Below are 72,089 nucleotides of genomic sequence, written 5' to 3'. Positions count from 1 at the left end.
GTGAAATTGGTTTTGTTCATACATGGAAATGATGCTAATGACTTGATAATTATGTTTTTAACATGATTGATTATGAGGAATGAAAGATTGAGGCCTTGAGGCTAACTAATGTTAAGTATGCTAGGTTAAATTTAAGGAAGAAAAATGGAGACAAGTGGTCTGCCATGGAAGTCACAACTTCACACCCTGAATATCGTGACGCTAGGCTACCTCGTCGCGATGTCCCCTATTGAGGTTGTGACATCAACTCTATTTTATTTTGAGAACTTTACAAATTAATCCTTAAGTTATGAAGCTTGGCTACTATCTTCAAAGTCACAACACTAAGCCCTGGAAGTTGTGACATCCACTTGAGATATTTTGAAAACTTTTCATTTTAGTCCTTATTTGACCCCAGGATGGTATTGAGCTTTCATAAGCTCGTATTTGACCTGGAAATGATTATTTATCATGTTTTGTAACAACTCGTTTTTCAATGGTGTCAAAAATAGTGTTTTGAAAACCCCATTTCTGACGGTTGAGTATGTAAAATATTATTATTTAATATTTACGAGGTTAGTATAATGTTTAATTAAAGTTTGGTTTAGTAATTTTTGTGAATTGTTAGTTAATTAAGATATAAGGGCTAAATTGTAAAAATGGTGAAAATTAGTCATTAATAATTTTTAATTAAATGAAGGCCTAATTGAGTAAATGGAACATTAGTATATGGTTATTTAGTAGTGGTGGATGATGATGAAATCCACTAGCTTAATTAACTTGGTTTAAGGTTAACTAATTAAGTTTAATTAATTTAATTAGTAATTAAATAAAGTTTATTTAAGTATAAAAGCCAACGTCATGTTAACATATTTGTTTTCTTCCTTCATCCATTGTTTCTAAATTAAACAAAACCTAAAAAGCCATTTTTAAGCTTCAAAGCATTCGACCCTCCAAAATTTATCGAGAATTGAACCAACTAGAAGATAATTAAGAAAAGAGGAAATTACATATTAGTCCCTAGCTTCCTATTATCGTATTTTATGCCAAGCAAGTTCATAAGGTGTAATTATGTGTTATGGTATTATAAATATGTTTGAATTATGAAATAGCTTGTGTGTAAATGTAATTATGAATTTGTTACATTTTGGTACAAAAAGGTGAGATATGGATTAAATTGTAAAGAAATGATCTATTATGGGGTGATATGTATATGATGCCTCTAAAGCGATTTAAATGATATGAAGATAATGTTAAATGCCCACATGAACTTAGTAAACAATTAGGGTACGATTGACATGCCAATAAGGCTATTGTGTGCTTGTACGGGTTTAGCACTTTCACTCTCTATTCAGTACTTCAATACTCTTTGATTAACACTTTGGTGCTTTTTTCTTAGCACTTTTGTGCTCCCTGTTTAGCACTGCAATGCTCTCTATTATGGTGTAATTACTCGTGTATCCAAGTTTATTTATTAGAGTTCATCGGGCTAGTTGAATAATGGAAAGTGAATTGAAAAAGACATGTTACGAGCTTGATTCCTAAAGGGTATATGATGATCCGATAATGTGTATGGTATTGAAACATGAATTCTACGTTTATGTCATTAAATTGAATAGCATTATAAATGTTGAAATTACTATGTGATTCGATTTATAAGGAACTCACCTATTTGTTGTGTGAATATGCTATGTCAGGTTATTTGTATTGTATTACGTTATTTAGTTGTACGATTAATTGTATATCCAGGTAAGTTATCACTATTTACCTGTGAACTTACTATAGATTTGAAACACTTACCTAGTTGTTTTCCATTTCTGTAGATTTTTGTTTAAGGAACTCATTAGTTGGATCAGCTTGAAGATCACACTATCCCTCTATCGACTTGGTAGACTTTTGCTCGTTTTAGCTCAATATTGTGGCATGTAAATAGATGCTTTATGTGATAACTTGTGAATGGATGAATTGGTTAAAAAATTGTTTGATGTTGGATTTTGAAAGGTTAATGTTTTCTTGTGTATATGTGTAGGTTTTGGGCAAATGATAAGCCAATTTGTTTGTAAAAAAATTACAAGTGTACATAGACAAAAATACTACACTTAGGGCACCAAATCCAATATGTGGTAGCTGAAGTAGTGGGAAATATACATATTTATTTTGATCATTTTAAGAAGACTATTTTAAAAGATGTTTTCTGTGTACCTAGTTTTAAAAGAAACTTAATTTTTGTTACATGTTTATTTAAAAACAACTTGACTGTTACTTTTAATAATAATATTGCAGTTTTTAGAAATCGTTCTCTCATCTGTAATAGATGGATGTTGTGCACACTACTTAAAATTGAATTAACAAATAAAAGACTTAGGACTTCTCACTCTAACGAGGTCTACTTTTAGCATTTGAGACTTGGTCATCTTAACTAAGAAAGAATCATTAGACTTGTGAAAGATGTCACCTTAAGTTCAATTAAGGAAGTTGATCTTCCACAATGTGAATCTTACTTGGAATGTCCGATGATTGAATAATAGTTTAATGTAAAAGGAACAAGGGTCGTGAAACCTTTAAAACTTGTGTACACTGATGTATGTGGCCCCATGAAAATTAGTGCACGAGTTGGTTACGATTATTATGTAACCTTTATAAATGATTATTTCATATATGAGTATGTGTACAATTATGACAGGAATCGAAATGCTTTTTATATAACATAACGGGTACAACCCAATATCTAGTTGGTTTGATGAATCCTTAAAACAAACGCAAAATGCTAATGATTAATGCAAAAATTACATAAATCTTTTGAAATCGTTGGATGTGGTGTTGAAATTGTGATCTCTAAAAATCATATTATTTCATTCATTTATTCAGTCAATTAATAAGCATTTTTTTATATATTCATAAAAATCATACAAAAGAATTAGAAATGAATCATTAAAAAATGAAAATGATAAAGAACCTTTTTGGTTTTGTTTTGTTGAATTTTATCTATGAATTGAAGTTACAGCTAGTTAGTTTAGTTACAATAAAGGAGTTCTCTTTTGGGAAAACACAAACTAAAAAATCTCTATTGACGACCTAATTAAATAGAAAAGATAATTAAATAAATAAACCTAATGCACCACGAAAATGATATATTTGATAAATTCTAAGAATTTTGTGCTGAAGTGGAGAAACAACTAGGTTTAACCATAAAGACACTTATGTTTGATCGAGGTGGGAAATACTTATCAAATGAGTTCTTAGGTTATCTCATAGAGAATGAGACATTATCCTAGTTAACCATGTTGAATACTTTACAATAGAATGGCATGACAAAGAGAAGGAATCAAACTTTGTTAAACATGGTCCGATCGATGCTAAATTTTTTGCAACTGTCGCTTTCCTTTCAGAGATATGTTTTACAAATAGCTTACTACATTATAAATAGTGTACCAACAAAGGCCACACCCAAAAATCCATACGAATTGTGGCACGGCAAGAAGCCAACCCTAAAGCATTTTAGGATTTAGGGATGCATAACCCACGTACTGTATAAAGATGTGAGGAAGTTGGATTAACACAAAGAATTGTGCACGTTTTTGGGATATCTTAAAAGATCAAACGGTGGTTTGTTTTATAACCCAAAAGAACAAACAATTATAGTGTTGACTCATGCTACATTCATTGAGAAAAGTTACATGAATGAATTTAAACCTTGCAACATAGGGAGCTTCGTTGTAGTGGGAGGGTCTCATGTAGGTTTGAGTTCTTCTAGTTTGGCGAAAGTGCTTTAAGCAATGAGTCTTCTAAATAGGAAGATTGTAACACCCTTTACTCGAGACCGTTGCCGGAGTCGAGCGCGAGGCGTTACCTGACTTAACTTACTAGTTTGGAGCATAAAAATTTACTTTTAAAATTAATTCACTCACTTTCAATCAATATGTCCTTAAAAAAGGCCCTCGAGACCCTAAAATATGCAACGAAAATGGTTCGGGTCAAAACCGGGAACATTAAAAATTTTTCAAATACTTAAACAAATCAAAATAATTTATTTCACTATTCACAATAAAACATTCCACTTGCGTAATAGTCACTAATTTAATTATAACTCGCGTTACAAAACTTGAAATTTAGATCCGTAAATTTTTCCTAAAACTAGACTCATATATCTTCTTATCATAAAATTTCTAGAATTTTTGGGTTAGCCAAATAGTACAGTTAATTCGTTAAAGTCTTCCCTATTTTACTATTTGACGGTTCTGACCTCTATCAACTAGAAATCAATTATCTCATTGTACGGACTTTATATGGTGCTTTTGCTGATTTCTATTGAAAATAGACTCACTAAGGAATCTAGACATATAAATTATGACTCATAATTCTTTCTGTACAATTTTTAATGAATTCCTAAAGTCAGAATAGGGGACTTCAAAAACCATTCTTACCCTGTCTCACTAAAATTCAAATATCTCATAATATATAATTCCTTTGCCTACACCGTTTCTTTCATGTGAAAATAGAATCGATAAGCTTTAATTCACTCTCAATTCCATTTTTACTATCCTTGGTGATTTTTCAAAATCACGTCAATGTTGCTGTCCAAAAACTGTTCCATTGCAAATTTTTACTCTTTTATAATTTCTTTGTATTAACTATCATTTAGGCATACATAACACCAAAACATGTTCTTAAATAGCCATTTCAATAGCTAATCATTATCGAGTATTTACATGCTATTCATTAGCTATATCATAAGGACACACACACAAAATGACTAAGTCCTTATACATGCCATAACTTAAAAAGTTTCGAATTACAAAATACCGAGATGGTCTGTTGATAGTGTGAAACGATCTCCGATGCCCTTACGATCCCCGAATTGGCTTGGTGATAATATAAAAAAGAAGGAAAATAAAGGGGGTAAGCATAAAGCTTAGTAAGTTTACAAGCAAATAAATAACAACATTTATCATAAATAATTATACTCATAAATTATCATCAAGTATCCTAATCTTTACTTTCTTCTTTACTTACTCTCTTACTTGTTTACTTACTTGCTTACTTAAATAACTCATGACTATAACTTACTCCTCCCTTGATGAAAATTTTTTTTCTCAACTGATAACTGAGATATTCTTAACCCTTATAACTCACCTGAATCTATTTATTATGCTTTTACCTAAACTTTCATGTAACATAGTCTATTTACTAGCCCGTTGAACCACTTGGAATACTAAGGATACTTGGGTCTCCTATCTGATAATAACATGCCAAAACCATGTCCCAGACATGGTCTTACATGGGATGTTTCCTGTACTGCAAATGTCATATCCCAGATATGGTCTTATATGAGAGTTCTCATACCAGTGCCCATACCATGTCCCAAAATGGTCTTACGGGGGACCTCTCATCTCGGTAACAACGCCGTGTCCCAGACATGGTCTTACGTGGGACCTCTCATAACCTCAATAATGCCAATTCCATGTCCCAGGCATGGTCTTACATGGGATCTCATCCCTCTAATGTCATGACATTTGTATCCGATACATTCCTAATGTTTCAACGAGACTTTTTAACACTGATTCTCTATCATCTCCTACTTGAGTCAACATTAAATAATTTCATGAAATAAGTACATAATTGCTGTTAAATAACAACATTAATAATAATTATTGAAATATTGCATTTATTTACCGTAAACTTACCTCGGTACAAAATACAATCAAATCTAGCAACTTAGTCCTCAACCTTTTTCTTTCCCCGGTCTAACTCCAGATTTCATTTATCTTGATATATAATAGAAAATTTAGCTTATTTAATACTCACATTCATCAAAACAGTCCTTGACTCGAACTTTGGAAAAATTATGATTTTGCCCCTAAACTTTTACATATTTACACTTTTGCCCCAAAGCTTGGAAATTAAACTTCATCCCTTATTCTTATGTTTTATGATATGCTGAACATCTTTACCTTCTATGGCAACATCAAATTCCCACTCTAACATTTACTTATGAACATTAGGTATTTTTACCGATTATGTCATTTTATTCGTTTTCACTTAAAATCGTCTATAAAAAGTTGTTTAACATAATGTAAAACTTCATATTATGCCATAAAAGATCAAAATAAACACATTTCACCTATGGGTATTTTTCCAAATATGAACCCTAACATGAATTAATGGTAGAATAAGCTAAACCGAGCTACGAGGACTCCAAAAACGTAAAAAAACATTTGAAATGGGGCTTGGATGCACTTAATATGAGCTTGAGAAAGTGAAGAAACCCTAACTATGGATTCCCTTGAAGTTCCGACCCTTATGGAAGAAGATGAGCACATTTTACCATCTTTTTCCCTTTTAATTCTTTTTATTACCAAATTACTAAAATGCTCTTCATTAAAACTTTAGTTATTTTTATCTATGCATGCCAATTTTTTTCCATGAAAAATAAGGACCTCTACTTCAATTATGCACTTCTATTAAATCCTTTATCATCTAAAGCTCATATTTATCCACTTTTGCAATTAAAACCTAATATGCAATTCAGACATGCAATCGCTGAAATTTCTTATTAGTATTCTAATACATGCATCCAATCAATCGATAAATCATAAAAATTAATCACAATAAAATTTTCTATCTCAGATTCATGGTTTTGCAACCATTATTTCGTTTAGGCCCTATTTTGGGATGTTACAAAGATGATGACCCACTCATATTTGATGAAGCGATGCAGGGTGTTGATTCTAAGCTTTGGGAAATAACATTGAAAGTTGAGGCAACAAAAGAAGCAATATGGCTTCAATGAAGCCCGTTGATAGAAAGTATCAAATCATAAGGGAGGTAGAAGTAAACATAATAGTAAATGTAGCCAAAGTCGCATCAAAAGACAACCTTATGAACCTATTTACCAAGCCTCTAATAGTTAGGAGTTTTGTGAAACATGTAGAGGGCATGAGAATGCAAAACGTGACTCATTTACTCTACTAGGGAAAAATGAGATATTGAGTGTAGTATATTCATTTGTATACTTATATTTTTCAAACAAATTGGTTTAATACAATATCTATTAATTACATCAATACCATTTTTATATTGTCCTCAATATTTTTGCGCACAAATCAAAATGGAAGCAAATATTGGCTCACTCGTTATCTAATATTTAACTAGTACTAAAGGTTATTACATGGTCGAACTGTAATATGGAAAGAAAACTTGTATTAGTAGATGAACCTAAACATGTCCTTAGTCTAATTGAAAATGAGCAAATCGATTGAAAGACTAATATGTCATCAATTAAGTCCAACTGGGAAAATACTTTGTCTTGAGCATCAGAGCAGATGACTCCCTAAAGATAGAGACATAGATGTGACTGACTAGGTTGACAGTACATCGGGTAGGATCCAAGTATAATAGATTCTAGATCCGTTTATGGATTTATTTAGTTGTGACGTTCATAGTTTAACATACCTTAATCCTGAGTGGATGTTGTACTATGTATGCGTGACTCGTATAATTTGATGTAAGTAAAAGCCTGAGTTCAAATAGATAAGAAACTAAAAGCTGGTGCTTTGGGTATATGACTTCTATAGTTTGTGACATCATTCACAATAGTGGAATTCATAGCCTAACTAATGAATAAATGATATCCTCTCATTGGTATTACATGCTAGATGAAAAGTAAAGTAGCTATTGGTCGTTTGTCTTTATGATAAATGACTTGATTACTATTTGATAGTAATTAACTTTTTATGAAGGAAGATGTAATGATTATCATGAGATAAAATAGGATCATATTGGGATAACGAGTTTATCCCAAATATATTAAGGATATCCTATGAGAGTAACACACACTTATGACAAGGTCATTGGACAAGCAATTAGTAGCTTTCGTAATGGTATGTATTTGGGGAGAGCTCAGTCATGATACTATAGTGGAATGACTTCGTGACTAAATAAGTTTATAATTAATAGGTGAAAGTTTGGAACTTAATTATAAATTGTTTGAGCCCTAATTATATATTCCAATTGGTCCCTCCGCTAGCTTGTTGAAACCAGAAATGAATTGCTTGCAGAATTAAACGAACAAAAATAAATGGAAATGGTAAAGTTAGAGAAATAAGTCGAGTTCACAAATGAATGCATTTTTCACTAAGTATAGAAATGACTTGAGAATCAATTTAAGATTTTTAATTATTATTTAATTAATTATAATTAAATAATTAAAGGTTGAAAATAGAATTAAATTAATTAGTCATTATGAATTCGTTGAATGTGAAATTAAATATAATTTCTTATAGATTCTTTTACGATAAAGTTGTCACCGACTTTAACAGAACTGGAATTAGGTTGAAAAAATATTTAATTCGAAAATTAATTTAGTTAATTTGATTAATTAAATTAATTATATAAAATCATATTTATTTTGGGAAATAGAAAACAAATATTAGTTCAGATTAAATTATAAAGTGCTGGGCCAAAAATCCAAGAATCACATATAATTGAACCAATATAGGAGAAACCCAAATCCCCTCATATGATAAGTGAGGTGTAGCAACCCTAGTAATGTTTACTATAATGTGACACTCCTTTTTCTTCTAGTTAGATTAGAGTATTTTCTATTAAATAAATATTATTTGTGCTATTCTTATTCAACTAGAATTCTCCTATCTCTTTATATAAATAAAGAACACTAGAAGGGCAATTAACATGAGTTTATACACACAAGTTTCATATATTGTTATTCTTCCAACTAATAGCGGAAACTTATTTTCTTGGAGTAAATTCTATTTTCTAGGAATTACAATTTCTATCGGTTTCTATTTGAGAGAATTACTTTCCTATTGAAAGTAATTAAATCGTTTTTTGTTGTGTTTTTGTTTTGTGTTGCTCGAGTTAACACTTGATGCAATTTGGGGTATGAGGATAGCAGGGAAGGATGTTCAATTGAAAGTCGGGAACGATACGAATTCGTCTCGCACAAGGAACATGTAATTCTGTGAAAAGTTTATTCCTATAAATATCACAAACAAACTCGGTTTTCAAAATTTTTAAACTTCCGGTGTAACTGCAAATTATTTTCTTAACCGAAATTTTCCAACATTCTGATATTCTGTTGTTAAAGGAATGAGGTTCCACTTTTAGGAGTGATTCAAAACTTGTTCACTTTAACCTCAATGAGGCAAGATCGACACCCTAGAAAGTTGTGCTTCAATAATTGGACCTGCATTTTTTAATCTAGAAAGTAGAGAGGTTAAAATGTCTAAAAAATAAAAGTAAGACTAAATTCCAAATGTGAGAAGAGTATAATGACTTAAAACATATTTTAACTAATGTTTTATCCTATGCTTTTAAAAATTCGAAATTTCAATCATATCCCAAATGATAGTATTAGATATCTATTAAGTCAAATTCTATTATTAGTCACATAATAAGCTATAGATTTAACTATTGTTCTTCAATTTGATTATTTTTAATTTATGTGATTTTTGCAATTTGAAATTTGGTTAAATTCATTAATTAAAATGTGGTGGTTTGTTTGAAAAGATAACAAATATTATATTTGTGATAATATATTTTATAGGATAAAATAAATAAAAAATAAAGAATATTTGGGCAAAAAAATTTCATTTCAAATAGCGAAACGAAATAATGTAGCAACAGAAATGGATGGTTTTAAAAAAGAAGAGGTGCCATAATAGTTTTAAATTTTCATTTCTAAAAGGCTAAAAGCAGAGCAATTCGAGAAACCTTTTCTCAGTTTTCGTTCTCAAAAACTTTTGGTGGTTGTACCTTTATCTAAACTCGGTGAAATCAAATAACTCGTTAGAGTTAACTCCATCGAATGAACTATGCTGCGATTAAGAAGCAGAGGCACCTCCTTTCTGGGTTCAGTAGATGTTCCCAATTTGAAGCGAAAAGCCCTTAATTCTTGGGCTGCTGTTCAAGATACCTACTTCTCCACCAAGGTACCTCCTTTTCCCTAGTTTTTTTGTTCTTTTTCTAGTTTCACTTGATGGGTATTCATTAAATCTTAGCAATATATTTTGGGAAATTAATAATCTTTGTGATATCTAATCTAAAATTATTAGCTTGTTTCTCTAATTTTTCCTTTCTAAAATTTAATTTGATTTGAGTTCTTTCTTTTTAGTAATTTATGGAGGTTTTGTTAATTTTAGCGATGACTGATTTTAATGTTGCAGGATACATTTGAGAGGCATAAGGTGGTATTTACAGTAGGAACTTCTATAGCTTCGGTTGCTACTGCATGGTTTGGTGAGTTTCTCTTCCACTGATTTGTCTCTGTAGCTCGTTTTTTCGTTATGATTCCTAAAGGATTTATTGTTGTATACTTTTGCTTCACTAGTAAAATAGGGGAATTGTTGCAATTTTTCCTCCTGTTATCGGAAAACATATTTACTGCTTCAGTTGTCGAATTATCATTGTTAATTTGGATTCTACGTATTTATTCAATAAACTTCTGCTGAATCCGGCTGAAAATAAATTTCTTTGTATCTACATGGAACTTTTGGATTTAACTTCACTGCCTTGTCGAGAAGGTTTCAACTTGAAAAAATTCTGTCCCTAAGCTCTTTCTAGAAGTAGTTAGTGTTTTGACTTATTGTATCTTCAGCCTTAGAATCAAAAGATTTTCATGGAGAAAAGGAAGGAAACAAACTTTGCTATGACTGCCAAATGCTAATGGAAAGTGGAAACTTTGAAGGATCTGTAAAGTTTTTCAAAGAGATTAGGCGTAGATTGCCATGGTCCTCTACTTGCTGCTCACAATGGTGTTTCTGATTTTAGATCACACTGCAATATTCTGCACTGTTGCATATAGGTTTTCTTCTTTTGTTTAGATCTTCCATTTCTTCATCATCTAGGGGTCTTTTCAAAGTTTTTATAAATGCAGTTAAAAAATTTTGGTAATTTTTATTGCTCTTCTTTGGCTATAGGCTTATGGGTTTACGGTTTTTTGTTTGTTTCAGAAGGGTAGGATGAAAGCATAAACATAAAAAATGTCAGTATTGAAGCTCCATATGTCAGTTAAGTTTTACTCAAATGCTTCTGGGAATGTGTTTGCTTGTGCCCTGAAAGCACTGAGCTGCTGATAGAAACAACAATTCATTTAAAACTAGGAGTTTTTAAAGTCTCTCTTTCTGATGGTCTTGGAGGTTTGATGTTATGGTTTCTAGTTCCATGTTCTTGCTATTACAACTTGATTTGTATGCTAGGGTTGAAACATCTAATACGAAATGCATAAATGTTGGAACAGGATACTCTTTACGGCATTATCATGAATCAAAAGTAGATCAAAGGCTTGAATCAATTGAGAACACCGTGAGTATGCTTTTGCATATTGTTAGATTTGTTGTACTGTGCCCTTCATATCTTTTGCTCACCTTTTCTATCCGATAATGGATTTGCTTTATTGGAGTTTCTCAGCCGGAAGTTTGCATTTGATTAATTTAGGTTAAATTCTAAGTATAGTCCCTGTACTTATCGATTTGTGTGGATTTAGTCCCTCTACTTTTTGATTTGCTCATTTTTTGTCCCTTCGTTAATTTTTTCTGTTAACTCTGTTAAAAAATTAAGTACAATCACAAATTTAGCCCTTCAATCTTTATAACTTTTGTCAATTGGTCCCAACTCTAAAAAAATTATTGACTAAATTAAAAAATTTATAAAATTTCTCAAACTTGTCAAAAAATTCTATATATTTGCCTCCTCTTGACTTTGGTTTTCGGGATTTGTTTTGTTCAATTCTCTTGTTGGTGGGCATGAGTGTTGGCAGTGTCTAAAAAATTCAATAACATTTTGAAGTGTAATGAAGATTATTTCTTGGAATGCAAGAGTTGAAACTCAGAGGAGATTTCATGTTAACAGGCTCAAAGGATTTGGGGCCATGAAAACTTCCAGCTTTGTTTTCTTGCAATTTTTTGGTTATTTGGCTAATGTTTTATTGTGTCATAGTGGCTGCCTTTCTTGGCTGAGTGGTGTATGATGTTTTTTTTTTTAATTATGCTTCTGGGTATTGGTCATCTTGTCTGACTGAGAATTGTGTTTTGTGGGTCTGACCGAGGGGTGTAGTTATGTGGAGTGTGGCCGCGTTCAGGGTGAAGCTATATAGGAAATTCTGTGTTTAATATATGGGGCTTTGGCTTGACTGCTAAGAAGACTGTATTTAAAACCATTTCTGAAGGTGTTAAGCATAAGTGGTCACACATTTGACATTCCATTCCAAATTTTGATATTGATACAATATTCCAGGAGAATGTGAGCATATTCTGGGTTGATCTTTTCGAGTATTGTATTGCTAGGGCTGATGGTTGATCAAGAGTTTTGATTATTGCATGTGACTGAGTTGCTTGTTTTTGGTAGGAAGATTCATCTTTGATTTTGTTTTTTTTCTCATACATATGGACTTAGGAGACCAATTTAAATGCAGCGAGGTGCTTGTTGGGCTCGAATCCTTTTGAAGAGATGGCAATTTTGATTGGGTTGTAGTTTTCATGATAACATATCGTGTGGCAAAAATGAATAATAAAGTTTTTTCTATCTTTAATTTGTTGATATATTTGGGAAATATTTATAATTTTATAATTTTTATATAAAATTTTAAGAACTTTATAATTAAAGAAAAAAAAGAGTAGGACCAAATTGATAAAAGTTGTAAAGGTTGAGGGGCTAAATTTGTGATTGTATCTAAATTTTTAACAGAGTTAAATGGAGAAGTTAACGGAGGGGCTAAAATGAGCAAATCGAAAAGTAGAGGGACCAATTTTGGGCAAATAAAAGTTGAGGGACTAAATCCGCACAGACTAATAAGTACAGGGACTATCCTTAGAAGTTAACCATTAATTTATAATTTCATGGGTTATGTGGTTTCAGTGACCAAATTCATGGAAAAACCTGATTCTTATGGTCTTTTTTTGTAACTGTTCTTCACTTTTATTGGTTTATTTTTGTGAGTTAGAACATGCTGTTTGTTTGCTTGAGGCTATCATACACCTAACTTGAGTCTGAGTGTTGGATAAGGGTATGTGTCTTACACAAGAATGTTCATTTTTTCCTATATTTTTCCATGTATTTGGAGTGTCCTTAGAGGATCATCTCCTCACATCCATGTCCAAAAATGCCCCAAACACGGGTGCTTCATGAAAAATGAAGACTGCAGGATAGGCTTGAGGCATGATGAAACATTTTTATGCAATTTTATCCCATGTGCTTTGCAGTTCTCACACTCCCTCTGTTTTCTAAATATACCGTTTCTTATTTTGTGACAGATGAGAAACAGTCATCATCTCGAGCATGCAGACTTCAAAAAACTTGTTGACCCAGGACATTCCAGAGCTGCTGCTTGGGTTGCCACGGCTGGTACTGCTCTCATTGTTGGGTAAGCTTATAAATGGTTAACTTATTGCTGATGAATTAATGCCGTATTTTTCGAACTTGACAATGTTTTTAGATTAATTGGAGAGAAGTGAAGACAAAGAAATCATAAGAGAAACGTGAACATGTGATGTTAATTGCAATTCAACATCTCTCTTGTTTTGCCCCCCCCCCCCCCAAAAAGAATAAAAATTTCTTGCTGCTTGCATGCAGATCAAGAGTGTTCCCATGATGATTTTAGAACATTGGAGTTTCTCACATGTTTTGTGAATAGATCATTTAAACAACATCTAATCATGTATAGTGATTTAATAACAACTGTCGTAGAAATTTAAAACGTACATCATGACAGGACTTTCTCTTCTTTTTCTTGTCTCTTAAAGAAATTCTCTCACTTTTGCCATTTTTCAATTGCTTTGCTTGATATCTACCAGAGGAACTATTTATTTATTGTCAAGACAAATTCCAAAAGAAAAGAAATCCATAATAGGTTTCTTTACAAGTTTTATATATATTTCTATTATTATTGTTATTTTACTCGGATGGTTCTTGACTTGTCATCATGCTTGTCAATAAGATAAAGGAAAGCAAAGGAGTTTAAAATAAACATACAGAACCTTTTTACCCACCTTCCATAAAAGTTCATTAAGATCCCTCTTTTCTAACTGGGAAAATCCCATAATGGTTCTATTTTAGCAAGAGGAAGAAGAACAAATATGGATATTCTCTTAAAGAACATATTCTCTGAAAATTTGAAAAACTTACCGATCAATCTGTTATTGCTTGCAAGTGTTTCGTTGTCTTAAGTTTTCCAACCTTTCTTGCTTGCATTTTTAGTTCTAAGGCTTAAAGAGGTTCAATTTTGTTTTTGGTTCAAGTATTGAAGTGGTTCTTGGAGCCTTTCTAAGATCAAGTAAAAACACAATTATACTGTTGTAGTTTTGTAATTATGCATGTTCAATAATAAGTTACGGCCATTGAGGTACATATTAAAGAATACAGACATAACCTAATGTTACTCAGACTTGGGTGTGAGTGTTGGATTTGGGTATGTTTTATTTTTTGTCCCAAGTTTTTTATGTATTTGAAGGATATCTTTGGAAGGCCATATCCGGATATGATACTTAAGAAAAAGTCAAGAGTAACATACGATATTACATCCTTAAGTAACAGGGTTTCACCTAGAGTACTAGTGGATTGTAATGGGCTTCATTAGTAGTAGGAATAAGGTGAGTTAAGCAAAAATGATCTCAATTGTAGCCTCTTCTCATTGTTTATCCTTCTTAACTTACGGAAAATAGGAAATATAAAAACCATGAAAAGGCAATGATTGTAGCCTCTACTTTTGAAAGCCCTTATTCGACATTTTATGTTCAATCCTTGCCTTTATTTGCTTGACTGCAGATATGGCTTGGGTTGGCGAGGTGGAACATGGTATGCAAATAGAAAGTTCAGAAGGGAGCAGTTGAAACTACTAGGGCAGATAAAACCTAAAAGGTGGCAATTGCTCGGACAAATGAAACCTCGAGGTTGGCAATTTCGTTTCCTTAGATCATCACCAAGATGCCGAGGGCCAGAAAGTGCTTCAAAAACATCTGGAACAATGCTAAAGAGCGCTCCCACCTCATGTGAATCCGTGGAAGCCCATCAATAATGTTAGTATTTCTGCTATTCATAATCATGACAGCAAACGTTCCAACCTCTTTTTTGTTGTTAATTAATCATGTATTCACAATACAATACAAAAAAGACTGAAACTATTAATATAGTCTTATAAAAATAAGATTTGTTTGTCTATGCATTCTTTGGACAGATTAAACTTAATAGTTGCTGCTGCTGCATTCTCGGATCAAATTTAGTTCCCTTTAGTTTTGCTTTTATGTTGGAAAGATTTTGCTTTGAGCTTTTGGTTTCACTCCAGGATTGGATGTAATCGGTGCAGTTGTTGCTGTTTTTTTTTAGCAAAATTGCTCTGTTCCATTGCCCCTTTCAGAACTAAACATAGGCTGAGATCAAGTCAAGCAAGGAGAGTGGCAGTGCCAAAAGAGGTTAAATGGATTAGTTATTCACATATAAATTCTATCTGTCCAAGCGTCGGTTGGTCCGGTTTGAATCACTCTCTAATAAATTTTTTTTGTTTAAGTTTAATTATAAAAATATATAAATACTAGTATAAAAATAATTCTAATAAATATTTTATTACTTATGAATTGTATTGGGTCTTGGATCCCATTATGTGAGAATGCCCATTATGCACTCTGCCCTTTAGTGAGAAGAAAGAAGCTTTTTTACTTACTCTCTTGTTTGCTCAAGACTTTGTGTGGTTAGATATATCGTTGTTTTATGGCAACACTTTTGATTATCGCAAAGTTTTTTAGTGTGTTTTTAAGTCATGAGATTTTTACCTTTTGATTCAAAGGAGTTTTAACGTAAAATCATTTTTCATTTAATTTCTTATTTGTTTCATTTGTGTTGATTGAGGATGTATTGTGATTGTGTCATAATTACAAATTTGTGTTTATTTGGAGAAAAAAAAATCCGGTTGTACTTTCTTGATTTTTTGGTAGGTTCAATTTTTTTCTCCAAACTAGTATTGAAGCTTGATTGTGTTGTGTAGTAATGAAAATAAAAACAAGTAATTATGTTAAATAACACAAATGATAAACTTTGGCGAAATAAAATGGAAGACCTTTTGTTTGTGAAGGTTTTACATCTTTTTATTTTTGCTACTAAAAAACCCAAGTCTTAAAGTGACAAGGAATGAGAATTCCAGCATCATCAAGTGAATTGTTTTATTCTATAATTTGATGAGTAAAGTGTTTATAACCATATTGGTCAAGCGATACATGTACTCACATTGTGGAACAAATTTTATAACTTGTGTAATTTAAATCTTGGTGGTATTAAGTTTTTCTTACTCAAGAAGATGATGTTAAGGTGCAACGGTCACCAATCACTTGAATGAGTTTTAGGGTGTTGTGACTCAATTACTTTGTACAACCATCAATGATGATATTATCGGTCTTTGATTGCTTGCTACACTATTGGTTCTTAAGAAAATTTTGAATTTCATTTATTAATTCGACTTCTAAAGGTATTATGAGTATGGAAATTGCCAAGAATAGTGTTTTGAATAAAAAGGTTAGAATAAGGTTTCAAGGATCATCACATTTTGAGGTTATAGCTATTGAAAATAGGATAAATAAAGATAACGGTGAAAAGAGTAAAGAAAAATAAAAAACAGCAAGAGTTAGTCAAAATCAAGATATAAAAATCTTAAGGGTAGATGAATCTTATAAATGAAGATTGCTACAAGTGGACGACAAAGAACAAGGGTGGTGGTGATTAATAAGAGAAAGGATAATGAAAAATCTAAACATGTCGTTACTACTACTTTTTATGATCTACTGATTGTTTGGGATGAGAATGTGATCAACCTAGCATGCAATGAGACAAATTAGTGATAGATATTGGTGCAAAACCTAGGGTATGAGTATGATCCCTGATAGATATGATTCTTGGGAGGGTGAAATGAAGTATTATGAGAATATAGGTCAACACTTCCTATCATGGCATGGGGATATCCTTCATTGGCTTCAAAACATTTTTATTTCCTTTGTGTTGGACCCCTCACATTCTTTGAACTTCCCACTTTTAGCAACATTTTTAATCATCTCCTCTGAAAGTACTATGTTTGCAAAGCTCCTTGTGGCACTCCCAACAATTTATGCAAAGTGTACATAAATAACACTGTAGTCTCCCTTACTATCCAAGGTGGTTGCACTTGCGCTACCATGTCTCTCCATCCTTGAGCATATTGTTTGAAGCTCTTAGTAGCTTCTTTCCTCATGTTCTGTTAAGAGAGGTGATTCAGAACCATGTTTATATTGATTTAGAAAAGCCCTTGCTAAATCTTTCCATGATCTTATCTTGCTTTGGCTTAGCTGATTATACCACCTTGTCGCTGATCCAGTGAGACTATCTTGAAAGCAATTTATTAACAACTTATCATCATTCACATGGGCAGTCATTTTTCTACAAAACATCTTGATATAGCCCACAGGGCAACTAGTCCCACTATACTTCTCAAAATTAAGATTTTGGAACTTCGACAGGATAACCAAATCAAGTACCAAGCTAAGTTCCCTTGCATCTATTCCACCAAACGTTTCTGTACCCTTGATTGCTTGCGGTCTTTCCTCTAGAATATTATACTTATCTTGAGCTTCAACAAACTTGGAATGCTTAGAGGCTTCAAGTAGCTTTGTGAGGTCACCCAAATCTGGGAAAACATGATTAAAGGGAGTTATTCCTAGATATAAGCCACCTACTATTTTGTTGCTGATAATTAGTTGGAGTTGATGTGCTGCCAACAAATTGTTGTCTTTCAAGTGTAGGTATGGCCCGTGGACATCCTCTTTGTGGCGCATGATCAGAGGGTAGAGTGATTCTTGATTGATACAACAGATTATCAATAATTCGGGCTTGATTCTCTAACCCAATTGATTCTTCAACATGCCCCATCCTAGTTCTCAAATTCCTCGTCATTTCCATCAATTGGTCCATCTGTTTCCGTGATTCTTTCCTTTGGTCCCTCAAATTTTGTTGAGATTAAGCCAATTGTTCTTGTAGTTCTTTTTGTGTTCTTTCCATCAATTCTACTCTTGAAGCATATTCTCTATCCTTGATTCAGATGCTCAATAAGACGATGCTTGGTAATTTCAACTATTATGATTCAACAAAAGAAATCCCCCATAAAACCACCAAAACTCCCAAATGTATTTGATGCATGTATGCATGCATGAAAATGAATGCAAATAATAGGATGCGGGGAAAATAGAGTTAATCAAGTATTCACAATTATTTTTGAAGCATTCACAAAATAATTATTACGAGAAACAATCCAAAGCAATTGCAAAAGTAAAACAAATAATAAACATGTGGAAATTAATAAAAGTTTAAAATGGCAAGTTATCCATGTTTATTAAAGCATTCAGTACATTCAAAGAAAAACAATTTATTCCTACAACATGGAATTCATTCATCATTCTTGGAAAGGCAACTGAAATGTTAGTATTATTCAAAACATACAAAAACATTGTCTCTAAGAGTGCATTCCAACATCAAAATTTTGAGGGTAGTATAGTAATTTTGCAAAAAAGTAGTGGGCATGTGTTGTGACCTGAATTTAAAAACTGTGTCTATCTTATATCATAACATGCGACAATATTTGCTCCAAAAATTAAAATGCAACAATATATAAAAAAGGTGTTCTGGTAATTTTTATAAGCAACAAAATCTACCCGACATGCTTTATTGTAAAATCCTACCCCACTTGCTTTATCAGATAAATCTATCCAACATGCCTTATCAAACAATTTTATTCCTAAGGAAAATAAGTAATTTAAACTCAAAATATGCATAACAACAATAAAAAGGTAAGGAGCGTTCTTCCCAAGTAATTATTTTGGTCACATTTAATGGATAAAATTTCAATATGACTCAATATGAGTAGGCTTGTACAATTCATTATATAGGATTTGAGTTCAAACAACGTACTTGAATTGTCTTTATTGATGCTTACTAAAGTTAGTAAAGTCTTGATCTTTACTAGCACAGTTCACGAGTTCAATTCGAGGAGATATAATTCTCTATATTCATACGAAGATCATCACGAAGACATAAATAAGTCATAGTTTGAAAGTAATTTACTAACCCATAGGATTTTCATAAAGGTGTAATTATTACTCCCACTTAACGAGACAAAGATGTGTATAGAGCTAATGTTATACAAATGTATGTGCACAATGTGTGGGAAAGAACTTGCAAACCTTTTATTCTATCTTAAAAATAAAATAAATTTCCTTTAACAAAATTTAAAAATATAGAAAACATGAAAAACACATGTTAGTACAAATCATGTACAATATAGTTGCATGATGAAGATAAATTTTGAACAATTTATTTGTAAAAATTTTAAGAGATAATAACTAAATATCACTTATTACATTTTTAAAATTTGAAAATGTTGGCAACATGTAATTAACTTTAGCCAAGTTGTCGCGATCAATTTTTCGGTTGAAATTTTAAAAAACAAACAGCCTGACGATATTTTAAAATATGAATATTTTTTATTTTGAAAAAACACAAGGGTTTTAAATTAAAACTGGAGTCGTCACCGATCTTTTTTAGTCAGGTGTGATCAGTCACCTATAAAATCATATTTTATAAAGAAATTTTAGAATTCCTTTTTAACATGTTAATTTTAAGGTTTGCATTGAAATCTAAAAAAAAAATTAAGCTTAAAAATCAGTTACGCGTAGGGAAGGTTATAATATTCCTATGATGCCCCAAATTAATACTTGTTAATTAGTATTGTCAAAAAGTTATAACATTTAAAAATATGAAATATAATATTTAATTATGAGCCCTTGAAATATTTACATACAATAAACTGTTTTGTTTTCCAAGTGAATTAAAATTTCGAAACAAAATGATTTTCGGTATTTTCTAGTGTCCACGAAAATACTGAAAACTTATCTTTTAATAATATGCAAGAACTTGTTGATTCATTTGGTTCAGAAAAGGATATCCCATCGTTGATAAACATCAATGATATTCTTTATGAAGCGACGAAATGATATTGATCAAATTAATTCGGGAACATTACCTCATTATTTTTTTTAAATATATATATGAAAAAATATACAAAATATTTCAAATTTTACTTTTTAATTTTAATAGAATTTTATGCCCTAAGATTTCAACGGAATCACTATGACAAATTTTATTGAATCTGTTGTCGTCGTTTTTTCTTTTAAAAAATAAATTTCAATTTTCCTAAAAAAATTAAAAAATCAATATAAAGAAAATTAAAATAGCAAGAAATTATACTAAAAATATACCAGGCTACCTACGTCGACTTATCCGTGCATGCCATCGAACTAGTTCACTTAAATGCAAACAAATAAAAACATAAATAAAAGAAACTTGAAACTAAAGGGATTAAAATGCAATTAATCTAAGAAAAAGGTTGTAGGACTAAAAGTGAAATTTCCCATATTGTTGTTGTTGTTGTTGTTGTTGTTGTTGTTGTCGTCGTCGTCGTCGTTGTCGTCTTTCGTTTTCCTTTTTTTCCCCTTTTTCCTTTTTTCCTTTTTTCTTTCCCAATTTCCTTTTTTTTTTATTCTTTCTCTTTTCTTATCCCTTCTTTTCTTTTCTATTATATTCTTCTTCTTCTCCCTTGAAAAGCCCTAGGCGCCACCGTCGGGTTTCTTCATCGTTAGTCATCTCGTTCAGCCAAAGGACAGTGCTATCGTCCCCTTCTCTTCTTCTTTATTTTTTTTATTTTTTACATGAAACGAAACGTAAGATTGTAATCTTATTGTCATCGTTCCCTTGTGTTGAACTATCGATCAACAATCTCCTCTCCTCCTTTTAACTTTTTTGGGTCTCGATCTTCCAAAATCGAACCTTTCCCAAAAGGCCTTTAAAGTCTAAAAATCTTTTTGGATTTCTTTTGAGCCGATCTTTGGAAGCAATGGCCTAAAATGTTTAAAAAATGGTGATGAGAGCCCCCTCCCCCCTCATACTTGAATTTTGTAGATTGGTTTTATAACCAAAAGCAGTGGAGCATGGGAGTCAACTGTGCATGCTTGCAATGCAACAAAAAGAGTTGGCATTTTGTGCAACTGAAGGATACCTATAGGTAGACCTATCCATGGTCCGGGTTCTGTAACAGTACAAATCGAGCAAATTGGATTAGAAGGCATGTAAGTCTAAAATTACTTGTTTGCCATAGTATAGTCCACCCATTTGAAGTTTATTGGCAAATAAGAGTTGAGGTATGGTACCTGCCATATAAGCAACTAAGGATTCTATCTCAGGTTATTCTGCTATTTAAGAAAAGAATGTGCCAAGTGAAGAGTAAGCATGGTGTGAGTTACCGCCAAACGTATAGTGCACCTAGTTTGTTTGAACACTATGTTAGTTGGGTTTTTGTAAGAGCTAACTTAATTGACTGGTCAAATAAGATTTACACAATATTCTCATTTATTTTTCTCTCAGACTTTGTAGGCCATTTATTAAGACAAACTCTAGATATAATTGACACTTGTTGAGTTCTACTAAGGGAAACTGGATACATATATATTGTGAGAAGGATCAGTTTAGATTATTTTTCTTCCTTTAAATCTACTATATGGTTCTTCCTTTTAGAACTTATATGTTTTCTTCTTTGGAAGCTAAGGTTTTTGAATTAAAGAGTGGATGTTCTACCTTTTGGTAAGTTTATTAACTCTGCATATTAAGTTTTCGAAAGAATGAGGTATTAAGAAACTTATGAATAGTGAGTTGTGAGTAAGAGACCCTGCATGAGGGTTGTCTGCAATGGAGATTGTCACATCCCATTTTCTTAATTAATTTTAATTTAGTAAAGAGGGTAAAACTGCTAGCTCTTATGTCATTATTATTTGCGCATTATTGAACACAAGAAAGTGTAGTGGTTAAATGGTTAAGTGCTCATTAGCTATCTCAGAAGTCCTTAGTTTGAACCCTTATATTCCCATTATTTTTATTTAATTTTTGCATTTTATTAGTTTGTGCATTCAAGCCTTTGTCGTCCACCTATGTTGCCATATAAAGAGGATTCCTTTCCTTCATTACAAGTGAAACTTACTTTTTTAAGTGAAACACATCCCTTTTATTGCTCCTATGTTCCCTCACCTTTCCCATTCCCCACCCTTACTAAAAGTGCAAGTGTTGACCACCAAAAAAAAACCTTTAGCCGACCATACACCCCCGTTTCCACTATTTTATTCTTTTTCTTTCTCCCTTTCACCCCTATTTTCTCTCTTTTGACAACCACCACTACCACTTTTTTTCTTTTCTACACTATAAGCTTATTTGTACCACCACATCACCACTATCCACAACCAACCTCTACTTCCCTTTTTCTTTCGCTCCCCCTTCTTTCTTCCACCGTGCAACCACCGTGGGCCATCTCATTCTTCATAGTTTTCCTTTTTCTTCTATCTTTTCTCTTTTCTTTCAATTAAAAATGACCGAACCCTCCTCTCTACTTGTATTTTCGCACTACCATCAAATCACCGCACCCACCATTGAACTGTTACCGCCGCCACCATTGGACCATTACTGTTGCCGTTGGACCACCATCGTCGTAGCCACCGGTGACTGGTTTCCTCATTTTTGATTTCTTTCTTTTGTGATTACCCTAGTGACTAAAACACATATTTTATTTCATTCGATTATTTTAGATTATCCAACCATCGATTTTACTCCATTTTCGCTCCTTTGATCATCCTGTAACAAAACAAGAATAAGTGAAATTTTGTGATTGAAAATCCTTCGTCCTAGAATTATTATGAATGGCCGAATGGTATAGGGCCTAGAAATTTCATATTTAATTTTATTATTTTTAAAATATTAAGTGCTAACATGATCTTTTGTCAACATGAAGGGCTGAACAACAATCTTCTAAAAAACCAACAATGTAACATCGCCAGAGTGATGAATTCGAGCATTCGAATTGAGAGTAAGTGTTGGTGATATTTCCACATTAGATCTCGTATTAAAAGTTATGTTATTCGATTGTATCATGACAAAAATGGGTTAATCGTGTGATTAGATTTACGATCGAGACTAGATCCAAATGAGACTTCTACAAGAGAGCGTACGGTTTAGATCTGTTTAAAGTGTGGGATCTAACTCTCATTTTAAGTGAAATATAATGTTATTTACTTTAACAAAATTTTATTTAATTAATTTGTGAGTACATTAAGTATTCGAGTGGAGTTGAAAAAAATATGAGTTACGAGCATGAATATGTGAAAAATGTGAAAAGTGAAACATGTGTTAAAATGACCATATTATGTGTATGGGGTGGAATTGTGAAAGGAGGTAGCTATGTGGCATTTTAACTGCGATTATGTGGTCATTGTCAACAATTATGTGGTGGTTTTTTCCACGATGTGTTATGTAACCTTTCACCAGTATCTATGTGGTGGCTTGTCCACAAATGGTGTGTTATCGGATGGATGAGTTCTGGGGAACTTGATATTGGTGTGTAGCGGAGATGGGTAAGAAATCCTCTGAAATGTGCATTATTACATAAGCATAACTTGTTATGTTCATTGAATTTGATGGTATGTGAATTCTATGAAAGTTATATTTATGATGATTTGGATGTGTTATGCTACATGTTGAAATATATGTTTGTGACGATCTCACACTGAGCCTTTTAAAGCTCACCCATGTTATGTGTGTATCTCAGGTAATCCTCGTAATTGAGGCTCGAATTTGGATATTTGGAGGGGCTCTCAGATTAATGATTTCTTGGTCATGGGTATTTTTTAATAATGTGGGGCTTTTACGAACTATATGAGTTCATTTTGGATTTTTATTATGGACTTTAATTTGGGTTTGTCTTTATAACTTTTTGGACTTTATTTTAAAATTATGAACTGTGGCATGGGATTTCTATTCTGATATTTTGGGATAAGATTGCATGAATTATTTTTATATGTTTTAAAAAAAAACAATAAACGTTTTAGTGATTATTAGCCACTGCAAATTTGTGATTTAAAAACTAAGTTACAATACGAATATTTTTAATTAAAAAGGAACAAATAAATTTTTATTGAAGGGAACATGATGTTTTAAAAATGACATATTTTCAAGACAAGTGAGTTTTTCTTATAAAAACATTTTGACCATCTCCATGGCCCATGTAATTACTTAGATTGGGTCGTAACGTTTAGGCCCAAATTTATAGGTTACATTTAATGGTACCAGAGCTCGATTCAAAATTCAGACTATGGGTAAAAAAATGTTTTTTGAAAAACATCATGCAACATAAAATATGCCACATGTGATTTGTTATAAAGAAATCTGAAACTCCCGAACCCGATCCGAGGTAAGTGTTGTTTATATGTGAAACTATAGACTTTGAAACTATAGAATTGTGAAAACTATAGATTGTGACATTATAGGAGACTATAGAAAACTTTTAGATTGAGACAAATTTAGATTGTGAAAGCAATAAAGAAATGAAATTCGTATAAAAGCGATAAACAAAATTTTGATTGAAAAATATTCAAGTGATAACGATAAAACTTATCTCTTTTAACAACATAAAACTTTAAAATGAGTACTCGCGGTGTTAGAACTAGGGGAATGAGAGCACGTGGGGAATCGGGTCAAGGAGCCCAAATCGACTCATCTGCTTCTCAAGTGCGAACCCCTAAGCTTGTTGCAGAGAATGTGGAGCGAGCACCTACAGTTAACGAGAGTCAGCAAGAGCTTGCGAACGAGGTTGTATCGCATGCCATGTTATGAGTTTTAGAACTAGTGCGAGGGGCCCAATCTGATGTTAACAGTCTTGGCACTATTACTGACATGCTCCGATCAAGTAGGGCCAAACTATTTAAGGGCGTTGCTGGGACGACCCCCACTATAGCCAAGTATTGGTTAGAGGCTACAGTACAGAAGGGATCCTTGACGATATGGATTGTAACCCTGAACATAAGCTTAAGGGGATTGTGTCATTGCTATGTGATGAGGCCTATTGCTGGTGGCAAGCCATTGTGAGGGGCACCTAAACTGATTGCTTGATGTGGAATTATTTTCTAAACCCCTTCCAAAAGAAACATGTGGGAGTCAGATACGTCGAGGCCAGGAGACTTGAGTTTATCATGTTGAGGCAAGATAGTATATCGGTGGTTGATTACGAGGTGGAGTTCCTAAGGCTCAGCCATTATGCTCGAAGAATGGTGGTTGATGAGCAAGATAAGTGTGCCCGATTTGAGTTTAAGGTTAGATCAGATTTAATGATGCAAGTGGCTCCACTACAAGAGTGGGTCTTTAAAGCTTTGGTGGAGAAGACTAAGATTTGTGAGGAGGTTAGACACATTGAGCGCGAACGAAAGTAGCAAGTGAGAGCTCTAACTAAGGAGCTTATATTTTTCATATAAGACCCTTACCTGAATTCTAATTAGAGATTTCATAAGAATTGAATTTTTGAAACTTTTACGATTTAGTCCCTAAACCCTAATTAAGCACTAATTCACGAAATTATCTAACCAAAATTTAATTCACTTCTGATATAACTCTGTAAACATTTAATAAAAATATTTACGATTCTAGTTTACTGAATCGGAGTTTTGAAACCTCACTTTCTGACACCATTGACTTTCAAGTTGTTACACACACGGTTATGTGCCCTTGCAAACCCTAGGCTAGTTCGTGAACCACACGGCCACAACCCTTCCACACGGTCATACCCTTCCTGTAGGGTAATTTTAGCATTTGGCACATGACCACAATCTGTTACATGGTTTGGCCACATGACCATGTAACCCTTCCACACAACCGTGCAACCCCTTTCATTTTAGAGTTTTTATTTGCTCAAATAAGTCTATGAAATTATGTTATTCTGGAATCCCTGATTTAATGACTAAAGTGTTATTGTTATATCGTATAAGAAATGAATATTACATGCCTACTGTCATTGTGATACTGATGAACTATTAGTGTTAATATGATTACCACCCTACTAAGTGCATGTTAAGCATAGCGTTGAATTGAATACATGTTAAGCATGTTAACAGCTAGTATTGAATTGAATACATGTTAAGCATGCTGACTGCTAGTGTTGAATTGTTCTATTACAAATCATGTCATATTACATTGCATGGGGTGAGATGATATGTATAGAGGAAAAGTGATAGTTTAATAATATGCAAATAGTGGTGGCTTGTCCATAAACCTAGTGACAGTTTTTATCTGTAATTATGTTGTGCATCCACAACAAGTGGCAGTTTATTTGCAAATATGTGGTTCGATCATGAACTAAGTGGTAGTTTATCTGTAAATGTTTTTATTTGAAATACTAGTGGTTTACCTACAATTTTTTTTACAAACCCAGTGGAAGCTTTTATCTGCAATTATGTTGTGCATCCACAACAAGTGACAGCTTATCTTCAAATCAATGGTGATTTATCCACAACCAAGTGTATAAGGTTGGATGAGTTCTTGGGAACTCATAGTGTAGTGCGTAGCGGAGTTGGGTAGAACCTTTTTTGATAAACTGAAATAGCATTACCATTCAAAAGTATGTGCATACAAAACTGTGAATTCTAAAATATTATAGTGATGTGTTATTCTGATAAACCGATACTGTGAAATTGTGAATTGCTATATGAATGTGTTATTCTAAGAATTGTTGTCGAAACCATTTTTTTGTAAAAACGGGTTCGACTTTTATTTTGAAAACAAAAATGAAAATAGGAGTCACCACCAATCCTTTTTGATAAGGTGTGATCGGGTCACCTCGTAATTTAATCATTTTAATAAAATTTTAAATTTACTAAAACGATAACTTTTGGTCTACAAAATCCAGAAAATGGGTTCGGGAGTCGGTTACACGCGAGAAAGGATTAGCACCCTCGATGCGCCCAAAATTGGTACCTAGTTGATTAATTAATGTCTTAATATCGAAGGTTGAAAATTTGAACGGAAATTTAAAGTACGATCCCTTTTTATTAATGTTATTAAAAACGCTCGAGTAAATCAAAAAGAAAGTTGAAGACCTACTCGTCTCGAGGTAACAAAATGTCACACCCCGTATGTTAGGACGCGATATTTGGAACTTTAGAGAATAAGCTTGCCTTTGATTTTTATTGAAATTGCATGCATTTTGAAATTTAAAAGGATATTTTGTTATTTGAGTTTAACAAGAAAAATGAAAACCTGTAAGTTAGGGTACGACTTCTCGAATTTCCAAAACGCAAAATATTGCCTTATTTTAAAATTTTTCTTTTTTTGAATAATGACGAGTGCAACACTTGAACGAGGTGTATTTATTTTGTTTGCGATAAAATAGACTGGTTTATTATTGGGGGTATATACAAATCAAGCGCAACTTGAAGTGATGAAATAGAATGAAACATAATATAAAACCTAAAATAACAATTTATGAATAAAATGTTATGCTAATAATTAGCAATAATATGAAAGCAAGTAAACAAATTATAGTACACATAATGATAATAAATACACGACACGCATCATTTCAAAATACCATTATCAATAATCGAGGTAGACGAGACAAAATAACATAGAAAATGATTTCATGTGAATAATAGTCTAAAATGAATATTTTATGAGAACAAATCAAAATAAATGATAAAAGACTTCAAATAGATAATACATAAAAAAGAAACTTAAAATGAATAATAATAAAGTAGTTTAAAATAAATAAATAATATGTAACATATAAAACTTTTTCTTTATATTAAAAATAATATATGAGAATATTAAAAGATAATATATAATAGCTTAAAACAATAACATAATAAAAAATTTAAAGAAATATTATGTAAAATAGTTTGAAATAAACAATTTAAAACAACTTAAAATAAACAGTACATAAAACGATTTAAAAGAAATGTATATATAAATCTAGTATAAATAATTTATAAAACAATTTAAGATAAAATGATATATGGCAATTCAAATATAATATATGAAATAATTTAAAATACCTAATATCTAAAATAATATAAAACAATTTTTAAAAAAAGGTAATAAGTGATGTGTATAAAAACAATTCCAAATAAATAATATATATATGTAGTTTAAAATAAATAATATATATAAATATTTAAAATGGATAATAGTTTAATATTGTTTAAAATGCATAATATATGAAGAACTTAAATAAATAATAATAGAACAATTTAAAATAAGTAATATAAAGTTTAAAATAAATGAATTAATAAATAATTTACAAAAAATGAATTGAAAGCGGGACAAAAAATGAAATTAAAGGGTAAAAACTGTAATAAAATAAACAAAGAGGACTAAAATCAAAGTCGTGCAAAGATCAAGGACCAAATGGGTAATAAAACCCAAATTTCGACACGTCTCTGCTATTTCAGCGCGTCAGTGAGCCAGGGATAGGATTGAAAAACAAGCGAAATTCTGGGGCTAAATTAATAAAAAAACAACAGGGAGTAAATTAAATTAACCATCAACACGGAGGGACTAGGGTTGCAAATAACCCATTTGAGAAAAACGCGCGGATCCCCCCTGGAGCGAGTCGGGTCTCGTGCAGGTGGCCCCATACGGCGCTGTTTTGGGGCCACTGAAACAGGCCCAAACGACACCGTTTTGCGTCTTTTATAAAAGCCAAACTTTTTTTTTAAAAACTCATTTCTTCCATTCTATTTAAAAAAAACTCTCATCCTCTCAACTCTCCACCTTCCTTCAAAAATTCCCCCTTTCGGCTAAGGTTCCGGCCGACTGCAGTCGCATCGACCACCGGCCACTAGCGACGGCACCGCCGCACGCGGTGGTCGGAAACCTCAAAAAACCCTCTTTTCACTCCTTTTTTCGAGTAAAGCCCCGATTTGGGGTTGAGACAGTCCAAAAGGTCCTCAAAATTAAAAAAAGAAGAGAAAAAAAGGAAAAATATAAGGGACCTTTCGGTTACCCACTGTCGCCGGTGGGGTTTGCGGCAAGCCCACTAGCTCGACCACCGTCAACACTGGAGAAGACCTCTGACCGCGGCCACTAAGGTAAGAAATACCTCCCTTTTCTCTTTTATTTTATTATTTAGCATAAAAATGAAAATGAAATAAAAGAAATAAAAAATCGAACAAGAAAGTAAAAATTTCACCTTTGAGATCTATTTTCTGTTTTCGTTTTTTATTAAAAATGTTCGTAAAAAAGGAAGAAAAAATTACAGTGATGATATTCGGTTTTTATAGCTGATTTGAAAACCCCTAAATTTCTATTTTTTGTCATTTTGCGATTTGGTTGCTTCCTCCTGTTGCGTGTTGCTCGTTTTGCAGGTGTCAGACGCGTGGATAGCCGGTGATAGGCGAGCGGTGGCGACATCAAAGCTGCGGCTAGGGTGCGGCGCCGAAGACCTAGGTGCGGTGCACCTAGGGTTTTTTTCTTTTCTTTTTTTTTCTTATTATGTTGGGCTAGGTTTTTTTTTCTGATTTGGGCCATATTAGGCCTGTTGTAATTTTGGACTGGGACTGTTAATTTATTTATTTATTGTTGTTGGGCTCGGGCAAAAATGGGCTATTACAATTGTTATCTTGCATGCTATGCATACTATTCCACACTGATTTTCTTGTAATTAGATGCATGTTGAGCTCCTTAAGCTCACCCTCCTTTATTTCCCTTCGTTATAGATAACCCATCAGGTTAGGACACAGACACGACATTTGGAGGACTTGGCTCGGATAGTTTTACTTTTTAAAAGTATTTTAGACTTTATATTATAATTTCTGCTATTTGGGACCACATCATTTTATTTGACCTGTGGCATGTGACTTAAGGTTTCGGATTTATTTGACATGCATGACTTTTACTTTGATTTTAGGATTATTGAAATTTTGAAACTTGTTTTAAATTTACATGAAATCTAGTTTTCACTAAAAACTAGGTTCAATATCATTTTTCCGCTGCATTATTGAGTGAAGAGTTTTTGAAAATAATGTATATAAAATTGGAAATCAACTTTTGCTAAGAAAACCCTAAAATAAATTGTTTTGGAAATAAAATTGCAACTTTTAATAAAAAGAAGATAACACACTAAGTTTTCCTTAAAAAATAAGCAAAAGTTTTAAAATGATTGTTTCATAACATCGGCATTCTTAGTGGGTCATTTCAGTGACCAATGCAATCTTTTGAATTCGGTCTTAACGTGTAGGCCGGGTTTGGGGGTTACATTTGGAGTAAATAAAAATATTATTTTTAAATATTAAGAAATTTCAATGAGATTTTTTAACGAAAACAAAATTGTAACTATTAAATTATAATTTTTTTAGTACTAAAAGTTGTATGAAAAATTATATTCCAAGATAATTTTTAAAAATATATGAAAAAATTAAATAAATGAAAAAAGTTACTGAGACAAATAAAAAATTGTTATCCATCACAATTTTTACAAATTTTTGATATCCCCTAATGTTATTTGGTATTTTTTTCATAATTTTTTTATACTTCATCATATTTTTTTGGTATTCCTTCATAATTTTTGACACTTCCTCATATTTTTTAGAACATCCTCATTTTTTTTGGTACTTTCATAGGTTTTATGGTACTCTCTCTCTCTGCATTTCCTCAGATTTTTTGGTATTTTCTTATAATTTTTGGTATTTCCTCATATTTTTTTATACTTTCTTGTATTTTTCGGTACTTCCTCATAATTCTTGGTATTGTTTCAAAAAGAAAATTTGGTACGATATATAATTTTGGAGTAAATAAAAAAATATTATTTTTAAATATTAAGAAAACTCAATGGGATTTGTAAGGAAAAAAATTTAGCTGTTAAATTATGGTTTTTTAATGCTAAAATTTGGTATTGAAAAATTATATTTCATGATAATTTTAAAAAATAGGGAAAATTAAATAAATGAAAAAAATATTGAGACGAACCAAAAATTGGTATCCCTATTTTTGTTATCCTCTTATGTTATTTGTAATCATTTCATAGTTTTTTGTACTTTCGTATATTTTTTAGTATTCTCTCAAAATTTTTGGTACTTCTTCGAGTTTTTTTGGTATTTCCTCGTAATTTTTGGTATTCCCTTGTAATTTTTTGTTATTTTCATAGAATATTTAGTACTTCCTCATTTTTTTTATTCCCTCATAATTTTTTGTACTTCCTCATATATTTTAGTATACCTTTTTTAATCTTGGTACCTTTTTATAATTTTTGAGATTCCCTTAAAATTTTTGGTACTTCTCCTTAATTTTTGGTATAATTTTGAAATGATGATTTGGCACGAAATATAATTTTGAAGTAAAAATATTATTATTTAATATTAAGAAATTTCAATAGGATTATGTAACGAAAAAACTTGGTAACTTTTAAATTATTATTTTTTCATGCTAAATTTAGTAAGGAAAAAAGTTATATTCATGATTTTTTTAAATATATGAAAAATTAAATAAATGATACAAATTTAGTACAGCCTAATAACACCCTCATAATTTTTGGTATGATCTCATAATTTTTTTGTGTGGTTTTGAAATAAAGATTTGAAACTAAAAATATAATTTTGGAGTAAAAATATATTATTTTTGAATAATAAAATATTTCATTAAAGATTTTGTAATGGAAAGATTGGTAACTTTTAAATTCTTATTTTTATGCTAATATTTGGTATGAAATAACTTATATATAACGATTATTTTTAAAAAAATTAAATAAATAAAATAAATTTAACAAGACCAACCAAACAATATACGATATTATAAAAAATTATGAGGGATTATCAAAAAATATGAGGGACCTCCAATATTGGTTCATCTTATATATTTTCTTTCTTTTTTTAATTTTTCAATTTTTAAAAAAATTATTAGTATATATAACAAATTTTATAAGTGTGTAAATTTTTTTTTTGCCAAAAATTGATTTCTCAAGCCAAAACTTAATTTTAAAAACATACCAAAAATTTTGAGGGCATGCCGAAAATATAAGAGAATAAAAAAAATTTAAGAGATTACAAATAGTTATGAAATAGTGCAAAAAATTATGAGAGGATACCAAAAATTATGATGAAGTACTAAAAAAACATGAGAGAGTACCAAAAAGTATAAGAGAATATAAAAAATTATAAGGTGAGTACCAAAACAATGTGAGGGGGTGCCAAAAATATTGATTTGCTTTATAAATTTTCTTTCTTTCTTTATTTTTTAATTTTAAATTTTATCAGTATATATAACAAATTTGATTAGTATGCAAAAAAAAATATTTCTTTTATATCAAAAATTGATTTCTCAAATCAAAACTTTATTTTAAAAGCATATAAAGTATTTTAATGGTATACTAAAATTATGAGAGATTACTAAAAACCATAAAAGATTACAAATAATCATAAAGTGTACCCAAAATTATAAGAGAAGGCCAAAATAATAAAAAAAATACTATTTTTCAAACTTTTTACCTATTTATCAGGTAACCCATTAGCAATTACAAGGGAGCTTATGGATGCTTAATATAATTTCTCCAAATGTTTCCATGCTAGTTGGGTTGCATTTCTACAATAAAAAATTAAAAAAAAAGAAAGAAAAAGGGAAATTGAACACCGATTTGTTATGCACGAGCATTGGATGCATCATTTCTTACGAAGGTGATGTTTTTTTGGTAGCCTCATGCATTTGCTGCATTAGCTTAGATCACCCGTCACTTCAATTAAATCTTAGTGGACGAATAAAAGGGTCCACTAGATACGCAGTGTTTTAGAGCTCCTCATATTTCGATTTCTGATACTAAAGAATTGCTTCAGCATTTGAGTGTCTGAGTGTTGTTGAAGCAAGGCAACAACACAAAATCATGAAGCTAGTCAACACCATCATTTTAACCTATACAATCCTACTCATTCTTTCTACACCAATTTTTTTGTCTTTAAAAGCTCAAGAGAATGGAACCGGCATGGCTACAATGCCGGTCCAATCATCAGAAGGTGGTTTCTGCAAATCAATGGTGGAGACCAATGGCTATGAATGTGAAGATCACAATGTAACTGTTAGATAAATATCCTGATATTCACTGTTTTGCACAGTTTTCTAATGGAATTGTGTTTCTTTTAGGTAACTACAAAAGATGGTTACATTCTCAATGTGGTAAGAATTCCTATGGGGCGGTGCCGTGACTGTCGGACGCGAGGAAACAAGTCGCCCGTGCTGTTGCAGCACGGGGTGTTTGTGGTTGGTCTATTCAGTCACTGATGCAATGAAAATTTGTATGTGAAAAATGACATTGTGTATGATATTCAGGATGGAAGATCATGGCTGCTATTACCCCCGAAACAATCTTTGGCATTCAATCTGGCCGATAATGGCTACGACGTCTGGCTTGTTAACTCACGCGGAACAGAGTACAGTGAAGGGCATACATCACTCAATTTTGATGATCCAGTTATTGATTATTTACTCCTCTCTCTCTCTCTCTACAATGCATGATGATTGTTGTTTTGTTTCCTTTTCCGAGCTTGAGGTTGATTCTGATGGGTGTTTTTTAGGCCTACTGGAATTGGTCGTTGGACGAATTGGTAGCTTATGATCTTCCTGCAACATTCCAATATGTGTATGATCAAACAGGTCAAAAGTTGCACTTTGTTGGGCATTCACTGGTGAGTTTTAGAATCTGCTGCTATTGCTTTGTTTCCCATCCCATCATCTTTGACGGTTTGATGTTGTTTGCAGGGAACTTTGATGATTATGGCTGCCATGTCAAGGGATCAGCTGGTGAACATGTTGGAATCAGTTGCATTACTCAGCCCAGTTGCTTATATGGGTCATACCACTTCCCTACTTTCAAGAGTTATTGCTGATAACTTCATTGCTGAGGTTACTTCTTTTCTTCTGTGTTATCCAAATTGAATAAAGTTTTTCTTTTTCTTTCTTTTAACACAAATGTAAGAATAGTTTTTTTTTTTCTTTTTTACAGACATTGGACTCGTTAGGCTTCTACAAATTTGATATGAGAAAGTAAGATGCAATGAACCAATAACTCCCTGAATTCAAAGATAAAACTCACATTTAGCTTTACTTAATTTCATAGCAGTCATAAGATAAATACATGCATTTCAACCCGTTTATATTACGGCTTCCTTTTAAATATCCAACACATAATTTCCGAACAATCAACAGTGTCATTATTATAGAAATTCTGAAGGTGATCTGCCGAATACCAAGTGTTGACTGCACCACCTTGTTATTCACACCATATACAGGTAAAGTGAGGTACTTGTTTTGATAAATATGAAGCAAAATTTAGTAGGAATTTGTCATATCTTCCTGAGTTGAAACTTTGGGACATCCATTTTATAGGTCAAAACTGTTGCATGAAACCTTCCATAATGGATATATTTCTAGATCATGAACCTCAGCCAGCAGCGATGAAGATCGTCATCCATATGTGTCAGCGTAAGTATCCCCAAAGCCCTTCTAGAAAGTAAGAGATTTTTTGGGGGTATGAAAAAAATGGTGTTGTGGTGTGGGTATAACTTTTACAGTGATTAGAGGAGGAAACACAACAATGTTTGATTACAATGATTCTGGTACGAACATAAAGCACTATGGGCAACCAACTCCTCCTGCCTACAACATGATCGGCATTCCAAAAGACCTACCCATCTTCCTCAGCCATGGTGGAGCCGATGCTCTTTCGGATGTGGATGATGTGAAGCTCTTGCTTGATAGTCTACAAGGTCATGATCCAGACAAAATTGTTGTTCAGTTCATAGAACGTTTTGCGCATGCAGATTATTTAATGTCAGGAAATGCTAAAGAACATGTATACGATCCTTTTATTGCCTTCCTCAGTAGGCTACATTGAAATATAGGCCAAACCAATCCACAGCTTCTGATGAATTTGGGGAAGTTTTTTAACATGTAAAACATGATACAAAACTAAGAAATAAATTGACACACAGTAATGCACGAGTTTTATGAAACTTTTGTTCTTAAATTTCTTATGGAATTGCCAAGAACAGATGCATCTGCTTCTGATGGCTGTAAAAAAAAAGGACAAAAAACCTTTTTTTTTAATAATATTGCTTCCTCAAATGGGGGGTTTCCCCCAAATTATATTAACTTGGATATTGTTGGTGTTTTTAGAAGTTGAGAGAACAGAGCATTGGAAAATAGAGAGAAAACAACAAAAATACTTAGCAGATTTTAAGAAATGCTATCAAATTCTCATCATCTTCATCATTCCACATGAATTACAATATATAAGTGTAGTGGTTACAAATAATCAACAAAACCCACTAAATCACCTTGAGAAATATAAAGATAAAACTTACACATAAACTGATTAGGTAAACTAATACCTAAAAATATTAAATCAATACCAACTCTACTTGTTTTAATACATTAACCTTAACAAGTAGATTTCAAACAAAACATCAATAGCAAAATACGTGAACCCTGATCGCACTTTAACTGGGGGTTCACCAAAAACTTAACAGTTCACACTTTGATGTGCTCACAACTTGAGTTGAGCTGGCAACTTTGATGAGCTCGTGTCTTTGGGTGAGTTCGCAACTTTCAATGGGTTCACAACTTTAACTGAGCTCGCACATGTCGAGCTCGTAGACTTGTTTACGCTTGCAACTTCAAGTGAGCTCGTGGCTTTGCAGGATAAGTTTGCTATTGCATGAATGGCCACTTCGCAACTTTCCTCTTTGGTCATAATGCTGCAAACTCCAATATCATGTTTTAGCCTCTCAAACCTCAACTTTCCAAGAGATTTTGTGAGAATATCAGCAAGTTGAACATCTGAACTGCAGTGAACCAACTTCACTTCATTTGATTGCTCGACCTCTCTAACAAAGTGGCATTTTATCTTGATGTGTTTAGTCTTACCATGAAAGACAGGGTTCTTTGCAATTGTAACAACAAATTGATTGTCACAATATATCTCTATTGCTTCCACTTGCTTAAGATTTAAATTACACATCAACTTTCTTAGCCAAAGTGCTTGGCTTATAGCTGCAGTTGCTGCGATGTACTCAGCTTCAGCGGTTGATTGTGCAACAGTTTCTTGCTTCCTTGAGCTCCAACTGAATACACTCGATCCCAAAGTGAAGAAGTACCCTGAAGTGCTCTTCATATCTTTAACAGAACCAACCCAATCACTATATCTAAAACCAGTCAACTTCAGCTCCTTTTCCTTCACATATTCAACTCCATAACTTAGGGTTCCTTTGGTACACTTGAGAATTCTCTTCACAACTTTAAAATGGACCATATTACAACAATGCATAAATCTCTAAAGCAGGCTAATAGAAAACATAATATATGGCCTCGATGTTGTCAAATAAAGCAAACATCCTATAAGGCTCCTATAACTACATTCATCAACTCTTTCAAAATCACCTTGGCTTGAGAGTTTTTTACCTTGAGAAAAGGGAGTCCTTGCTGGCTTACAATTTTTCTTACAAAACTTGTTCAAGATCTTCAAGACAAAGCTCTTTTGAATGATGAAGATACCTTGATCTGACTGAAATACTTCTAGACCAAGAAAATAAGTCATGTCTCCAAATCAGACATTTCAAATTCAGCTCGCATTTGTTTCTTGAACTCAGTTAGTAGGTTTCCACTACTACCAATTACTAGCAGATCATCAACATACAAGGATACTATTAGCGAGGTCTCCTTCCCTTCTCCCTTTACATACAAAGTGGGTTTGCTTATGCTATTTTCAAATCCCAAGCTCGCTAGGTGCTTGTCAACTCTTTCATACCAAGCTCGCGGAGCTTGTTTCAAGCCATACAAAGCTTTCTTCAGCTTACATACCATATGCTCTTTGCCATCAGCTACAAATCCTTACGGCTATTCAACATAAACTTCTTCCTTAAAAATACCATTGATGAATACAAACTTTACATCAAGTTGATGTATCTTCCATCCTTTTTGAGCTGCCATAGTTAGTAACAGCCTGATGGTGTCTAGTCTAACTATTGGTGCAAAGGTTTCAGCATAGTCAACAATATGTTGTTGACTAAATCCTTTTCCAACTAATATGGCTTTGAGTCTGTTTACTAAACCATTAACATTTAATTGGTTCTATAGACCCATTTCACACCAATGACCTTCTTGCGAATTGGTCTGTTAACCAACTCCCAATGTAACACCCCTAACCCGTATCCTTCTCCAGAATAGGGTTATAGAGCATTACCGGAGTTTACAAATTAATTTTCAGACATTTTATTTCATCAAGCATTCATATTTATAACCAATCAAAATCAAAACATTTATAAGTTAACATTAACCAATTTAACTATACAAGTCATTATAACTAAAATCAAATCATCCAAAATTACTGATAGAACCAATAGATAATGTGATATATCTCCCACAAGCTTCCGATAATCATTTCAAAACATCTAATAATTATACATATTACTAATAATAATTCAATTTCAACAATAAAACACACACATATATATGATGTTCATTACCAAATAGCATTCAGTTCAATTAAAATTATACAAAATATAGTTCATACGAACTTATCAGGCTAAATTGTAGAAATACCAAAATTCAGGGACATTTTAGAAAATTTCTATTTTTCTCGAATTTCCACCCAATCTTGATCTAAATTAATATTTCATTCAATTAAGTAATTTAAATAATAAAAAAATTCATTTCATGCAATTTGGTCACTTTTTGACATTTTTACAAATTTAACCTTAAAGTTTCACATTTGTTCAATTTAGTCCCTGAACCTAAAACATGTAAATTGGCCATTTTAATGAAAATTCATGCTAGTTGAGTAATCATATATTTTCCTCCTCCTCCTCTCCATTCCACATCCTTAATATATATAACATGCTTATATGTAGTATAATCTATAATTTCACATTTATTTATATTCATTCAAAGCTGTCCACTTGAGTCATAATCACTAAATTATTTATATCTTAAGCTACAGAACTCCAAATTGAGATCCATAAATTTTCTATGAAACTAGACTCACATATATTCTTATCATAAAATTTTCAGAATTTTTGGTTTAGCAAATAAGTACAGTTTATTCTCTAAAATAATCCCTGTTCTGCTGTCTGACAGTTCTGACCCTTCTTCACTAAAATTTAATTATCTCTTCATACAGAATTCAAATGATGTTACCGTTTGTTTGTATTGAAAATAGACTCTTTAAGGATTTAAACATATAAATTTAAGACTCTAATTATTTTTCTCCAATTTTTTATGATTTTCCAAAGTCAGAACAGGGGAACACGAAATTATTCTGACCTCATCTCACTAAACCTATTATATCTCATAATTTACAATTTCATTGCTTACACCGTTTCTGCTATGAGAAACTAGACTCAATAAGCTTTAATTTCATATTTTTTTCATCCTCTAATTAAATTTATACGATTTTTGGTAGATTTTCAAAGTCAGACTACTGCTGCTGTTTCAAAACTATTTTAGTGTAAAATGTTGATTACTAAGTCTATAACACTCTTATTTTCCTTCTCTACACTATTTCTCAACACTTTCTCTTATTTTCTCTTCACTAACATATCAAGAACATATAACCTTATATAATAAAACCCTACATTAATATCAATCTCATACTTTTTCAATAATATCAAACTCAAAAATATATTGAAATCATGATGTTCTTACCTTGCTTAATTGACTTCAATCTTTAACTTGATTTTCTCTCTCCTCCAGCCCCTATTTCTTGAATCTAACTTGATATTCTAGCTCCCCATAGTCTCCTTGTCAATTTTATCTCTTGGTGGCTATGGAAATTCCTTTGATTTCTAAGTGAAAATGGTGGATTTTTGGTGAAAGGACCAAATTGTAAAGAAAACAAAGCTTTCTTTCTTCCCCTCTTCTTCTCACGTTAATGCATGCAAAAATGGGGGGAATGACTGGCCTTTCATCATTCTTTCCACACATATATATACTAAATAAATTAATAATAATAAAATAATATCATTTAAAAAATCAAATTAAAATATTAATAAACTAATATTTATTTATTTATTAATCTAAAATATCTCCAACATCATCATTATCTTCTAGATTTCTCTCTCTTCTAATTGACCATTTTGCCCCTAATGATCTTTTAAAATTCCATCCTTGAGTCACCACTTAATTTGGTAAAATTGTGATTTAGTCCCTCAAACTTCTTCACCTTTTTCAATTTGGTCCCAATCCATCCATTTTTCTTAGTTTCTAGATTATTCCACCCTTAAAATATTTACACCATTGGTCCTTCAACTTTTTCATATTTAAACTTTAACCCCTTAACTTTTGAGTATTTACTCTTGGATAACAAAACTTTTCTCACTTTTGCGATTTAATCCTTTCTTGAATTAATATGTTATAATATACTTCCCAATATTGCCATAACTCAAAATTACCCCTTTTTAGCACTTTATTTTCTTATTTTACTATATCAGAGATATTATCTCACTTTCCTTACTGTAGAAATTTTCAAGGTATTACACCCAATTCTCATTCTTCTTGATCATGGCTATCTCAGCTTTCATAGCTTCTATCCAGCCATTTTCTTTTGCTACCTCTTCATAGTTCGCAGGCTCTAGCACGACAACATTACATCTTTCATATACTTCAGATATAAGCTTGGTGCCTTTGACTAGTAAGCCATCAAAACAATCAGCATTTTGGTTTTGAACTTCACCAGTTCGCACATTCAACTCAATCTGACTTTTTTCAACCATTTTTGCTTTTATAGCTTCCCAATTTCACAAAGCTTCCTCACTAAACTTAGCATCTCTAATTTCAAACACTTTACTAGTGAAGGGATTAAAAATCCTATACATTTTCTAGCAATTGTTGTTGTTAGAGTATGCCCAAAGATCAATCATGAGATGGTTGTAATAACATACTTGATTTATCATGTTTATTAATATAAGGCGTTGCCATTATTATTTCAGTTTCTTTTCTGTGTTTATAAATAAACTGTTTTATAATAATGTCCTGAGAATAATATGATTATTCTTAAAAGGTCCTTAGTCAAGTATTAGTTTTGGCTAGGACAACAATAATGCATTAAGACTAACATGTAGTTGATTGATGATAAAGAGTTTTCATTGATATGGAATGTCAAAATCGATGCATGAATATGTGTGTTAGAGAACAACATATTGGACTGACCCGCTATGAGTATGTTTCTTAGATTATTATGTAATTGTCACAACATTACTCATAGTGATTAATATGTATATGATCCTCAGACTTGAGATCATCATAATCCCAACATCGTGAGTTGTATATCTTAATACAGTCAAATGTACACTGTAACTGGTTGTTCTATAAAGGCTGATGTTGGATAAACCACGATCTGTGTAGAGGGATATGGTTGATCTATATAGGATAAGTCCCTCCTACATAATGGGAGTAATATCTTAGGCCATTTGATTGAGTGAGACTAGAAATGCATGGCCATGCTTAAATAAACTGATATGAGATGTCATACTTATTTGTATATCATAGTCTACTTAAGATATCAAGGAACATAAAATGGACTATGCAAGTGTGACTATTCCATGACTTGTGTCCAATCCAGAGATAAAAGACTTAAGGATTATTGCATGAAAGGTTAATCATAAAAATGTTATGTCAAATCATGATTTCTTGTGACTTAGGTAGCAATGATGCATTGCTAGGTGCCACTCATTGTTTGTAACATTGGAATCGTTCTAGTATTACTGCTAATGTTACAAGAACCTACAGGGTCACACCCTATTGTTGAAATGAATGGAATAAAACATAGTTGGTATTGTGTTTGGTTGTCGCTTGAATTGAATTAATTATAGAATTAATTTAATTGGGTAATCAAATATCGAATACATTATATGTACAAGGTTGTTGTACGCATAATGAGAACATGAATTTGATTCATATATAAATTCAAATAAATATATAGTTTACCGAAATCATTATTATAATTAATGTAATTATAATTTTCGGTTTAAAAACATTGTTATATTTATTTAATTTCTAGAAACCCTAAAAATAGATATAAAATCCCATTTTTCTTTGCTTCGTGGGTCTCGTAGCCGTCAAAGCAAAGTCTTCTCCAAAACAATTTTGGGGATTCCTTCCGTTCATTGTCAACTGGATGGATTACGTAGAGGCCGGAGTCACAATAGATTGTGGCTTGGTTCGATAGTAGATCAGGTTACTCGTTGCCGAGGCTTCACTGTCTACTCAAAATAAAGATTCGGTAATTTTGAAACCTTTATTTCACCCCAATTCATTCCTCACACATGGATCCATGGTTAGGATCGCTGGATATTTTATTTTTTTGCTGCACCGTAGGGGTACCGACGTTCTAACAGTTGTAGCCAACAAAGATACCTGGTTGTGCTCTTCTTCTTGTTTGTTCCTTTTAACAATATGAATAAATGCGTAGCACAAGTAACCAAAGATCTTCAAGTGTGACACTAATGGCTTGAATCCAAACCATCCTTCAAAAGGTGTCATATCGTTCACAATTTTTGTTGGCAATCTATTGTGCAAATAAACAGAGGTGTTCGCAACTTCAGCCCACAGTTTGTTTGGTAGCTTCTTCTTAAACAACAAACTTTTTTTCATATCTATAATTTTTCTATTTTTCCTTTCATATACACCATTTTGCTAAGGAGTGTATGTGTTTGTCAACTAATGCTCAATCTCAGCATCTTCACAAAACTTTTAGAACTCTTCAGAAGTATACTCGGTCCCATTATCTGACCTGAGTATTCTTAGCTTGTAGCTAGCTTGATTCTCAACAACAAATTTAAACTTCCAGAAGACCTTAGCAACTTCAGACTTGGCCTTCGAAAAGTACATCCAACAGTATCTGTTATAATAATTAATAAACAAAATGAAGTACCTACTATTACTAAGTGAAGTAGTCTTCATCGGTCCATATACATCAGTGTGAACTAGATGTAGCTTCTCAATATCTTGTTATGCATTTTTGACTGGAAATGGAAGTCTTGCTTGCTTCCCAAATTGACATACTTCACACAATGGATTTCACTCAGCAACTTCAGACATGTTTTCAAGGAAACTATGCTTATACTACATACCAAGCAATCTATAATTGACATGCCCGAGTCTCTTGTTCCACAAGTCATTACCTTACCATCAGTTGAATTAGAGTAAGCTTTAAAGGTTGCTAAGTTCCAGTTTCGAACAAAGCTCCTATAATTCATTTTAACTTACATAAGCTCATAACCAGTTGAATCAGATACAACACATTTATTCATTTCAAAAACAACAGAATAATTATTCGCAACAAGCTAACCAAAACTGAGCAAGTTCTGATCTATATCAAGTACAAAACAAACATTAGTAATAAATTTTGTACTTGCAGGAGTGCTAACCTGAACATATCCCTTTCTCTTGGCATCAATGATCTAGCCATTTCTAACTCTGATTCTTGAACTGGAGGATCTGTCAATCTTCTTGAACATGCTTTCTGTAACAACCCGGTTTTGACCCTAATCGGAATAGTGGTTTTGGGACCACAAATCCGAGTCCTAAAAATATTTTAATATTATTTTCTATAATTTTTATGTGTGAATTTACTTGTGTGAAAATTTCATGATTTAATTTCCTCGTTTGAGTGTCCGATTAAAAAAAAGGATTAAATCGCGTAAAATAAAAATTTTGTGGTCATTTTTAAAAGGGCTGAATAGTGGATGTTCTTTTAATATGGAGGTCTTATGTGACAATTAATTCATTTAAATGCTAGTGGACGGGATTAAGTGATAGCATATAGTTTTTATATTATTAATATTAATTATAAAGGTTATAATTATGTATATTATATTATTATGTTATAATAAAAATATTATAAGCCATCATCATTTTATTTTATTTCTTCTTCATCTTTATGACCGAAACTAAACAAAAGAAAAAGAAAGAAGAACCTAGCTACATTCGGCCATTTTAAATTTTAATTAAGGTTAGTTCTTTGTTCGGTTTTGATAATTTTTACGTTTTTGATATCGTTGTTTTGTGTTCTTCAAAACCCATGCTTAAAATTTGTGAATTGATGATGATTTTGAAATGTGCCGTTGATGGATGTTTGAGTTTTATGATGTTAGTTGATGAAATATGAAATATATGTGTTAGATTAACATGTTTTGTCTTGGGATTTTTGATGAATTTGAGTATTTAGGGCTAAATTGTGAAAATAAATTTTTGAGGGACTAAAATACGAAATAAATGAAATGCATGGACTTGTATGAGTATAATGAAGTTTCGGCCTAACCATAGTATAGTCAAAATTTGAATGTTTTGTGTTTTGTGTAATTCGGACTAAATTGTGAAAAATGTAAAATGTTAGGGGAAAATTTTTAATTTTCCATTTATGTGTTTTTGGATTAAATTGAAGTTAATAATATTTAAACTAGCTCATTTTGAATATGTTTAGATCAAGAACCAAAGAAATCGGAGCTAGATCGGGGAAAAACTAAAATCGTCGACTAATTATCCGATTTCAATTTTTCACTGTCCGAGGTAAGTCTGTTAGCAAAAATTCATGTTATCAAATCAATATATATAAGTATATTTATTTTATAATAATGAGTTATAATTACAAGTATAAAATTTATATTAGTTGATGTGTGAATTTCATACATATACATGTGATGTTCGAATAGGTATGTATATAAAAGTATAAATTTTTGGATTCAATTAAAAGTTCAAATGTTATGGTTGTGTTTATATAATGTGCGAATATATATATGTGTGTAATATATATATATATGTGGATCGAACAAGCTTGCATATACATGTATGATACCTTATATGGATTTGGGAATGAAATTATGGATGTATATATATTAGATTTGAATATGTATGAGTATACAAATATAAATTCATGCTTTGATTATGAGTACGTAATTATATATGTATATGATAGACTCAAAAATATATATAAATGTATTCGGTTGAATCATTGAATTTTCAAGTTTGGAATTGGTGAATTGAATCAGGTTATAAACCTAGCAGGCTAAGTGCCGGTGATCTAAATCAGGCTATAAGCCTAGCAAGCTAAGTGCCGGTGATATGAATCAGGTTATAAACCTAGCAGGCTAAGTGCCGGTGATCTGAATCAGGCTATAAGCCTAGCAGGCTAAGTGCCGGTGATCCGAATATGATGAATTAAGTGATTCTAAGCATTTGGTATAAATATAGATATGATTTTATATGAAATGGATGAATGTATGAACATTGTTTCAAGATGTTGATGAGTATATAATTGTTCGAATCTTTGTGATTAGTGAGTATGTATATATATATCTCGGATGTCATGAAAATTGTTGGATATTTATGTGTGCATATGTAGGCATTCGGCATAGGTGGATATATATTTGTATGCATTCGGCATAGGTAGATATAAGTGTATATATGTATGCATTCGGCATAGGTGGGTATAAGTGAATATGTGCATTCGGCCTTTATAGTTTATAAGTATAAAAATTATGCTTTTGGTATATGTAATTGAACAATTATATATAAATGGATCCGATGAAGTACCAACAAGTACTCTAGAAATCTGTATATGCAGATAATGATTATGTTAGTAATTTGATTTTATGCATATAATGTATATACCTTTGTCCGTTTATGTATATTAGTTAAATATACATTCTTTTAGATTTAAACGAAATGACTTAATATAGAAATGTTTGGTTAGTAATTATATTTGATATTTGTGATTTCGATAAATTTACTTAAATAATTATGTGATTCTTTTATATGTATTTTTAGATACGCTATAGACTTACTAAGCTATAAAAGCTTACTTTGGTTATCTTTGTCTATCTATTCTTATAGATTTTGGAGACGCGTTACGAGCTCGGGGATCATCAGCATAATCTATCACACTATCGACCGTCTTTGGTATTTTATATATTTTGAACTCGAACCTATGTCATGTATAGTCTAGTTAATATGTTTAAATTTTTGGGATATGTGAATATGAGTCATGCGAAAATGGCTTATCTCTTTTTGTTTTGAATTTGGTATTAACGAATATGTTTTAATGGTCTATTTCCTATGCTTAAATTCGGTTTAGTTAAAAATGGCTTGATCATTATGTTTAAACTTAGTTTTATATATTCTAGGATGAATGTTCAATGTGATTGATTTAAATGATTCGACCATGGTATAAGTCTATTTGTATAAATGATAATTAGTATGATTGATAACTTGATTATATTTCTTGATTGGTTACATCATGAATAAATTATGAATTAGTTTGTATTAGTAAGTTTAAAACATAGTAAAAATGCTTGTAAGTTTTTATTAAACAATTCGGCTAACCTTAATTTGATCATAATGTATATTTGATCATGATCTAACCTTAATTTGAAGTGGTGTTTATGCTGTAAATTGGTTAAGGGATGAGTTTCGGTTGTGCTATGATATTGAATTGACGAATATGTATGTTTTGTATTAAAAATTGGTGTGGAAAAAAAAATGGTTGTGTTTGTTCGGTAATGCCTCGTAACCCTAATACGGCGACGTATACGGGTTAGGGGTGTTACACTTTCATCTGAAACTATATAGTTTGTGCAACCACAGCCAATCAACCAGTTTTTCTTGTCTTGGTTGTTGTCTGCGAAGCGTGAAGCAGTGAATGCAAGCTCTTTCTGAGCTTGATTTCCATTAGCAGCTTGAGTCTGGTTAGACTGCTGCTGCACTTTGTTTTTGCAAATTTTAACATCATGGCCAAATTGCTTATAGTTTTTAACACTGCACACTAGGTTTGGTCCAACAAAACTTCTCTGAATGACCCATGTTCTTACAATTTGAGAATGGTGGATTTTTTTCTTCTCATAATCTCTTTTTGGCCTTTCTTTTGTTTGATTCCATTTCTTCTTGCCCTTGTTGCTTGAAGAACACGGATTCTCCTAATTTCTTGCTTGGAAAGCACCTTGTGCATGCCGCTTTTCTTTACTTACTATTCTTTTCTCCTGTGCATATAGAGCATTTATGAGCTCTGATAGAGAAATTGTTGTCAAGTCTCTCGAGTCCTTCAAAGATGAGATTTTGGACTCATACTTCTTTGGCAATGTTGTGATGACTTTTCCAACAACCTTATGTTGTTGACAATGAGCATGATCACCAAACAGCCTTATGTTGTTGACAATGGACATGATCCTATCTGCATACTGCTTGATTGTTTAAGTTTCCTTCATTTTCATGTTTTCAAAGTCTCTCCTCAAATTCAAACGTTGTTGCAGCCTTGTCTTTTCAGTCCCCTAGAACTCCTTCTTCAACTTATCCCAAGCTTGTTTGGGTGTTTCACAAGTCATAATTCTCATGAAAATAACATCAGGCACACTATTTTGAAGGCAAGACAAAGCCTTATACTTCTTAGTAGCCTTATCGCTATGTTGTCTAATTTGAGCTATAGTTGGATTAGCTTGCAAAGGTGGTGGTTCTTAGAATTTTTGATGCTCAAAAATATTAAAATAACATTAAAAACTCAAAATTTTTGATGTGGCATATTATTATTCATTGCTTATGTGCATGAATTGATGCTTTTTTCTTGATTTCTTAGAAGCTTGGAACTACTCGTTTTTTTTTTGAAGTTAATAGGATACTGTTAAACGTTAATGATCCTTGCTATAGCTGCTTCGTAAGTGCTTGCTTGCTATATTGTTCTTTTTTATGTTCATGCACTCTTCAGCTTGATTCACTTGTAGGGTTCTTTCATTTAACCCTTCATCAGCTTAGGCTGTTTATGATTGTATTATGTTTTCAATTAAAAGGTCAGCATATCTATGTAAAGTGTTGCATAGTTGGTCAACGTCCAGCTCCAGTATTGATTCTGATGTTTATATTATATATATATTCTCACAGATGCCCATTTTTTAGACAAATAAAAACTGGTGATATGTTTTAAACTCTACTGTTTGGTATTATTGCTTTAGTTCTCTGTTTGATACACTGGAAATTCTAAAATCTGGAGAAAGATTAGCTGCTTCAGAAGTGGGACTACTTGCTACAGTTGGTGTTACTATGGTGAAGGTACTACATTGCCTACTGTTTTCATTTTAATGACTTCTCAAAAGCTTGTTCAGCTTCCTAAAACAAAATTTGTGTAAGGTTAAATTCTCTAATTAGGCTTGAAGGTTCTTCCTGAAGCACCTCCCTTCCTAAAGACGGATCAAGTTCGGCCAGAATTTTATCGTGCTACTATCAGATGGGAGGCTAATGATGGATTGGGGAGTGCAGGGTAAATTTTGAGTTATAGATTCCTTGATCATAGGTCTCCTCACTTTTTCGATTTGTTGTTCAGTTAGATCCTTCTTGGACCTAATTTATCTGCAAGTGTCATGGTTTTTGCTATTTTATTCTACTTTGTAATGCTATTATAATTGTGTTAAGAAGCAATTTGTTTCTTTCGGATTTTAGATTTGTCGCTGAGAGCACTGGTCACCAAATGAGTAGTCGGCTTCTGAGTATGAAGTCAGTTAATTCTTTGAAGTTATGTTTGGTTATAATCCGTAAAGAAACTTTCTTGCTAAATGAGGAAAAAGTATGAAGCAGGGTATTTTTATTTCGCTGCATATGAAGTGGAATTGCCTTTCTAGGGGTGGCTGTTTGTATACATGTCATATGGGGGTTAAGGATGCCATAGTGAGGTAACACTACTATGCTAGCGAGTAAGATGAGAGCCACTGGCTGACAATTTCTTATTTCCTTTGGATGCTCAACACATATGACATGCTGCAAAATTGTTTCTTGCCAATGATTTATTTTATGTTCTTATGAACAAAGTTCGACTCTGATCTTTGATGTAGTTTTATGTCATTATCATGAAATTTAGGCAGAACCTAATAACTATTTCTTTGTTTATGAGGCTACTTTGTTAGTGGCTTATTGGCAATGATCTTTTCTGGATGTGTATTATTCAACCATCTATTTATACACTTTCTGTACTTCATTTACAAAAATAGCAGTATGTTACTCATCGGTAGACACTTTAGTTCCATTCTTGTTCATCTTAAAATAGTATGCAATGTTAATGATGTGGACTGTCCACTAATTTAGTTCCATTCTTGTTCATCTTAAAACAGTATGCAATGTTAATGATGTGGACTGTCCACTAATTTGGCATATTGCTTGGTTCCTGGGACCGTTATTTAAATGATTGGAATTGAAGAATTCATTCTAACAATCTTCTTTCCATGAAATTTTTTTTTTGCGTTCTTTATCATACAGTCTCGACTTTCATTTTCATATGTATTAACCAAATCATTTTCATATGGTTATCAAATATAAGTATTGTATTAACCAAATCATTTATTGAATATAACCAAATCATTTTCATATGCTTATCAAATATAGCATGTAGTTTAATGAATTCACTTTAAATTGTAAATGCTATTGACAAATTTTTAGTATTTATATTTGGTATATAAATATTATCACTTTTTAAAACTTTAATCTAAATATATGTAATATTTTAATTCGTTAGGTTTATGTTTTTTATGTTATGTTAGTATATAATATGAGTTATATATTCAAATATATTTTAAAATAAAATAATATAAATATGTTAAAATCATTAATTAAAAATAAAAAATAATTTTTATAATAACACAATCGTGTCAATATTTAATTACAAATATTTAATTTTTATATTTAAATATTTAAATATTTAAATATAGTTTATATATTCTAATTAAATTTTATAAATAATTAATATTAATTACTTAGAAATATTTAAAATTAATATTATATATTAAAATATTAACAATAAGTTATAATAAATTATTTCTTTATATTTTTGCTAAAATATCATAGTATTAACTAATTTGAGTATTATTTAAATACATATTTGTTACTTTATAATCTCATGTCCAAAATGGACATTTTATTCTTTAAAAGCACTTTTTGACAGAATGCCAAACACTCAAATTTTTTAAAAGCACTTCTCAAAAGCATTTCTGAAAAGCATTTCTCAAAAGCAATAAAAAACTGGCCCTTAGGATCCATGATTTAGAGTTTTAAGGTTTAGAACCCAAGGTTCAAGGTTGAGGGTCCAAGTTAAAAAAATCACCAAAAAGATGTCAAATAACATGGAAAAAATATACTGAAATAGCATTAAATAATTAGTAAGGAATATATGATAATATGACGTTTCTGTTTCATACAATACTTTCCCCACACAATATTGAAATAGTTAGTCAATTCAACCAATCTAACAAATCTCACAAAAAATTAAAAGTGGATAGTTATTATGTATTATACACAATTTTTTTATATATATATTATGGATATTATTATATGCAGCTAGTTAGATTGCATTTTTAAGACAAAAAATAATAATAAAAGGGGAAATTGAACTGTGATTTGTTCACAAGCATTGGATGTGTCATTTCCTACGGAGCTGCTGTTTTATTGTTAGCCTCATGCATTTGCTGCATTGGCTTAGATCATGGGTCACTTCAATGGAATTTTGGTAGAGGAATAAAAGGGCCCACTTGATATGCTTTGCTTAGTGTTTCAGAGCTCTTCATACGAATAGATTTGTGATAATAAATAAAATCATGAAGCCACTCAACACCATTAGTTTAAATTATACAATCCTACTCATTTTTTGTGCACCAAATTTGTTTTGTCTAAAAGCTCCAGCGAATGGAACCGGAGAGGCTGCATTGGTGGCCCAATCATCAGATCGTGGAGGTACCTGCAAATCAATGGTGGAGAGTAATGGCTATGATTGTGAAGAACACTGGGTAAATGTTATTTAAATATCTTGATATTCACTGTTTTGCACAGTTTTTTAATGAATTTTTGATTCGTTTCTTTGTAGGTAATTACAAAAGATGGCTATGTTCTCAATGTGCTAAGAATTCCTTTGGGGCGGTTCGTTGGCTGTCGAAAAGCAAGAAACAGGCCGCCAGTGCTGTTGCAGCACGGGATGTTACTGGTTGGTCCATTCTGTCATTGATGCAATGAATTTGTATGTGAAAATTACTTGTGTTTATGATATTCAGGATGCAAGATCATGGATGCTATTGCCCCCAAAACGATCATTGCCATTCAATCTGGCCGATAATGGCTACGATGTCTGGCTTGTTAACTCGCGCGGAACAGAGTACAGCGAAGGGCATACATCACTGAATAATTATGATCCAGTTATTGCTAATTCCTCTCTCTATAATACATGCTGATTGCTGTTTTGTTTCCTTTCGGAGCTTGAGGTTGATTCTGATGGGTGTTTTAGGCATACTGGAATTGGTCATGGGACGAATTGGTAGCTTATGATCTTCCTGCAACATTCCAGTATGTGTATAATCAAACAGGACAAAAGCTACACTTCGTTGGGCATTCACAGGTGAGTTTTGGTTTAGAATCTGCTGCTAATGCTTCATTTCCAATCGTCTTTTACAGTTTGATGTCGTTTGTTTGCAGGGAACTTTGATGGTTATGGCTGCCATGTCAAGGGATCAACTATTGAACATGTTGAGATCAGCTGCATTACTCTGCCCAATTGCTTATCTGCGTCACACCACTTCCCTACTTTCAAGATTTATTACTGATAACTTCATTGCTGAGGTTAAACCATATCCTGCCTTCTTTCTAATTTATCCAAATTGAATAACCTTTTTTCTTTCTTAACAAATGAAAGAATCCTTTTTGTTTTTATAGGCATTGCACTCGTTAGGCCTCTATAAATTTGATTTAAATGAGTAAGACAATAAAACCTAACACTTTTTACTGTAAATTATTTTTCTATTGGATGTCTATAAAGTAGCACATCATTTCTAAACTATCAACAGTTTAATTACTATGCGAACTCTGAAGATCATCTGTCGAATACCAAGTGTTGACTGCAGCAACATGTTCACACCATATACAGGTAAGCTAACATACTTGTTTGATAAATATGAAGCAAAATTTAATTGGAATTTGTTATCTCTTGCTGAGTTGAAACTTGAAACTTTGGGACATCCATTTTATAGGGCAAAACTGCTGCATAAAACGTTCCAAAACAGAGATTTTTCTAGATCATCAACCTCAGCCAACGGCAATGAAGAACGTCATCCATATGTGTCAGAGTAAGTATCCCTAAAACCCTTTCAGAAACAAAGAGCTTTTCGTGGGGTTTAAAAATGGTACTCGGGCTATAATTTTTACAGTGGTTAGGAGAGGAACCTTAACAATGTATGATTACAATGATTGTGATGAGAATATAAAACACTATGGGCAACCAACTCCTCCTGCGTACAACATGACCTGCATTCCAAATGACCTTCCCATATTCCTCAGCTATGGTGGAGCCGATGCTCTTTCGGATGTGAATGATGTGAAGCTTTTGCTTGATTGTCTCAGACATCATGATCCAGGCAAGATTGTTGTTCAGTGCATAGAAAGTTACGCTCATGCGGATTATTTAATGGCAGAAAAGGCGAAAGAAGATGTGTATGATCCTTTGATTGCGTTCTTGAATAAGCTACCATGAAATATAGGTTAAACGGATTGATAATTTTCCCAAGTTTTTGAACACCTAAAATGTTAAGGTCGAATCTGTTGGGAAAGGCGGTGTTAATTTGGGTTCTTTTATTAAGGGTTAGGTTGCCATTTTATTAGTTTTGGGTGTACTTTTATTTCAGTTAGGTAAAAAGATTAGTTGTTTAAAAGGACGTATGGAATGATAAATTTTAAGAACCTATCAATCCCAACTCATGAACATATTAATTTAGTATTATAGAAATGATTTTCTTGTAATGGTAAAACAATGGTCAGTAAAGTGACATGCAGAAGAAGCTTGAGCAGAACAAATATTGAATCATACTTTTCAATATGTTCATGACAGTGACAATATTCCTGAAATCAAAACCCAACTGTTTGATCGAAGAAATGGATAAAATAACTCTTTCGTAGATACCCCTAACTGACAAAATCAAACCATGGTACTCTGTACCAATCTCTTTTCATTATCCTATACACCAAACCCTTGTAAACCCATATCCACAAAAATTCTGGAAATCACAAACAACTTCACTTCCTTGTCCTAAAATTATATCCAACAACTCCTCATTTTCTTTATACGCTCAACTCCATAACCAAAAAATTTAATGGGTTTAAACTTGCAAGAATAATTTTTGAAAGGTTTAATTATAAATTTCACTCTTAACATTTACATCTTTTTTTTTTAATTTCGCCTTTCTTTTTTTTTTTGTTCAATTGCACCTTAATCTTTCAATTTTTGTCAAATTTTGATGGACAAAATATTTAAATTATTTTTTGGTTCAATTTTTTTTTATAATTTTTCGTAAGTCTTAATTATATTTTTTAAAAAACCATGAAAATAATTTAAATATTTTTATAAATTTTCAAAAAATTATAAAAAATTTTAAAAAAATTAAGAATTACAAAAAATGTTATATTTTTAAAAATTAAAAATAATTGTATTTTTATAATAATTAAAAAAAACATTTTTTTGAACAATTTCATTATAAATTCTAATCATATGTGCTCTTTTTGACACAATGTTTAGAACTACCCATAGTCCATCCCCAACCCATAAATAGAAGGATAATACGCATCAGTGACTCGAACCCACGTCCTCTTGCATTGGCAACAATGCCTATGCCAATCGAGTTAAAACTCAATCGGCTTCAAAAATATGATTTTAATTAATATTCATTTACCTTTCATTTTTAACTTTATTCATTTCTTTCTTTTCCTTTCATTTTCTAAACCTAAAACCCAATAATTTCCATCATCCCTATCACGACGTCGCAAGCGTCCACTCACTCCTCATATCTTTGTTCAATTATGATTGCTAAAAGGTCAATTGTTTCATGGATAAAGAGGAAAGAACAAACCCTAGAAAACAGAAATACAACACAAATGATTGAAGCTATCAAAAACAAAGCTAGTGGTTCAATCGAGCAACGTTGAATTGCAAGACAATCGATCTTTGGAGGAAAGTTATTTGACAAAGAATAATGATACCTATGTTAATATTAAGCCGCTGTTGATGGGTTTCGTGATGAGGTCGGCGACAGCGACGGTTTATGGATGATGATCGATAGTTTAGGTGGAAGAGTATTCCTTTTCATTTCCCAAGACCGTAACATGGAATGTTTCAACTAGCTATATTGGATCTTTCTTAACTGTCAAGCTTACCTTTAATGATTTTAACTTTTTTAGAAACATGTTTGGAATTGTTGTCCATTCAAGTGTGTAGTTGCTTCATGATAGTTAAAATAAATTCCAATATATGATAGGCTTGTATTGGATAGAATGTATGAGATATTTCACTTATCCTTTGTTCATAAGGAACCTATTCGTAAAGTGCATTTTCTGTAAGTAAACTTAAGTGAATTACTTGATTTACAGCTAAGCTTTCTAGATAAAAGTTTTAGTAGAAAGTGATCCAAGTTTGTGTATTTGGATGAGGTTGCTACAAGATGAGTTTGTAGGACTTAAATCATTTATTGTATATGTTGAAGTATAGTAGGTTAGTTCTTTGGGCAATACCCCACAGACGTATGAGTAACTCAAACTGCATAACCAAGTTTTTTGTGTTAATTATTATTTTCCCGCACTTGTCACTTGATCTAGTTGCAACTTGTCCATTAATTGAACTCATGTCTACTAGCAAAAATCAACTTCCATTTCATTGACCAAACTAACATGTGAGTGTATGTTTGAATTAGCATGTTGTAGATACTTAGTTTTGGCTACTAATAGTTTTATCTTTTCCATGAGATAAATAATGTTATATTTTGGGAAACGAGATGTACCAAGAAAAGGCAGAGGGGAAGACTAGAGCAGATCTGGTAACACTAAGTGCAGTGACAAGTGGTAGTTGACGAGATGGAGAAAGGGAAATATTGTTGATGATCAGGCTTAAAAAAGAAGCAGGTTGAGAGGATTTCAGAGAGAATCTTTTGAGAGTTCAAAATGCTAAAAATGTCAAAAGTACCAAAAAGTTCTTTCACCAATTGTGAAAGACTCCTATTTATCGGGTTTCATGAAGTAGAGTTACAGAGCTAATAATTACTGAAAGTAATATAGATATTTTTCAGTTACAATTGTGTTAATGATTAAGAAGGGATAGTGAAAGGCATTGTTGGTGATGGTGAATAGTGAAGAAGAATTCACTATGTTTCTAAAAGAAGGGAAAAACACTCAATGTTACAGGAAAAGTTTAAGAGGAGAGCTCTGAACTACCTCCATATTTGTTCCACCAAGCCAAGCTCTCCGGAACATCCAAAAAGTGAAGATAACCTAAGAACTCTACCATATTCTGGTGTTACTTCCACTTCTTCTACTTTGGTGAAGCTATATCATGTGAAACATCTTTTGCGGAACATCTCTTGAAACACAAGATGATGGTTGTTCTTGGATGAGAGTTTTTCCTCAATAATGATTATTTTGACTTGTTCCAAACGTGAGTTATTCTTGACATAGTTGTTCACAATGTATAGGTTGTTCTCAATAAGAGTTGTTTCATGGTGATACTTTTCTTGACAAAGATTGTTTCAAATAATAGCTCATTTAGAAAAACACAATTGTTCTAAATATAAGTTATTCCAAACAATGGTTGTTCTAAACACAACTTTTCTGAAATGACATTATTCTAAACAAGAGTTGTTTTAAACATTAGTTGTTCTCAACAAGAGTTGTTCTCAAATAACAACTACATTGGATGACAGTTATTCTAACTAAAGCTCTATTTTGAACATAATTATTCTAAACATAGTTATTCTCAAACAACAATTATTCTAAACAACAACTATTCTAAACAAGAGTTGTTGCTTTGGAAAAGATACACTTGATAGTACAATTTCCTGAAAAATAATATTTTTTATTTGAAGGAAGAGATAAAATGTTAGTAGTCAAAATTTAATATTTTCCTTTTGCAAGAAGAGTGTAGTGAAAATAAATAAATAAATAAATAAAACAATTATAAATTTGTAAAAACAATCATGTTATGTAGAAAAAGAAAAGAAAATATTGAATTTCCCGCTTTGTTGCCCCTTGCATGAATTTTTGTTTTTATGAGAGAATAGAAAGAAATAAAAGAAAAATTCATGTATAAAAGCAAATATATTACATAAAAAACATGACAATGTCTTCTCTTAAAAAATGAGAATAGTGTGTAGAAAGTTTCTCTAAAAATTTTATAATGATGATGACGACGGCGACGACGATGATAAAATTGAAAAGAGAATTTAAGAGTTGTTTCAAAAATTTTGACAAGAACAAGTTATAATATCTTGGAAGAACAAGTCTTGCTTTTCCATAAAAATTAAGCTAATGCTCTTTCTTAGGAATAACTAATTATAGTATTTCCCTAAAAAAATAGGAATTGTTTGTAGTGTTTCTAGAATAATATTTGGTAATATTTCCTTAAAAAGTAAGAAAAACCAAGTAATATATTTCCAGAATAACATGTGATAGTGTTTCAATAAAAAAGTAACAATAACTAGCAAGAATATTTTTCTAAATATTTAGAAACAATTTACCATTGTATTTTCGAAATAGCGTATCATTTTTGTAAAATAATAATAATAAATAATGAAATGAATGAGACAAGATTGGTCGCTTTTTTAACCTTTTCTTTCTTTTAAGGAAAAGAGGATAAATAAATATCATATATGAATGGCGGTTTAAAAGACTAAAAAGACATTATATTTATATATATATGGAGAAGGATTTACTTATACAATTTAAATACTAGTTATATATAATTTTGTAACTATTTGTATAATTAATATTTTAACGATTTATTTGTTATATTTTATGGTCTATTCATGAAGATTATGCAGGTCAAATTTGATGTAAATTTAAAAATTTTAACCAATTTTTTTATGTTAAAAATCGACTGTTAAATATATTTTAATATATAGAGTATTTTAGATCGATATGATAGAGATATCAGATTGGTTCGAAAATTTACATGCATGACAAGTACAAGTATATTGATAAATTCAACGATAGAATCATTAAAATACTAATCATATAAATAATGTTAGGATATTATTATTAGATATTATCTTTTTTGATTCCTATGCAACTACTACTATATAGATATATATACCCTTGAGGTCTATCAATAAAATTCAAGAGATTACCCTATTCTTGTCATGGCATTTGAGCAAGGTTTTTGAATTTTTTTTCTTTCTTTTATCATTCTAAATGGTTGGCGGTGAGTCTTCTCCTCTTCCCCCACCACTAGGGGACGACACTTCCTGGTTTTACCGTTGAGCAATGACAGTCTTTTCTGACAGTGTTTGGTAATAAACAATCATCTTCCACTCGATTGAATGGTAAAAATAATTGGATTATTGATACATAGTGTTCAAATCATGTTACGAGTGATCTTATGTGTTTGATGAATGTGAGAGATGTTGTAGTATGTTCTATAGGACTTCCTAATGGCCAAACTGTAGTGGCTACTCAAGAAGGAATGGTTAAATTGATGGAAAAAATTTACTTAAAACACGTTCTTTACGTTCCTAAATTAAACTGCAATTTAATTTATGTTTACTAGTTGAATGATGATATGAATTGTTTTGTCCAATTTTCTACTAACATATGTACTATTCATAACCTTTATTCAAGGAAGCTGATTGGAGCGAGTGAGAGACGAGATGGACTTTACTACTTCTGGTAGGTTTTGATAGTCAAAGCGGTTCCGGCTGAAGCTTCATCCTCTTTGGAACTTTGGCATAGAAGATTGGGTCACCCTTTTGAGAAAGTTGTAAACTTACTTCCTTATGCTAGTAACTCTCGAGATCATCTAAATAAAGCATGTGAAATTTGTCATCGTGCTAAACAAACAAGATTAGCTTTCCAATTAGTTAACAGAAAACTACTCGTATTTTTGAGTTAATTCATTGTGATTTATAGGGTTTTGTGACACTCTATATTGTAGATCTCATTATTATTTTTATAGTGGTTGATGATTTCTCTCAAGTTGTTTGGGTATATCTATTGGCTAATAAAAAAGATGTTTTCAAAGTTTTTATGTCATTCATTGCTGTGATTGATCATCAATTTTCTCAACAAGTGAAATGTGTCCGAAGATATAATAGGACGAAATGTACTTGTCTCTAGGAGTATTTTCTTGCAAATGAAATTATTTTTCAAACATCTTGTGTTGGTACTCCTCAGTAAAATGGGAGAGTGGAGAGGAAATATCAGCATATTTTAAATGTAGCTAGTGCTTTGCATTTTTAGGGAAACCTGTCTATATCTTTTTGGGGGAAGTGTGTGTTGGCTGCTTCTCATCTCATTAATCGAACTCCTTTACCTCTTCTTCACAATAAAACACCTTATAAAATGTTGTTTGGTAGCCCTTCTTTGTTTGATGATCTTCGTGTGTTTGGTTGCTTATGTTTTGGTCATAATCAATGTTCTAAGGGTGATAAGTTTTCTATTCGAAGCTGAAAGTGAGTTTTTGTTGGATACCCTTTTGGTAGAAAGGGTTGGTATTTATATGATATGGATTCTAAAAAGTTCTTTGTGTTCCGTGATGTGAAACGTTTTGAGGATATTTTTCCGTATTTGGATGGGAATGCTGCAACCATTGAGCGTGACAATGTTGCTTTGCCATATGGAAGTGCAGACACAATTTTTGATACATATTTTGGTGAATTTGATGTGTTACAACCTGTGACAGTTCCTTCACTTGCTACTCCACAGCCTGTGAGTTTGCTTTTTGTGAGTTCTCCAACACCTGTGATATCTTCTTCTTCCTCTAATGACACAGTGGTACAAGGGGCTTTGGGTAATGATGTGCCTGAATTAGGATAAGGGCATAGGGAGCAATTTCCCTCTGTGAAGCTTCGGGATTTTGTTACTCATATTGTAATAAAGAAAAGTCCATCTCTCACCTCACCTACTTTAGAGCCTTCTTCAGGTACTCTATTTCCTATAGCGCATTATGTTAATTGTGAAAAATTTACTGTGAAACACTAAAATTTTCTTGCAGTAATTACTATAGGGGTCAAGCCACAGTCTTTTAAAGAGGATGTAAAAGATGCAGGATGGTGTGACGCTATGCAAAAGGAGATTTGTGCTTTGGAGGATAATGATACTTGGTCTATGGAAACAGTTCCTCATGGAAAGAAAGCACTAGGTAGTAAGTGGGTGTAAAAGATTAAATATAACTTTGATAGAAGTATTGAAAGACTTAAAGCTCGTCTTCTTGTTTTTGGTAATCACCAAGTAGAACTATAATGAAACTTTCGCACATTTGGTGAAAATGGTGATTTTTTGTGCTTTCTTAGCTATTGTAGCTTCGAAAGTTGGCAGTTACATCGATGGATGTCCATAATGTCTTCCTACATGGTGATCTTGATGATTACATGTAGCTTCCTCCAGGTTTTGCTCCTGATAAGCCTAGAATGATTTTTCATTTGTGCAAGTCTTTGTATGGGTTGAAATAGACTCTTCAGTCATATTCTGATTATTCTCTCTTTACATAAACTAAGAGATATGTACGCATTAATGTGCTAGTTTATGTTGATGATTTGCTTATTTCTAGGAATGATTTCGCTGCTTTGAAAACTTTTAAGGTTTATCTCAATTCTTGCTTCCATATGAAGGATCTTGGAGTGTTAAAATATTTTTTGAGGATAGATGTAACTTGTAGCTCTTTGGGGTTATTTCTTTGTCAAAGGAAATATATGCACTTGATATGATTTCGGAGGCAAGTCTTTTGGGAGTAAAGCCTGCAAGATTGCCAATAGAGCAAAATCATAAATTAGCACATGCTACAGGGACAATTTCTTTTGATCCTGAGCCGTATAGATGGTTAATGGGTTGTTTGATTTATTTGGCAATGATGAAACCAAAGTTGGCATATTTAGTTCATGTCTTGTCCCAATTTATGCATAAGCTGAGGTAGGAGCATTGGGACGCCGCTCTACGTGTTGTCTGGCACTTGAGAGACTCTCCTGGCCAAGGGATTCTTTTGAGATTTGATAGTGATTTGTCCTTGAAAGGGTGGTGTGATTCAGATTGGGCTACTTATCCGTTAACTCCGTATTTGCTTACTGGTTGGCTTGTCTTGTTGGGACAATCTCCCATTTCCTGGAAAACTAAGAAACAACATACTATTTCCCGTTCTTCTATTGAGCTGAGTATAGGTCTATGGTTTTTGTTACTTGTAAGCTCAAGTGGTTGAAGGCCTTGCTATTGAGCTTAGGTGTTCATCGTCCTAAAGCAATTATTTTATTTTGTGATAGTCAATTTGTGTTGCATATTGCATAGAATCTCGTATTTCACGAGTGTACTAAACATATTTAAGTGGATTGTCATTTTGTTAGGGATGCAATTCAGGATGGGTTGATTGCACATTCTTATGTTCCAATCTCCATTCAGTTGGTCGACATTTTTACAAAGACGCTTGATAAATCGCAATTTGAATATCTTCTCAGCAAGTTGGGCATTTATGATATGTATGCTCCAACTTGAGAGAGAATTTAGGATATTATTATTAGATATTATCTTTTAGCAATTTGATTCCTAATAAGATATTATTATTAGATATTATCTTTTAGCAATTTGATTCCTATGCAACTATTACTGTATAGATATATATACCCTTGAGGTCTATCAATAAAATTCAAAAGATTACCCTATTCTTGTCAAAAAAAATTATGGAAGCATGTAAAAGTACTTTAATTTTAACATTGTGTAAGTGAATCATTCTCATATGCATAAATGAAATAAAAATAAACTAAAGAAAATAGTTTCCAAACCCATACGTATAAAGTACGTAGGTCAAATACTGAAGATTCACAATCTTTTATATTTTATAAATAATGATATATTTTTTATTATTAAACAAATAAGCTAGGTAAATATTGTACATAAATATTTTTTTATTTTTTAAGCTTTATAAATACAAAGTTAGTTTCTAAAAATTCACAATTCAAACCAAAATTTCTCTCAAAATTTTAAAGGTTGTGTTTTTTTCCGAAACATTACTCAAAATTATTTGGAACAGTATGCAAAAATATCTGAACACTGTAATCTTCCTTTTTTTCTTTTCTGAAAAACCATGACACAGCCATTATGATTTAGAAAATATATAAAATAGTTTATGTATATTCGCATACAATGTGTATATGCAGAAAAATCATGCCATGAGAATGACAATTAAAATAAAATTGTTTTAGAGGTGCAGTTCATTCGCCTCCACTTTTTGTTTTAATAAATTTATTTACTACGTATAATATATACATATATATAGAGAGAGTATACAAAGCAATGCACCATAGCAAATCGAAAAGGAAAAAAATGATCACATCCTATCGTAATCGCAAACAAGCTAATATAGGTACTTATTTGATTTTTGGTGTTGATTCTATAGGCGCTCCTTTTTTGTAATGAGCAAGATCAGTTATGGGCATCCTTCACGTGATGCTTTGACACATCTCGAAGATTTAGTTAGTAGAATTGGGTATCAAGTTGTAGTTCGAGAGAAAAAATAAGTTTAATATCATAGAAATTAAAATAAAATAAAATAACTAAATAAAATAATTATGGTATTAATAATCGAGACATTAGTAAAGATTAATAGGGATTCATTTGGAATAGTTGTTAAAGTAGAGGTTAAATGTATAAATTAAGACTAATAATTAAAAGGGGAGCTATTAGAACAAAGGAGAAATATGAGAGGAATTAGAGGATAAATAGCCCAATCAAAAAAAAAAAACTAGTTGCACCTACCGTCCCAATTTCCCTCCATGCTTCTTCATTTTAAAATTTTGTTAGATCTACATTGGAAAATTTCTCTCAAAAATTTTTGTATCTTTTATATTTTCTTGGCATCCAAACACTCTCTATGCCTTCAATTTTATAAGAAAATCACTCTTTCTTCTCCAATTTCTCACCTAAACTTAGCTCGTTTTTGCTCAATTGGTACAAACTCGTGAAGGTTGTCGAACTAATGGTAAATCTATTATTTTCTTATGTATTAAATTTTTATTAGGTGTTTTTAATTCGAATTTTCATAGATTTAAGCAAGAAAATTAAAGATCCATGGTTTTAAAGTTATCTTTTGCATAAAAATGATGAATCTCGTAAAACTGAGCTAAGAAATGTTTTTAAAATGTTTTTCAGTATATTTTGACAAGATGAAGAGGTTTACAAATTCAATTTAACAAAATCTTTAAGTAATTGCATGAATTAAATGGTTTTTCTCTTGAGAGTATGGATGAATGATGGTTTTTCGAGAAATGTAATGTCTAGTAAAATTGAGTTGAATTATCGGCCTAGATCTATAATTAGGTACAAGTTAGGGAGTTAGAAGGTAAAAATTAAGGATTTAATTAAGTTAAAAAGAAAAAATTATGCAAAATAGATTGTACGAAATAAGCTGAATAAGTATGTGTGAATGGTGAGCTATTGTAGGAATACAAAGAGAGTTAAGCTAGTTGCTTTTGAATGCATAGTAATATGTATATTTTTGTGTGAAGCTAAAAACGCTGGTGGAGCCTCAACAAATCGATATATAGGTAAGGAAAAAGTTGTCTAGTTTGATGAGTCGTGGTGAACTATAGGTTAGTGCATTTGTATGTTGTGTTTTAGCATGAAGTAGAGGCCCCCCTTGTCGTATGCGAAACTTGGCACTATGTACTTGACGTGATAAGTATGGTTGAATTGTGAATTTAATTGTTGCGTGTGTGAGTGGATTGCGCATTAACGGTTGCGTGTGTGTATATTACTAATAGTGAGTTGTTGCACTAAGTGAGTATATATATTTGTGAGCTATCGTACTAAATAGATAGGTATATATAATATAAATATGCGTGCATGGTTTTGCTATATATATAATATCCATGCGTGATTTTTGTGTTATATAATATATATTCATGGGGTTTGTAATATATATATGTGTGGGTTTATTATATTCAATATATATAGGCGTTTGTGGGTTTTATCATATATAATATATATTTAAGGGTCTGGTTCTATATAATACCTACATATATTTATGGGACTTGTAATGTTTGTTGAAAATTGACGTAACAAGGGTTACTAAATAGGTATGTATATATGTAATATATATTCGTATATGGTTATGTAATGCTTGCGAACGAATATAAAAATAAATAATATAATGTGGACTTTTATAACATGCAAAATCTATTGATAATGCACATTTATGCATGCACGAACCCGTATATGAATTATGAGTTTTACGGTAATGACTTTGCAATGTATATTATGTGTATGTGAAGTGAGAAGTCATTTGGGAGTCTCTACAAGTATGGACAAAGGCAAATAAAAGCCCACTTGGCATTGTAGATGAAGCAAGAGCTAAGGTGAATGGTTTGATATACTGCATTTAAACTCCAATACACATGCTAAGGTAACATATACGAACCCCTGCTTAATTAATATGCGAACTTGTTGTGTGTGTTGGTGTTTGAACCTTACCTTTATGTGAACAGCACCGTGTTATTTTGCGTTCTGATTATATTTGTGTATTGTGTTATATTTTGAACCGTGTTAACTTGACAAATTATATTATTATGGTGAACTGTGCTAATTTGCCAAACTGTGTTTTGTGAGATTTTGAGTTGTATTTGTATATTAGTTAAGCTATTGCATACCCTATGATAAATAAAATATGTGAACTATGATTGATGTGAGCTGGGACATAAATGATATGTGAAGTTGGAATTATGTGTACAAGCTATGTTGCACTCAAACTATATCACTTACGAACCATGCTTTATAGCAACCTGTATGAGATGTGAGTAATGTGAATTGCAAATTGTGATATTATGAACTATGAATTGCATATTGAGTAACAATGTGTGAGCTCTACTTATTTGCAAGCCTATTATACTGAATATTTTGGATGTGCTAAAAAGACATGTTGGCATTGTGACTTTTTGGAACCATTGGATATAGTTAGCATGCCATAAGACTGTGAGTACTCAACCTCTTTATTGTGATGGGCATTATGCCTGGAGATAGCGTTGGAGAGATAAGGGAATGTCGAGCATAGCTCTATTCAACGGAGATAAAGCAGGACTCTATGAGTCGAGGGTAAGGAGAGTGTCAGCATTCATGCTACACTTATATCAGAGACAACGTAGGGCTCTTTGAGTCCAAAAATGAAGTGTTATAAGGAGATCCATTTATCCAATGTATGGTGATAGAGTCCACTTATAGGTGGTGATAGAGTCCACTTATAGGTGGCGATAGAGTCCCCTATATGTTTCATAATCACAAAAATACCAATTTATCATTATCTGAGATATATGAGTTATGATGTGGTATGAATGAATTATCATATTGAATGAGTTGTTATTATGCATGAACTGTTATTTTATGCGAACTATCTATTTTATGTGAACCATTTAACTCGTGTGAATTTTTATCTTGTGTGAGCTGCAATAAAAAGTGAATCATTAAAGTATGTCTATTTTTTTAACATGACTATTGTGTTTATTTGTAGTATGTTTGAGCACTCATTGAGCTTCAATAAGCTCACATTCCCTTTTTAAAACATTGTAGTGATATAACGCATGAGGAGGTGTGGAAGTGAGCTACCCAAGTTATCCATAACGAGGCTATACTTGGGTATGTTGAATTGTTCTCAACCCAAATGAGAAAGGCAATATGGGACCAAATAGTGGGATTTAGAATTAGACTTTTTTTTATAATTGTTGGGTTGTAATTGGACATTATGGACTTTTTATTTGGTTTGATTTGGAACTTTTATTACTGCTTCAGATAGATGATTGAATGGTAGATTATGAATGCTTTTTGATTAATTGATCGACTAACTTGTAAGTGCAGGTGGAAGAGCCACTGGTCGTTGAGGTAAGACCAAAATGTTTCATATGTGTTTTAAAAGCAAACATGCATTTGTATGCATGAGATGTAAAATTGGACTAATTATGTAAATTGTTAGTTCCCAACGAACTAATTAAATGACAAATTTATGAAATTGTGCGTAATGCTTTAATTGATCTTCCGAAACAAGACTTATACGTATAATCCTATAATACTATTTTCAAACCTTGTGAAATGGAGTTTTTTCGATATTTTACTATATTACGATTTAAATCTAATCACATGTTTTTAAATAAAACAATTTCCAATATCCTTTCAATGTTTCCTAATGGCATGTCATCTATATCTCAATAGTTCACATTTTGTCTACTTGGGAAAATATATCAAAATTAGCTTCACTTTTACATTTTAGAACAAAACTTATATACTTTTGAATTCTTTTCAATTTAGTCCTTATTATATTCAATAAACACTATAGTAGTATTTTTTTGGCACATGAAATGCATGATACATCGACTAATAATATTTCATATCCACTATCAAAGTATTGTTACATTTCCCATGTCACCTTACACATTTGCAACTTAGTCCTTAATTTCATAAAATTCAACATTTACTGACCTGTCACTTTAGTTTCCCTTAGTATTGAAACTTACTACCATAAGCACTTCATTAAAATTCTCCATCAATACTTCATTACACATGAAATTTTGGTCACTTTGCTATCTAGTCTTCTTTGCATAAATTTCACTTCACTTACTGTAGTCCCTACTAATTTTGGTATGCACTTCACTTCTATATATCACTACACTTGAATGTGTTATTTCAAAATGTTAGTACACTTAGTCACTTTTGTATATTTCACAATTTGGTCCTTTTCAATATGAAATTCGAGTATCACTAGAAATTCACTTAAATATCTGTTAGGATCGTCCCGAATAAGCAACGAACAAGTAAAAATAGTAGAAGAAATTGAGAAGATGAACACACAAATTTAACGTGGAAAAACCCCTCAAAAGAGGATAAAAAACCACGGGCAAAGATAATTTTACTATAATGGCAAAAGAATGAAGAGTACAAAAGATGGAGATAAAAACTAAACCCCGAAAACCCGAAAAACAAAGAACCCTCAAACGTAAACACAAAATTCTCTGAATGTGTTATGAGTTCTAATCTAATGGGTGTCTCTTAATTCTAAGATTGTAAAGGAGCCTATTTATAGGCTAAATTAGTAAGTCAAATAAACTATACTAATAAATGCTAAATATATTATACTAATAAATACTAAATCTTCTAGAAAGAAAATATATTTTGTTTAACTTGACTTGCAAGCAATCTCTTAGAATTTGGGTCACACAATTCTAACAATCTCCACCTTGACACGAATTCTTTCAATGCCATCTTTGCCAAAACCCGCCACGGGCCACGGGCCTATCTTGAACTATGCAGGGAATTAACTGAGTCGAATCTATGCTTAGAAGCTGGAAGACTTCTAGCCTTCGACTTGTGCACTGCCAAATCAAAACTAACCCGGGTCTGATTTTCACGAATACAGTGCCCTAACTTTTCAAAACCTGCATCCAAAAGAGAACCTCTCTTCAACGAAACGGTCATACCTTTTTCCCTCCTATGACCAAGTTGCCTCCGCTTCAAATGAGTTGACTTTGACTCCGTAACGGACGAAGGACGTCCGATTTCACCGGTCACTGTAGAACCTTCCAGAATATAAAGACTGCCGGTTCTTTTACCTTTTAACAAAACGAGAGCTCCACGAGATACTTTAATGTCGCTCGACTCGATGTTGATTCTGCATCCTTTCAAGTCTAAAATACTCAAGGAGATGAGATTCTTTTGTAAATCAGGTACATACCTGACATCTGAGAGTGTCCTAATCGTCCCATCGTGTATCCTAATATTAACAGTACCAATACCGATTATTTTACTAGATGAATCGTTTCTCATGTGCACAACTCCACCTTCAACTGAACTGTATGTGGAGAACCATTCTCTATTGGGACACATGTGGAAAGAACATCCTGAATCTAGGATCCACTCAGACGTAAGCTTGGAGTTATCTCTCGTTGACACTAACAAGAAATCATCACCGCCTTCATCGACCAAATTAGCACCAGCTACATCTTCCTCGTTACACTCAGCAGCTCTTTTATTTCACAGTTTATAACAATTTGCTTTGACGTGACCTAACTTTTTGCAATAGCGACACCTTTTGTCTCGTTTCTTTGATGCTACCAAAACGGAAGCTTGTCTATCTGTTTTGCTATTCAAATCAAACTCATTGTCGAGTTTGTCTCTACTCAACAAATGACCCTTCACATCTTCGAACGAGAGTTTGTCTCTGCCATAAATTAGGGTCTCCCTGAAAGACTTGTATGAAGAGGGTAAAGAGCACAATAATAGCATAGCTTGATCTTCATCGTCAATATGAACCTCAACGTTCTTTAAATCATTTAAAAGAGTAATGAATTGACTGATGTGATCTTTAAGAAGCTCACCTTCGTTCATGCGAAACGTAAATAGATGTTGTTTCAACACTAAACGGTTAGCCAGAGACTTAGTCGCATAAAGAGTTTCTAACCTTTTCCACAAGGCGAATGAGGTCTTCTCCATCAATACCTCCTGCAATACTGTATTCGTGAGGCACAACTGGATTGCAGACAAGGCCTTTTCATCAAGCTCTTCCCATTCTATTTGATTTAGATTCTCAGGCCTTTTCCCTGTAACAACCTTTTTCAAGCCATTTTGAACTAGAATTGCCATCATCCGAACTTGCCACAGATTGAAATTTGTCTCACCATCGAACTTCTCAATTTCAAACCTTGTTGCTGCCATCTCTGACCGGGCTGATCTATGAAAGTTAAACTAGCTCTGATACCACTTGTTAGGATCGTCCCGAATAAGCAACGAACAAGTAAAAATAGTAGAAGAAATTGAGAAGATGAACACACAAATTTAACGTGGAAAAACCCCTCAAAAGAGGATAAAAAACCACGGGCAAAGATAATTTTACTATAATGGCAAAAGAATGAAGAGTACAAAAGATGGAGATAAAAACTAAACCCTGAAAACCCGAAAAACAAAGAACCCTCAAACGTAAACACAAAATTCTCTGAATGTGTTATGAGTTCTAATCTAATGGGTGTCTCTTAATTCTAAGATTGTAAAGGAGCCTATTTATAGGCTAAATTAGTAAGTCAAATAAACTATACTAATAAATGCTAATATATTATACTAATAAATACTAAATCTTCTAGAAAGAAAATATATTTTTGTTTAACTTGACTTGCAAGCAATCTCTTAGAATTTGGGTCACACAATTCTAACAATATCACTTTGTAATTGATCCAATAACACTTAATATTTAATTTAATCTCTTTATCATATTATTTCATTTCACATATAAAATTAATTTAGTCCTTTTTAATATAATTTCACTACACTTAGTTTAGTCACTTTGTTATTGAAGTCAATTTCATATATTTACTTATTTTTACAAGAATTTCATAATAAATATTAACATTTTCCTATACTTATATATAAGTAAATCTTAAGAACATTAATGTAAAAATTAAAATGTAGTTCACACATAAATTTTATATTGATAAGGTAAGATTCTTGGTATACTTACCTCTCTTTTGTTAGGAATTCACTATTTTTGCTTTAATTCTCTTCCTTGCTCACTTTAGTCTCCACCTTCACCTTGTTTCCAACACTTTCATTATTTATTTTCTTTTTCTATTTCATGAACACATCAAATACATAATCAAAACTCATACAAAAAATCATTTTCTTATGTTTCTACTTCAATTAAACATGAATTCTATAAAAACACTTGAATTTCTTACCATGTCTCTTCAATCTCTTCACTTTCTTCTTAACTTTCTCCACTTTCACTTCACTTTTTCTAAGATGATAATCTAATTCTCTAATATCTCTACTTCACTTTTTCCTTTCTTCTTTTTTTTGGTGGTTATGGGAATTCTCATGAATTTTGGGTAAAAATAATGAAATTGATGGAAAAGGACTAATTTGCAAGGAAAGAAAAGTTTCTCTTCTCTCCCTTTTTCATTGACATTGGAAGCATGAAAATAAAGAATATTCTTCATTTTTCCTTCCTTTTGTAATAACCTAAAATAAATAAAATATTATTAAAATATCTTAATAAAATATTATTAAAATAATTTCACCCAATTAAAATTTAACACCATATTTCATAGTAATTATCTTATTTGAGAAATGATTATTTTACCCCTTAAAATTCTCCACAATTTCTCCCTTAAATCACCATTTTATTTTAAAAAAATATTATTTAGTCCCTTATATTTCTCCACTTATTCAATTTAGTTCCTACTTACTAATTTACTTTACACTTGTAGCCCTTTACACCTTTGGAATATTTTCACTTTTGATCCTTTAACTTTTTTTGTATTTTCGCTTTAACCCCTCAAATTTTGCTTAATTTCACTCTAGCACCACCACTTTTTACTTCTTTATAATTTAGTCAATACCTCGGATTTACTATTGTCAATATATGAGTATTTTCAATTTCTTTCGTTATCCAATTGACCTCTCTACTAACATTAATAGTTTCTATTTTATTTCTTTTGAAAATTCTAACACATGTCATATTGTATTAGCACAATTCCTGACTCAGGGGATTTTAGGGATGTTACAGACATAACCTTATGCTTGATACATGCTTCTTCCAAGAAAAATAGTCATATTTATGAAAAGGCTACTAGTGTTTTTGATTCCCAAACTTCTAATCACCCTAAGAAGAAAGACATATTCACTTTCAAAGTAAGTTGTTCTAACTATCTTCATTTATTTTTCTTTAAACACTATGTAACTCTTTTTTTCTATGATTTTCCTTGTGTAGGATAAGGATCTTGGTGTTAATGAAGAGGGTGAATCTTCTACTGATGAACCAAGAAATCATTATGATGATTTTCTTGATGACGAGATGGAAGATGACACTATTGTTTTTTAGGAGAACATTCAAGAAGGTTCCAAATGTCTAATTGGCATTGACTCTGATGATGAGTTTAGTGACATTGATCGAGATGATATTCAAACTCATCCTATTCTTCATGACGATGATGTTTAAGCTATTAGGACTAATGTTGAGGTTGAGATTATTGAGAGTCAATATGTTCAAAATGAAATGATTCCTACTAAATTTGTTCCCTATGTTCCATCTTCTTAAAACATAGTGCACGGTGATGTTGTTCTGTGAAACCAACCTCACGCAATATCCCCCTTTCTAGGAACCTCGTGACACAAGCCTTCGCTTGTGTCCCCCAATTCAACTCGTAGCTTGGAATAAGCAAGCTTGAATCAAACCACCACAAAGCCTACTCAAAGAATCGAATCTATGTCCCATCACCTTAAATCCCTCACTTGAGTCACAAGCTTAAGTTACCAAGCTCAGTATACACTTGGTATTTCAACCTTACTCGTTGTTCTATTGAGTTGTAGAATCAAATGTGAAATATGTCTTCTCTACTCAAGAGAAAGTTACTCTCATTGATTTAAGGAGGGAGTATCAAAGCCAAAAGATGTGATGGATTACATTCAACATTTTAGAGAAAAGGTTTTGTAATGACTTAATTTTTAATACTGTCAGAAAATACAGTTTTGGAACCTCATTTCTATAACTTGAGCCCGTAAGGATAAAATATAAAGATTAAGGAAGTTAGTATGAAAATATATTAAAGTTTGGTTAAGTGATTGAACCGGGAAAGTAGTTAATTAAAGCTTGAGGGCTAAATTGTAAAAGCCCAATAGCTATTGAGTTTTAATCTAGAAAATGCTTGAGGACCTAGATCGTAACTATTAGAGGGCCTAATTGATTATTTAACCATTATGGTGAATTGAGTTTGTGGATGTTGATGGTAATCGACTTACTTATGATTAATAATATTAATTAGTTAAGTAAATAAGATTAAAGGTTAAAAATTGAATTAAATTAGTTAATTAAGATAAATTAATCAATTAATCAATTAATCTTAGTATAAATATAACATAGTGGGGAGAAAAAGATGAAAGCTTCATATTTTCATGTTTTTCCCGTCCAAATTAAAAGAAAGAAAGAAAGAAAGAAAGAAACATCAAGCTAGTAACAAGTATTCAACCATTCAAATTTCTAAAGGTAATGTCAGAACAACTTTGTTTTTTTAAAGATAAATATTTTGTTGTCGACTTAAAAAAAGAAAATTGGAGTCACCACCTATCTCTTAAAGAGGCGTGATTGGATCACATTGAAAATAATTTTAGGTCTACGAATTTTGAGAAAAATAGGTTCGGGAGTCGGTTACGCACGAGGAAGGGTTAGCACCCTCGTAACGCCCAAAATTGGTACCGAATTGATTGTTTAATGTCTTAGTGTCGGGAAGTTGAAAAGATTTTAAAATACAATCCTTTCTATTTTATAAAAGATGCTTGGATAAATCGATGTGAATGCTAAAGACCTTCTCATCTCGGAGTAAAGAAATGTCATGCCCAATACATTAGGACACGACATTTTTAGTCACCGAGAATGAGTTTGTCTTTTGATTTTCAAAACTCTTGCGGTAAAGTCAAAAAGAGATATTCAATTGCTTTAAGTCAGATGAAAAATTGAAACCCAATACGTTAGGGCACGATTTCTCAAAATTCATAGCATTGAATATATCCCTTATTATTATTAAAAATCTTCATTTTGAGAAAACGACATGTCACATCCAATACATTAGGACATGACGTATCGAATTCCCGAGAATGAGTTTTTATTTATGTGTTTTGATTAAAGAAAATTTTGATTATTTAGATTCATCGAGGAAAATTGGAACACAATACGTTAGGGCTCAATTCTCTCGAGGATTCCAAATTTCGAGTATTGCGTTATTTTGAAAGTTTTTGGATAAATTGGTTTTGATGCTTAAATGATAATAAACGCAATTCTTTTGAACGAAATAAAAAAGGATTGAATAACGATGTACAATGCGAGATGATTATTCATAAACTAAAATGTATACTAATGAATGTCAAACAATCAATAAATATAAATAAACAATACAATATAACAATGGTAAGAATCTCATGTTATATGTTGGTAGATATTAATACTAAAAGCTAAAGAATTAAAAGGAATATCAAATAAATTAATATAAACAATCTTTGAAATAAACTAAAAAATGAATAGCATACAAGGGCGGAAATTGAAAATTATTGATAAATCACATGCATAAAATTTTATCACAAACAATATATATATACAAATTTGAAATAAATTTAAAGGAAGATAAAAGAAATACTATGTGAAATTATAATATTAAAATGAATTTTAAAGTAAATAAAAATATATGTGTAATACACCAAATAATATACATACATTAATCTAAATAAGTAACATATATATATGAAATGAAAATTTTAATAATAATGCAAATAATACTAGAGTTAATAAATAATAATAATATTATTATTATTAAATTAATTGATAAAAAAACGAAAGGGATTAAATTAAATTAAAAACAGAATTAAAAGAGCCAAATGAAAATAAAATAAGGTAAAGGGGCCGAATGCAATGCGCGGATAACTTGGGGGACCAAGTGGGAAATAATCCCCGTCCCTCCAAAACGCAGCATATAGTTTGGGCCAAGATGCAACAAAAATAAAATATGGGGGCTTAATTTAAAGGGAATAAAAAGAACTATTTAAACACGCTATAATAATCGAGGGACCACTTGCGCAAATTTCCCAACAAGGGTCAAAACGCGCGGATCCTTCCCCGAGTCGGGTCACCACACGGGTCGTAGGCCTCTAAACGGCGCCATTTTGAAACCATTTCCTCGGTATCAAACGACGTCATTTCCAGTACTGCTTATAAACTAAAAAGAACCTAAATATCAGCAGCCCCTTTTTCTTTTGAAGGAAAACCTAAGGCAGAGGAGTACCCCCCATGCGCTGCTTCAACGTCGGAGTCTCCCCAACCATCTGGTTCTAATCGGAACCAACGAGGGATTCGACGGTGGACTTAACCAGGTATGGGCTCTTCCCCTCCTTATTTTGCTACTCGATTTACGAAAACAAATCCAAAGAAAAAAAGTAAAATAATAATGAAGAGGAAAAGGGAAGTCGGAATCAGAAATCACCTCAAAAGTATGCTATCTTTCTGTTTTTTTTTGAAATTTTTTGTATATTTGAATTGATATTGTGGGTGTCCGTAAAAAATTTACAAAGGTCTCGCCTTTTGTTTTATAGGCCGAGAAAAATGAAAAGAACATCAAAAATACATTTTTTTCCTTTTCTGCTGCGTTGTTTGGCTCTATTTGCAGGTGCGGCGTACGGCGAGGGATATAATTTTTATATTGGATTTTCATTTACAACTG

The 72,089-nt window shown here is 31.9% G+C and overlaps 3 protein-coding genes and 2 long non-coding RNA genes across 7 annotated transcripts; all 5 read left to right on the top strand.

Annotated features, from left to right (window-relative positions):
* The first annotated feature begins 9,606 nt into the window (after positions 1–9,606).
* On the top strand, positions 9,607–15,648 carry LOC107954709 (uncharacterized). Of its 2 annotated transcripts, none has more exons than XM_016890349.2 (6): positions 9,607–9,929; positions 10,164–10,236; positions 11,237–11,301; positions 13,248–13,357; positions 14,758–15,008; positions 15,275–15,648. In XM_016890349.2, exons 1-5 carry the CDS (start codon positions 9,813–9,815, stop codon positions 15,005–15,007), a joined length of 615 nt encoding a protein of 204 aa, XP_016745838.1. In that variant the 5' UTR covers positions 9,607–9,812; the 3' UTR covers position 15,008; positions 15,275–15,648. The 2 variants fall into 2 exon arrangements, with proteins under 2 accessions (XP_016745838.1, XP_016745837.1); XM_016890348.2 differs by having other exon boundaries at positions 15,167–15,648.
* A 6,411-nt stretch (positions 15,649–22,059) lies between these two features.
* Positions 22,060–23,855, top strand: LOC121219071 (uncharacterized). The gene is made up of 3 exons (XR_005915661.1): positions 22,060–22,750; positions 22,832–22,906; positions 23,645–23,855. It is a non-coding gene; the product is annotated as an uncharacterized lncRNA (long non-coding RNA).
* Positions 23,856–32,626: 8,771 nt separating this feature from the next.
* Positions 32,627–34,853, top strand: LOC107956749 (triacylglycerol lipase 2). Its single transcript, XM_016892289.2, has 9 exons — positions 32,627–32,914; positions 32,986–33,102; positions 33,172–33,312; positions 33,417–33,527; positions 33,601–33,744; positions 33,845–33,885; positions 34,048–34,130; positions 34,228–34,323; positions 34,413–34,853. The coding sequence occupies exons 1-9, from the start codon at positions 32,729–32,731 to the stop codon at positions 34,733–34,735; spliced, it is 1,242 nt and encodes a 413-aa protein (XP_016747778.2). The 5' UTR covers positions 32,627–32,728; the 3' UTR covers positions 34,736–34,853.
* Positions 34,854–46,421: 11,568 nt separating this feature from the next.
* LOC121219070 (uncharacterized) lies at positions 46,422–47,843 on the top strand. Its single transcript, XR_005915660.1, has 2 exons — positions 46,422–46,929; positions 47,008–47,843. It is a non-coding gene; the product is annotated as an uncharacterized lncRNA (long non-coding RNA).
* Positions 47,844–49,273: 1,430 nt separating this feature from the next.
* On the top strand, positions 49,274–51,584 carry LOC107954708 (triacylglycerol lipase 2). 2 transcript variants are annotated; one of them, XM_016890346.2, is made up of 9 exons: positions 49,274–49,646; positions 49,724–49,840; positions 49,908–50,048; positions 50,138–50,248; positions 50,326–50,469; positions 50,563–50,603; positions 50,694–50,773; positions 50,877–50,972; positions 51,054–51,584. In XM_016890346.2, the coding sequence occupies exons 1-9, from the start codon at positions 49,458–49,460 to the stop codon at positions 51,374–51,376; spliced, it is 1,242 nt and encodes a 413-aa protein (XP_016745835.1). In that variant the 5' UTR covers positions 49,274–49,457; the 3' UTR covers positions 51,377–51,584. The 2 variants fall into 2 exon arrangements, with proteins under 2 accessions (XP_016745835.1, XP_016745836.1); XM_016890347.2 differs by lacking the exon at positions 49,908–50,048 and having other exon boundaries at positions 49,275–49,646.
* The last annotated feature ends 20,505 nt before the right edge of the window (positions 51,585–72,089 follow it).

The sequence above is a fragment of the Gossypium hirsutum genome, chromosome D07 (assembly GCF_007990345.1).
Source record: "Gossypium hirsutum isolate 1008001.06 chromosome D07, Gossypium_hirsutum_v2.1, whole genome shotgun sequence".
NCBI classification, from domain to species: domain Eukaryota; kingdom Viridiplantae; phylum Streptophyta; class Magnoliopsida; order Malvales; family Malvaceae; genus Gossypium; species Gossypium hirsutum.
The sequence above is the reverse complement of the archived record's forward strand: the minus strand, read 5'-3'. Positions and strand labels throughout refer to the sequence as shown.

What these genes read in the sequence shown, in the direction of transcription:
- LOC107956749 (XM_016892289.2), top strand. Translation starts at nt 32,729, where the DNA reads ATGAAGCTAGTCAACACCATCATTTTAACCTATACAATCCTACTCATT. An exon ending in ATGAATGTGAAGATCACAAT is followed by an intron (nt 32,915 to 32,985) that starts GTAACTGTTAGA and finishes TGTTTCTTTTAG; the next exon opens with GTAACTACAAAAGATGGTTA. An exon ending in CACTCAATTTTGATGATCCA is followed by an intron (nt 33,313 to 33,416) that starts GTTATTGATTAT and finishes GGTGTTTTTTAG; the next exon opens with GCCTACTGGAATTGGTCGTT.
- LOC107954708 (XM_016890346.2), top strand. Translation starts at nt 49,458, where the DNA reads ATGAAGCCACTCAACACCATTAGTTTAAATTATACAATCCTACTCATT. An exon ending in CTGATAACTTCATTGCTGAG is followed by an intron (nt 50,470 to 50,562) that starts GTTAAACCATAT and finishes TTGTTTTTATAG; the next exon opens with GCATTGCACTCGTTAGGCCT. An exon ending in CATGTTCACACCATATACAG is followed by an intron (nt 50,774 to 50,876) that starts GTAAGCTAACAT and finishes TCCATTTTATAG; the next exon opens with GGCAAAACTGCTGCATAAAA.
- LOC107954709 (XM_016890349.2), top strand. Translation starts at nt 9,813, where the DNA reads ATGCTGCGATTAAGAAGCAGAGGCACCTCCTTTCTGGGTTCAGTAGAT. An exon ending in GGTTGCTACTGCATGGTTTG is followed by an intron (nt 10,237 to 11,236) that starts GTGAGTTTCTCT and finishes ATGTTGGAACAG; the next exon opens with GATACTCTTTACGGCATTAT. An exon ending in GGTACTGCTCTCATTGTTGG is followed by an intron (nt 13,358 to 14,757) that starts GTAAGCTTATAA and finishes GCTTGACTGCAG; the next exon opens with ATATGGCTTGGGTTGGCGAG.